At 38.2% G+C, this 72,089-nt stretch overlaps 2 gene segments (V, D, J or C); both read left to right on the top strand.

Moving 5' to 3' along the window:
• Positions 1–15,477: 15,477 nt before the first annotated feature.
• LOC113021551 (Ig heavy chain V region 5A-like) lies at positions 15,478–17,398 on the top strand. The segment is given in 4 exon segments: positions 15,478–15,514; positions 15,607–15,759; positions 16,026–16,104; positions 17,254–17,398. Coding segments are annotated over 4 exon segments (414 nt in total).
• A 14,004-nt stretch (positions 17,399–31,402) lies between these two features.
• Positions 31,403–31,866, top strand: LOC113020969 (Ig heavy chain V region 5A-like). The segment is given in 2 exon segments: positions 31,403–31,461; positions 31,559–31,866. Coding segments are annotated over 2 exon segments (348 nt in total).
• Positions 31,867–72,089: the final 40,223 nt, after the last annotated feature.

Genomic DNA, 72,089 nt, shown 5'->3' with positions numbered 1-72,089 from the left:
CCATATTTGCAACTTATCGCAAGTTATTATGGACAACAAGCCTTTCCTTCACTGTTTCACCACCTGCTGATTTCAGGTTTAACTTTTGTTCAAAAACACTAAGGGGGTGTTACGTCCCCACGATGAAGTTTTAGGGGGGTGTGTGGGGACTGGTAACAAATGGGTCCAGAACGGAATGAAAGGAAAACAGTTAGAGGTATTTTGTAAATAAAATAGTTTTTATTATAGACAATCTTAACATAAAGAGCCGGCAACACCGTTTTTCCAATAACACTAGAAAAAGAAAAAGGTTGCAACAACAAAGAACACAACAACCAAACAAAAAAAACCACTTTGCTGAATAAAAATGGGTATTAACTCAATCAAACCTGCAACAGTTATATTTTTTTATTTAAAAAAAAAAGCTGTAAAAAACCCAAAAAAAAACAGTGCCAACTTATGATGTACTAATTGGTTATGAAAGATGTTACTTTTTTTTTATTTACAACACATGATTTACAACACTTTCAACTATTATTAAACTTCTACTTAAAAGTCATGTAATGAACTTAAGAAATGGTTTTTTTGTTATCTTACTTTCAAAGAATGCAATGTTCCTGAAATGAGCACACTATCAGCAAAACACTATATGTGTAAGCAGCCTACTGTTTAGTTGAAGGCATAAATATTACATATGAAATAATGTATCATGCTTTTGATTTATTTATTTTTGATTCATATTAGTTTTTACAGCAAATATCAGCATCACTGTAAAATAAACTTGCAGCAATTATATTGTTGCAATAAAACATTGAAAAGGATTAACATATCAGAAAGAATCATATTTAATTCATTACTTAAATCTCCAGCATTAACATATTTAACATTCAGCATGTAAACATGCGTATTTGGCTTTCTGATAATAGGTTATGCTCCTCTGGCTTTACCAGCATGTAAACAACAAACCGCACTGCTGTGCCTGCAAACCTATTATTTCCAATTGCTTCTGTGTGTCCTGTAATGATCAATGGCAGTAAGCAGGTGTATACAGGTGTGTACACCTGCTTACTGCTATTATAGACTAAATGGCATTGAGCAGGAGCAAAATATGTACAAAAAAGTACAGAAAGAAGTGGCCAGCACTAATTCAATATAAAACATAATGGTATGAAAAGAGAGTGTGTCAGTTTTAATATTTGAAAATTCTAATTTGCTTTAAGATTACAAAGTATAATAATAGAAAACTGTCAAATAGTACATGTTCATTTTCTAGTTTATCACTTTGTTAAACAGCAGTATTTTTTTGCTACGGAGGAGGAGTCAATGCAAACACCATTTATTCTGTAACTTTATAAGTGTTCAAGAGTAAGAATCAGGGACCCAACCTCATAGAGACCGTGCAAACTGGCAAAGACAACTGACTTTGAAAATGATCAGATCAGTTATTTTACAGATTCTGTTTTGTTTCTTGGCTGGTAAGGACAAACATTTTTGTTAACAAATTAAATGATACGAAGAAATGTGATAATTAATGAGCTATTAACATTTTTGTAGGTACTGAGGGTCAAACACTGACTGAGTCTGAATCAGTGGTTATCAGTACTGATACAAACCTTCAGGCTCTGCAGTTTGTGCATTCTCTGTCTTTTTTCTGGGTTTTTATCTGCCTTCAGAAAAGATGCTGAGTTAATGGTGTCTAAGGCACTGTCTCAGAACAGATCCTTCATCAAAAGATGCATAAATATAAATCTATGCAAGGTGGTAAGCTAGTGAATTGAGGAGAAAAAGATAATAAATAATTTTTGTGCATTTTTAATGTTAGCCTGGATAATTCAAATTCTGTTCTGTTTGGGGAGGAGCCGATGTTCGCTAACATGTTTAAGTACGTGATGAAGAATATAAGCCGGTGACTACATGATTAGCCACCCATGTACACAGAGCATAGACAAATGGCTTTAACAATGAATCGTTGTAATTTTATGGTTGTTTTTCTCACCCTTTCAATTTGCTGGGCTGGTAAGAACGGCACAGTCCTTTTACATTATTGTTATAAAACAATACAGAAGTTAATTGTTTCTGTTTGTTTGTAGGTATCAAGTGTCAAACACTGACTCAGTCTGAACCAGTGGTAAAAAGTCCTGGAGAATCCCACAGACTGACCTGTACATACTCAGGTTTCAGTGGTCATTCTGCTACTGTTTGGATCAGACAAGCTGCTGGAAAAGGACTGGAGTGGATTGCCTTCATCTGGGGTGAGAGTAGTGGCAGCTTGTACTCTCAGTCAGTCCAAGGCCGGTTTACCATCTCCAGAGACAACAGCAGACAGCAGGTGTATCTGGAGATGAACAGCTTGACAGTTGAGGATTCTGCTGTTTATTATTGTGCTCGACAACCACAGTGACACAAGAGGAAGAAATGTTGTACAAAAACTCAAGACATCGAACCAAGTCTGTTGTTACACAGTCACACAAACACCAGACATTACACACTGTTACTTTAAGAGCTTACAGACCTCTCATCACTTTAAGAAACTCAAGTTAAACAGTTCCCCCTCCGTGGTCCATGCTGCAACGGCCAGCCCTTTTGCTGTTCCTTACTCCCACTGACCTTAGAGGAGCTACTGAGGTTTATATAGTATCTATGCATTATCTTCTCATGCGCAATTGTTCATTCAAAAACTTTTTTCTTTTTCTTTTTAAATCACATCTCCTGCCAAGTCTTTTTTTTTAATCATCCCCTTTAATTTCAACTATTCATATCATCCTCTACTTCTCAAGCACTAGTCAGAAGTTTACTGTTGTCCACTAAGAATTTCATTCAACAAAGCACAACAAATATTAGTAGTAACTCGATCAATTGGAGCAATTATAATTCACAATAAAAACTACACTACCATACCGTTGTGCCCAGAAACCCATTATTTCCAATGAGAATGTGGGCCACACAAACAATGTGCATGCACATTTTCTAGTTGTTGTTTTTTTTTTACTTTGTAAAACACTAGTATTGTTTGCAGTAAAGGAGTTAATGCAAAGCTCATATGCATTCTAATACACACACTGCAAACTGTACAAAGAAAACTGAATTTAAAAATGACCAGATCTGTGCATTTAGTTATTTTCCTGATTCTGTTTTGTTTCTTGGCTGGTAAGGACATAGATTTCTGTTAACAAATTAAACGATATGAAGAAATGTGATAATTAATGAGCTATTAACATTTCTGTAGGTACTGAGGGTCAAACATTGACAGAGTCTGATGTGGTTAAAAGGCCTGGAGACTCCCACACACTGACCTGTACATACTCAGGGTTTGGCTATGATATTGGTGCAGCTTGGATCAGACAGGCTGCTGAAAAAGGACTGGAGTGGATTGCTTGGATCTATGATACTAGAAGTAGCACCCACTACTCTCAGTCAGTCAGAGGCTGGTTTACCATCTGCAGAGACAACAGCAGAAAGCAGCTGTATCTGTAGAAGAGAAGCTTGACAACTGAGGATTCTGCAGTTTATTACTGTGCTCGAGAGTCACAGTGACACAAGTGGAAGAAACTCTGTGCAAAAACTCACGACATTAAAATAATATTTACACAAATTACCTGCATTTAAATGTATTTTAAAAGAACAAAGAATGGAAAGTTTAATTTATACTTGTATGTTAAGCATATTTTATTTTGATGTACTTTGTTCGTCCTCACAGTCAAATGAACCATAATCATAAACACAGAAACTCTGATGCTTTACAAAAACTTGACAAAACCCTAAAGTAGGAATAGATCAGCATTTAGACAAACAAACAGACACACATGAAAGAAAGTATGTCAGAGTTTTCAGTTTATGACTTTCTGGTTTCCAAAAACAAATTCTTCAAAATAATGTACTTTTCTAAATGAGTATCAAGTAGGATTTTATCATAAAAGAAAAAAAGAAAAAAATTTAAAAAAATAAATTACGTAACTATAGCGGATAAGACTGTTTTACCTGAACACAAATGCTGGCCTGGGGCAATGGCCTGGAGAACATCCAGAATGAACCTGTACATGCTCTGGATTCAGCAGATACAATATGAACTGATACACACTGGCACTACAGATTTCTGTTAGTCCAAGTTCATCCAGGGTAGGTCCATCATCTCCAGAGATGACTCCAACAGTTTGCCTGCTGGAGTAAAATCTATTTTTTTGTAATATTAAGCTTGATAAATGAAACAGATGTTAAGTGGAATTGAGCACAAGCCTAACTATCCTTTTATAAATATTTAACAAGATATTTATGGCAGAAAACAATCCTCTTTCAATTTAGATCATAAAACTCAGCCAAACTGATATTTGCATAAATCACCTGCAGTTCAATCTCTTTGGAAACAGAAATTTTAGAAATATTTATGTGTATGCTAAACAGAATTCATTTACTCCGTTCATACTTTACAGTTAAATGAACAATAGTCATAAACACAGAAACTCTGATGCTTAAACAAATGCTTCAACATATACTTTTCCAAATGAGTATCAAGAAGGATTTTATGATCAAAGAAAAAAAAAAAAAAATAATAAATAAAAATAAAAGAAAAAAATGTAGAATTATAAGGATAGGACTGTCTTACCTGAACACAATTACTTAACAAGTAAACATTTCAAATAATAATGAAATGAAATGATCAGTACTACAAGCTACAGTGTGGTTCTGTATTTGAGGGAGGAGCTGATGCAAAACTGTTCTAGTTTATCTTTACACAAATGTTAGAGAGTTTAAGACAGAGAGTAAATCATTGATGTACCCACTGTAGACTGAGCAGAGATAAATGGCTTTCATCATGTTCAGATTTCATATGTGGTTCACTTTTCTTATTCTTTTAATGAACTGGGCTGGTAAGCATTATACGTTTACTTTTACTAATGAAAACACATAAAATGTCTGCATCATTGTATCTAATGAACTGTTTGTCTCTAGGTACTGAAGGTCAAACACTGACTGAGTCTGAATCAGTGGTTAAAAGGCCTGGAAACTCTGACTGACCTGTACATACTCAGGGTTCAGTAGCGATTACTGGAACACTTGGATCAGACAAGCTGCTGGAAAAGGACTGGAATGGGTTGCTACTATCAGTGGTTACAGTAGCAGCATCTACTACTCTGAGTCAGTCAGAGGCCGGTTCACCATCTCCAGAGACAACAGCAGAAAGCAGGTGTATCTGCAGATGAACAGCTTGACGACTGAGGATTCTGCCGTTTATTATTGTGCTCGAGAGTCACAGTGACACAAGAGGAAGTAACGCTGTACAAAAACCCATGAAAGTCAAACACTGCTTTCAACTTTCAACATTACTTTTCCAGAGATTCACATAAAAGAAGCATCAGTAGAGTTGAAAAAGAACCCCTCAGTGCTTGAACAGGAAACAAATCTAAATCATACAGTATGAGTTGCACATAAAGGATTTAATTTAGTCACATCCAATGATTTTTCCCCTTCACCCTTTTCAGAGGGTGAATGCTAATCTTAATGATGCTTTATACTGTGTGAACTGATGGCTTTCTTTCACAAATCCTTACAGCACTTTGGGGGCACAGTGTGTGTGTGTGTGTGTGTGTGTGTGGACCAGCGCTCCATTCCACTCTTTGCTGGACTGATAAGCGCTATTGTTCTTCCTTAATTCCACTACCCTCATAGGAGGTATGCTCACATGTTTTCAAGAGTGACTCAGTTGAATTTGTTAAAGTCTTAATTAATTTGTTTCATATTCTTTACTCATAAAAGCAACCTTCCTTTTTCTGCCAAACCTGTGAAGTCTCTCACTGCTACACTGCAGTGATATCAGGTTGTGCAACAACCACACCCAGAAAACTATAGGTTGGATGACTACTGTGTTTGAAGTTTGAAATAGACACGCACTTGCAAATGCTGCAGTAGAAATAAAGAATGACAGTGACTGGGTCCATACATATAATGCACACAAACACAAACCTTGTGCTACTTTTTTTTGAATACTTTGGATTTTGAGTTTGGACTTCTCTATTTTTTTTTAAGATTTTCACTTTGTGTTTATTGTTGAGGAGGAGGAGTCAATGCAAAACTCATACTTGATTTATATATGTTGAACAGTAAGGGTCATGACTCAGTCTAGTCACACTGCTGACTAGACAAAGACATATTACTTTGACAATGATCAAATCTCTTTATTTAGTTATTTTACAGATTCTGTTTTGTTTTTTCTTAGTTGGTAAGGAAATGCATTTTTTTTGACACTGAAACTGATACAAAGAAAAGTGATTCTACTAATGAGTTAGCATTTCTGTAGGTTCTGAGGGTCAAGCACTGACTGAGTCTGGACCCGCTGTAAAAAGACCTGGAGACTAGGGTGAGGTGGTAATATAAGTGCTGCTTGGATCAGACAGGCTGCTGAACAAAGGACTGGAGTGGATTGCTTGGATCCGCTATGATGGTAATGAAATCACCACCTATATACCACCACCAGAGACAACAGCAGACAGCAGGTGTATCTGCAGATGAACAGTTTGATTACTGAGAATTCTCCTGTTTATTATTGTGCTCGAGAGCCACAGTGATGCAAGAGGGAGAAACTGTGTACAAAAACTCAGCGCATCAAAAACAGGAACAATTTGCTGCCAGCTATCTTTTTCCTTTTAAAGTTACAGAAATTTCATTTAAGTTAGCGACAGATGTAATAAAACTCCATTCATGGGAAATGCTTTTGTGACACCTTGTCTGAATGGAATTTTTGATGAATTAAAAAAAACAAAGACACATTTAAATATAAATTTCTGTTTTAAATATTTTCTTTTAATTATGCCTAATCCAACAGCCATAAGGCCTTTCATTCTCTCTTATAATTAGTCATTGTGTATTTGTATGGAAAGCAAAGCTCCCCACAGATTAATATAAAGATTAATATCAGCCTGGTGCAGGAGAAAATGAGAAGTTTCGGGTTATCACCCTCATGTTCTCAGCTGGCACTGTTGGATCCTAATAGTCTCACTGAGGCAATGAAAGTATGATAAAAATTCATGCAGATTATATTGTATTTCTTGTTTTATCGTAACAGAGACCCTATAAGGACAGAACTGGAGTGGATTGAAAATACAAATTATACTGCACATGTTCACTATCAACTCAGACAGTTCAAACAAAACAGAATATGCATCCTGAAGACACTGCTATGTATTACTGTTCCAGAGAGTCACAGTAATACATCCTGATACAAATCTTCATGCAGTTTATAGCAACACAAAACACCCAAAGTCCACTTATTACTTGCAGGTTAATCCATATTTCTATTTTATTCTGTCAGCTTCAATCTGTATTAAAAAATAAACTCCCTCCCAGACAGATATATAGGACTTAACTTATTGCATTTTGTTGAAACAGAACAATCGAAGATTCCAGAATTCCGTCCTGTGAGTCTCTCTGAAAAGAACCACTGACATCATGGATGCTACGCACTGTTACTTTAAGTACAATTAAATGCAGTGTGAACAGTTGACACAGCCAGCCTCTGTGACTCTGCAGCCAGGTCAGCATCTGACCATCACCTGTCAGGTCTCTTATACGCCTTCAGTGCTTGTTTCCTGCGGGGGAACACGGCGGGTCTGTGTGCTGCGCAGTAATGGTAGTGCTGTGCAGGACAGCTGCTGTGTTCGCTTCGGATTACTCCTCACCCCCCACCCAATCCTGTGGCTTCTCATGTCTTTCACAATGTTGTGCTGTGGACATTTATGTGCATTTTGTTTTTTGTTTTTTTTGTTTCCTGTTCTCATGCTATCCTACCATGGAAGCACAGCATTCAAACAAGAAAGTGACTTGAAAATTGACCAGATTTCCAGACTGAAGTCACTGGTGTGTATTACCAGAGAGCCAGAGACACGCGGCCCATCAGCATAGCTTAACAAAACCCCCTCAGTTGTAGCTGTTAAGATGTATCTGTCCTACTGCGCAAGTGACCAGTGAAGGGGGGCATGGCTACGCGCGGACAGGAAGGGGAAGGAGGAGTTTTTTGGGGGTCGGTTTTGCTCTTGGGTGGAGGAACGAAAGAAGGCAACCATTAAAGTGGGAGTTAACATACCAGTTGTATACCATACCATTGGACTAACAGTAGCATCAAACTACCAGAGGAGGAGCCCTCAGAACATGAATGAATTCAAGATTATTTTTCTCTGGAAGTCAGTTTGTTGTAAAATTCTCAATGATGCGTCTATAAGCAGACCTTATAATAAAAAACACAGAAAACTGGCAAATTGCACACATTGATTTTTTTGTTTTTTTCTTAACTTTGTCAAACAGCAATATTTTTTCCAGTGAGGAGGAGGAGTCAATGCAAAACACATATATTAACTAACTTTATATGTGTTCAAGCCTAAGTCAGGGACCCAACCTCATATAGACACAGCAGACTGGGCAAAGACAACTGACTTTAACAATGACCAAACCTCTTCATTTAGTTATTTTCCTGATCCTGTTTTGTTTCTTTACTGGTAAGGACATACATTTTGTTGAACAAATTACATGATATGAAGAAATGTGATAACTAAGGAATTGCTGACATTTGTGTAGGTACTGAGGGTCAAACACTGACAGAGTCTGAACCAGTGGTTAAAAGGCCTGGAGACTCCCACAGACTGACCTGTACATACTCAGGGTTTGGTTATGATGCTGGTGTAGCTTGGATCAGACAGGCTGCTGGAAAAGGACTGGAGTGGATTGCTTGGATTGACAGTTACAGTGGCAGTAGGAAATACTACTCACAGTCAGTCCAAGGCCGGTTTACCATCTCCAGAGATAACAGCAGAAAGCTGGTGTATCTGCAGATGAGCAGCCTGACGACTGAGGATTCTGCTGTTTATTATTGTGCTCGATACTCACAGTGACACAAGAGGAAGAAATGCTGTACAAAAACTTAACACATTAAACTAAATCTAAATTTTACTTTTCTTACCCAAAGGTACAAAAATTACATTTAACTCATCAACTCACAAACATATCATCTGCTTCACTGGGAATTGTTTTTGGCATAAGTGTAAACATTTCTGTGTTTTCATCTGCCTTGCTGTCAGTTTTTAACAAATAACAAACACATCAAACTTTATTTTGTATTTTGAATAATAATTTTCTTTTAATTATGCCAAAACTATTGTTTAGTACCAGTACTCATTGCCACAGGGTTGACAATTTTTTCTTATAATTTGTCAGCATCTGTCTGCATCCATAGAAACTTTCGTGACACAGTCATATAACCACTAAGATCATGGTCATCAGTTCATCAGTAGAAGAAAGCGATACCTTAGGGTTACTGTTATCACCCTCAGTGTATGTTCTCACTGAGGCAGACACACTCACAATATTGCCACTACACATTAACTGTTACTGTAATTTATTTGACCGTTTCCTCAAACTGTGAACAATGACCACAGCCAGCCTTTATGACGTGCAGCCAGGTCTTCTGTCCATCACCTGCAGTGTCAGACACCTGAAGTGTGTCTTCTTCTGTGTCTTCTTCTACCACCTGTCAAACAATTTAGGCCTTACTTTTATTAAACACCTTGAATTAAAGCTGAAAGTTTGCATGCCAATCACATCTTGCTTGACTGATTTAACATCACTGGTGTATATGTAGTTTGACGACTGAGGATTCTGCTGTTTGGTTTTACGCTCAAGACTTCCAGTGACACTGTTACGTCCCTCTGCAGCCCCTAATCTCCTCAATGTTTTCAGCTGGTGCTAATTGGCCACACCTAGTCAGGTGTGGATAAAAGCATACCTGAGGCAAGCTTCCAGGGAGCTCACTTGTCTTTGCCTTGGTGGCACCAGCCATTTTAGCCAACCTGGTAACCTCTTCTCACTAACACTCTGGTATTCATCTTTTTTTTTTTTATGTTGCAGCTTTTGAGCCGGGTCGTAACAGACGCATAAAGGACAAATGTTGTACAGAAACCCAGTGCATGAAACTAAGTCAATATCTGCTTTCTACATTTCAATTTTCAAAAAGTAATCAAATTTCATCATTGCTGTTTATTATTGTGTTTATGAATTAAGGTAAGATAAAACAGAGAAAACAATATGTTGTTTATCAGACTGTCCAACTTTAAGCCAGTGGACTCTTTTATGTACAGTATTACTGTGTTAGATACACACATAGGTACAAGGAAATGTTGACGCTATACAAAAACTCAAGACTAATTTTTTAAAATTATTTTTTATTTAAAATCAGTAAAAAACAAAGAGAAAATCACATTATTATATTTTATTAAGATGTTAAATTACAGATATTTATTTCCTAAATTGAACAAAAAAAATACTTTTTTTGGTTGACTGTTAAGCTTGATTAATTTCTGACATTTCTGACAGAGGAGTCATGTGTACCAGCTATTTCCAAAAAACAGGTTTTTGACAGATTTATAAATCTTTTTTATGACAAGTGCTGTAATAAATATTTTAAGCACTGTAGTATTGATTTCTTTATAATGATAGCCTGAATACTTGCCGAATGCTAAATTTCTGTGACCTGGAGTGTGGATCTCTTTGAGGAGGAACACATGCAAAATGATATCTTCCATCTTTGAATATGTGTCACAGGATAAAAAAACAAGGACTACATGATTGAATCACACCAATGTGAACTGGGCAGAGACAAATGGCTCCTACAATGAACCATCCAGCGTTGACGGCTGTTATTCTTGTCCTGTCAGTTTACTGTGTTGGTAAGGACAGAAGTATTTCTTTTACAAACATTATGACTCAATGACAAATTATATGCTTGAAATACAAAGGCTAATTATGTTTTTATCTGCAGGTACTGAGGGTCAAACACTGACTGAGTCTGAATCAGTGATTAAACAGCCTGGACAATCCCACAGACTGACCTGTACATACTCAGGGTTCAGTGGTGATGACCATTATGTTTGGATCAGACAGGCTGCTGGAAAAGGACTAGAATGGATTGCTTGGATCCGATATGATGGTGGTAGCACTTACTACTCTCAGTCATTCAGAGGCCGCTTTACCATCTCCAGAGACAACAGCAGAAAGCAGGTGTATCTGCAGATGAACAGCTTGAAGACTGAGGATTCAGCTGTTTATTATTGTGCTCGAGAGTCACAGTGACACAAAAGGAAGAATCTTTGTACAAAAACTCAGCACATCACAAAGAACAATTTACTTCCTGCTGTTCACATTTATAGTAATGAACTGCAAGTCAACATCATTAACACAAGAAGAAACAACAGATACAAGGATCTTCAAAATAATTAACAATATCTGTTGGGATTACTCATCAATTTGATAATCTATTTCAAATATTTACTATAAATTACACTCTGTTCTTTAGCTTTCAGACCACATGCATTAATCTTTAATAGTACCTTTTTTTAAAGATAGACTTATTTATCATTACTTATTGCAGCCTGCAGGGAAAGGACTGGTATGGATCTGAATATAATCCTGGTGATTTATTCAGAAAGAAATCAGTAAAGAATAAGTTTCGCATCAACTTAGACTCTCCCAGCAAAGCACTAACTGCAAGTGGACAGATTGTGCAGACTGAAGACATTGCTGTGTATTACTGTGGAAGAGAACCACAGCATCAAAACATCCATACAGGGAGTGCAGAATTATTAGGCAAATGAGTATTTTGTCCACATCATCCTCTTCATGCATGTTGTCTTACTCCAAGCTGTATAGGCTCGAAAGCCTACTACCAATTAAGCATATTAGGTGATGTGCATCTCTGTAATGAGAAGGGGTGTGGTCTAATGACATCAACACCCTATATCAGGTGTGCATAATTATTAGGCAACGTCCTTTCCTTTGGCAAAATGGGTCAAAAGAAGGACTTGACAGGCTCAGAAAAGTCAAAAATAGTGAGATATCTTGCAGAGGGATGCAGCAGTCTCAAAATTGCAAAGCTTCTGAAGCGTGATCATCGAACAATCAAACGTTTCATTCAAAATAGTCAACAGGGTCGCAAGAAGCGTGTGGAAAAACCAAGGCGCAAAATAACTGCCCATGAACTGAGAAAAGTCAAGCGTGCAGCTGCCAAGATGCCACTTGCCACCAGTTTGGCCATGTTTCAGAGCTGCAACATCACTGGAGTGCCCAAAAGCATAAGGTGTGCAATACTCAGAGACATGGCCAAGGTAAGAAAGGCTGAAAGACGACCACCACTGAACAAGACACACAAGCTGAAACGTCAAGACTGGGCCAAGAAATATCTCAAGACTGGTTTTTCTAAGGTTTTATGGACTGATGAAATGAGAGTGAGTCTTGATGGGCCAGATGGATGGGCCCGTGGCTGGATTGGTAAAGGGCAGAGAGCTCCAGTCCGACTCAGACGCAGCAAGGTGGAGGTGGAGTACTGGTTTGGGCTGCTATCATCAAAGATGAGCTTGTGGGGCCTTTTCGGGTTGAGGATGGAGTCAAGCTCAACTCCCAGTCCTACTGCCAGTTTCTGGAAGACACCTTCTTCAAGCAGTGGTACAGGAAGAGGTCTGCATCCTTCAAGAAAAACATGATTTTCATGCAGGACAATGCTCCATCACACGCGTCCAAGTACTCCACAGCGTGGCTGGCAAGAAAGGGTATAAAAGAAGAAAAACTAATGACATGGCCTCCTTGTTCACCTGATCTGAACCCCATTGAGAACCTGTGGTCCATCATCAAATGTGAGATTTACAAGGAGGGAAAACAGTACACCTCTCTGAACAGTGTCTGGGAGGCTGTGGTTGCTGCTGCACGCAATGTTGATGGTGAACAGATCAAAACACTGACAGAATCCATGGATGGCAGGCTTTTGAGTGTCCTTGCAAAGAAAGGTGGCTATATTGGTCGCTGATTTGTTTTTGTTTTGTTTTTCAACGTCAGAAATGTATATTTGTGAATGTGGAGATGTTATATTGGTTTCACTGGTAAAAATAAATAATTGAAATGGGTATATATTTGTTTTTTGTTAAGTTGCCTAATAATTATGCACAATAGTCACCTGCACACACAGATATCCCCCTAAAATAGCTAAAACTAAAAACAAACTAAAAACTACTTCCAAAAACATTCAGCTTTGATATTAATGAGTTTTTTGGGTTCATTGAGAACATGGTTGTTGTTCAATAATAAAATTATTCCTCAAAAATACAACTTGCCTAATAATTCTGGACTCCCTGTAGAGTTGAACAAAACCCCCTCAGTGCCTAAACAGTTATAACATGAAGCCACCATAAGGAGGAGCCCTCAGACCACTGATGAATTTAAGATATTACATTAATCAAGTGATTTTACAATGTGAGTTAAATTGCTAGAAGAATGATGACTGATGTAAAAATCAAGTCAGTAGATATTCCTTTATTATATTTCACTTTAACATAAAACTCTGCACAGATACTTTGTGGCCACTGTGTTTACCTCAGATTTTTATTAAATAAGCAAACATCAGACTTTGTCTGAGGGTGTTTTTATTGTTGTTGTCTTTGTTGTATTTTTTTAGTAGCTGTCAGAAGGCCGAGTTAAAAAACAACAACAACTATTTTAACAGACTTTGCACTGTTTAGAAAACAGGTTAAATAATATGGTAAATAATATAATTTATTTTTTTATTCAGTCAGAAGCTAACTTCCACCTAGGCTAATATAAATAAAATATATTTATATTATAATGTTTTAATAATATAAATATAATATTTACATTTACAGAAGAAGAGATACGTCTAGTTGTGTAATTATGCAATATTGAGAAAATATAGATGTTTGTTTAAAGAACTATAACATTTTAGATATTTTTAGTTAAATTTTAAAGATTTTCAAAATGCACATATCATTGACAGTCGCTGAGAGCAGGTTGACCAGCAAGTATTTATAAGACTAATATGCAAACGTGTTAAAAAGCAGTTTATATAACTGAATATCCAATTGTCAAAATTAAATAATTATGGTGCACCAACATAAGGTGACTAAAAGCATTCATATAAAAAAGTTTAAATCTAAACATAAACACTGTGTGATAAATTAAGATCTGATAACTGTAAAGATTTCAGGAACTAAAGATATAAAAATATTTTTACTATCAAAATTGTACCGTTTTAACACAGAATATATAAACTTTATTGCATGCAAACAATGTACATATTTTTTCGTGGTCTTGATAACTTGATAGCAGGATTTTATTCTTTATTATTGTGCCTGAGACTGACAGTGTCACAGGAGTGAGAAAAACGTTTTTTTACATAAATTACAGAGATTACATTTAAGTCATCAACATAGTCAAAGATTCAGTAAAGCTGCTTCACTGGGAGATTGTTTTTGTAAAATTATTTTTGAATGAAAAACACATCAAACTTTATATTTGTCTTATAAATAATATTTTTATTTTAATTAGTTAAAAAAAATTGTAAATACTGATTGCCGCAGTGTGATCTCTTATAGCCAAATTTAACACCTTTCCTACGTGTGCGACTAATAAAGGTTATCTTATCTTATAATCTGTCAGCATTCATCTATGTGTAAAGCAAACGTCCTGACACTCTGCTATAAAGACTTGAAATCATGGTGTCAGTTAAAGCATAAGAAAAGTTCTCATCAGATTAACTTGAGTACCAAAATGTTCTCTGTGGCTCTGCTGCTCCTGCTGGCTGCTGGATCCTGTGAGTCTGACTGGAAAAAAACACTGACAGAATGATCACAGCATACTGACTGTTGCTGTTACATTGTCACATAAAACATGTTTTTTTCCACAGGTGTGAAGTGTGAGCAGATGACACAGCCAGCCTCTGTGATTGTGCAGCCAGGTCAGCATCTGACCATCACCTGTCAGGTGTCTTATTCTCTGAGCAGCTGGAGGACAGCTTGGATTAGACAGCCTGCAGGGAAAGGACTGGAGTGGATTGGAATGAAATATACTGGAGATTCATTTTACAAAGATTCATTAAAGAACAAGTTTAGCATTGACTTAGACACTTCAAGCAAGGCAGTGACTTTAAATGGACAAAATATGCAGCCTGAAGACACTGCTGTGTATTACTGTGCCAGAGAGTCACAGTCACACAAACCATCAGTAGAGCTGTACAAAAACTCCTTAGACCCTCAGCACTGGTGAAACCATTAAAGAAGCGGAGGTACAACCCTCAGACAAATAATGATTTTAGACTGGTTCTGTAAAAACATAAAATAAAATTGAACTTTCTTTAAAAAAAGGAAATAAACAAAAACAAATAACATGTAAACTAAGTCAAAAATGCTTTCTACATTTCAAATGTACAGAAACGAAGTACAGTTATTAACACGCTCGAAGAAATAATAACATAATCTGCTTGCTTATATATGAAATGTTTTCACAACAATTTCCAGTCTAGCTGTAAGTGAGGGTGTAATCCATAGTTCATTTGTTGTCTTTCAGTGTCAGTGTTTATGTAAAGTAAACTTCCTCACAGACTCTTATAAATACCTGATATGATGCTGTGAGTTCCAACAGGAGAGCAGGAGCTCCCATCAGACCAACTTCGGTACCAAAATGTTCTTTGTGCTGCTTCTGTTGGCTGGTTGGGCCTGTGAGTCAGAGGAACTGAGCCAGAAATACTAACAGTATGATTGGAGAATATTGTTATTATTTTTTACAATTGCACTGATGTTTTATCCACAGGTGTGAAGTGTGAGCAGCTGACACAGCCAGCCTCTGTGATTGCGCAGCCAGGTCAAAGTCTGACAATCACCTGTCAGGTCTCTTATTCTCTGGGCAGGTATCGGACAGCTTGGATTAGACAGCCTGCAGGGAAAGAACTGGAGTGGATTATAAGTGGAGGCAGTGGACATAAAATATGGACATAAAATCATTTGTTTCTCTCTTGCTCTTGACGAAGGCGGTCGCACTTTTCTCCTCTCCTCCTCCTCTCCCTTAGCTTTCCTGCTTAGCCTCTTGTGTCCTTGTCTAGTCTTGTGTTTTTTGTATTACTTTTCCCTGGAACACTCTCTCACAGTCTGTTCTCTAAAACCTAAAAGAGGAATTATGGATTTGATCAACTGGTCCCTGAATGCAATTGACACCCTTTCCTCAATGAGAAGTCTGGGCTCGGGTGAGCCTGAGTGTCCTGGAGGTACTTTCCTTGCACACGATGGACGAGTGGCAGAACTGGAGGGTGGTGTGCCTGGCGGGACTGTCGATCGAAGACGCTGAAGATATCTACCTATTCGGAACCATGATAACAGGGTTTTTGCTGATCAGAGCTGGCTTGGCCCTGGCTTATCGAAGAATTAAGGAAGCGGAACCGGCTGTTCAAACCCCCACAAGGCTGCCCGCTGGGATTGGAACGATGGGGAGAGGCGTGAGTTTCTCGAAATGGGATCATTGAGTCAGCACAGATAAGATCTTGGAGAACGCACGGCTGCTGTGAATACTCAGAATAAGATCTCTGAGCGCAAATTTGATAATATCTTGGAGAAGCTCACTGCGGTCGTGAGTTCTCAGAATCTGCTCTTTGAGCAAAAGAATGACAACACCACGGAGCGCAAGTTTGAAAACATCATGGAGAAGCTCACGGCTCTCCAACGGAAGATTGAGAGACCAGTGTCGGACTGTTAGAACAGCTTTGAAATTCATATGAGTTGTTCGCACTAAAGTAAACCCATCATCACTTCATGCGGCTACCACTCGGCGCCAGCTGTGGTCTCAAGGCTGGAACTGAACAACAACACCCTGATAACGACTGTGTTTAGACTGTTCTTCCTATCTTACGCAAGGCTACCTGGGTTGGCTGGAAGACTGTTTACTTAGCCTGGCAGGGCGAAGGACACTGTCTCAGCTGAACTCTGGACACATACACACACACGCACACAGACATATATACACACGCAGATGTACACTCTTCCCCCCTCCCCCTCCAAACGCCTTCGACGCTTATTCCCCTCCAATGCTGACGGTGGATCAAGGGGACCAGCGCATATGCTGCAGGCCCGGATGTACTGTCTACACTGGCTGTCTCTCACCCTTTACCCACCCCTGTTGCTTGTCATGTGTTTCTTTGGTGTATTAAGAGTTTTTTTCATGTGTTATGTGCAGAGGTGTTTTCTTCTGTTCTCAAACTGATCTCTCTGTTGGAGCTCAGTCTGGGGGGAGTTATTTTTTCACTCATCTTTCCTCATGTTGTGCATTTTCCATGTTATACCCCTCTGACCTGTCTTCCCCATGTGATGTTTGTGTAATGTATGTATGGTCGGAAGGGTAAGATGGCGCTGGCACGGCTGGCAGCCTTAACCCAATTTCCCTCGGGATGAATAAAGTATGATCAATCAGTCAATATGCCACATACTACAAAGATTCTTTAAAGAATAACTTCAGTATTAGCGCTGACTCTTCCAGCAAGACAGTAACTCTAAGTGGACAGAATGTGCAGGCTGAAAACACTGCTGTGTATTACTGTGCCAGAGAGTCACAGTAGCAGAAACCATCAGCAAGCCTGAACAAAAACTCTTCAATGTCTGTAACATGAAGTCACCAGAGGAGCCCTTAGACCATTTATGGTTTTGGAGTGGTTAAATAAGAAAGGCTTGTATACTTTCTATAACAATGAAAACTTGAAAAACAAAAACAAAGAAAATATGAAAATTACACTAATGATATATGCTACACCCATAACTTAACTTGCTATGCCTGAGATTAATCAAACTAGCTTGTGCCCAACATAAAGACATAACATAAACAACTATAATGCAAGTTTGTAATGAAATGTCTTCAAATTAGAACTTAAGATAAGATTAGTTGTTATAACTTCAATGAAGTTTGAGTTTATAAAGCTCCATAGATGTCATTAAAATAAAAAAGTGTGCATGCTTCAAAGCCTCTTATTCTATATTATTCCATTTTATGAAATTAACAAACAAAAATGTGTGCTGCTTAATATTAGCAGTGTAAGAGCACATATTCCAGTGTTCACAAATAATAGCAAAAGATTACAGTAGAAGAATAAGATGAACACATACGCAGACATGCTGCAGTTCATGAATTTCTACAAAAAATGCAACTTGATGAAAATCATGAGTGCTACTGACTATTTTGCATGAGCTAAGGTGTGGTCCTCTAACAGATGGAGGAACTGATGCAAGGTTAACTTTTCCCTAATTAATTTCCCCTAATAATTAAATATTTGTTTGTAGGTACTGTTAAATCCTAACTGAGTGTGAATCAGTGGTCAAAACGCCTGAAGAATCCCAGAGACTGATGGGTATAAAGTGAGAGTTTGACAGTCATTACTGGAACCCTTGAATCAGACATGCTGCTATAGTGCAGTGCTACTCTGATTGAAATGAATATTACTCTCATCTTCATAGACAGCAGACAGAAATTCAGTCACACTGTCTTAATAATTGTTCATTTGAATCATTAGAAAATTCTGCATCGCAATTATTTATAGTACATGGTTATATTACTGACAAATGTCATTTATACATTTTCCAGCTTTTGCTTCTCACTTTGTGAAAAAGAGTTTTTTGTTTTTTGTTGAGTAGGAGGAGCCAATGCAAAACTTATATGGCCAATGCCTTCAAATGTTCATCTGCAGAGTAAAAGTCACAGACTGCAGAGTGGACAACAACAATGACTTTTACAATGATCAGACCAAACTGTTTAGTTGTCTCTCTTATTTTGTTTTCTACCTTGGCTGGTAAGGATACATAAATCTGTTGGACAAACAAACATTATTCTAATGAAAATGTGATCACAACAATAAGTTAATATTTCTGTAGGTACTGAGGGTCAAACACTGACTGAGTCTGAATCAGTGGTTAAAAGGCCTGGAGACTCCCACAGACTGACCTGTACATACTCAGGGTTCAGTAGTGATTATGATACTGCTTGGATCAGACAGGCTCCTGGAAAAGGACTGGAGTGGATTGCTTGGATCAACTATGGTGGTAGTAGCACCTACCACTCTCAGTCAGTCAGAGGCCGGTTTACCATCTCCAGAGACAACAGTATAAAGCAGGTGAATCTGCAGATGAACAGCCTGACAACTGAGGATTCAGCTGTTTATTATTGTGCTCGGGAGCCACAGTGATACAAGCGGCAGCAATGCTGTACAAAAAGTTACCATGCCAAGTTTTAGATCATGGAATAAAATTCTGTTTATAATTTGTATCAGAGTAATTAGACTAATTATTCATCTTGATTTGAATGTATGCCACTGTGTTTTGTTTGTTTGTTTTTAATCCAGTTCCTTCTACCTTTACTTACTTGGCTGGAGACAGGAACAGTGGAAGCACGATGATGATAACTGTATGCCCATCACATTCAAAGATATTAATTTGAGTTTAACTGTTTAACTTGTAAACTCAATCTAGCCAATTAATTTTTTTCCCTTTTCACAAATTTTTGAATATACTTTTGAATAATATAATGAATATTCTGCTGTTTATTGTTGTTTGTTAGAGTCACAGTGACTGACATTTGTTCAGCAGCTATATAAAGCAGTACACACATATGAGGAGGAGTTAGTGCGACCAGACTTCTTCTATTTCTATTTATCTGGCTGTCTATACACTCACCAGCCTTTTGTTAGGCACAACTAGTCAACAACTTGCTAACATATATATCTAATCATTTAATCACATAACAGCAACATGACCATGATAACCTGCAGTACAACATGGTTGCATGTGTCATATGGTTTCCTGTCTTGTATCAATAGTTCAGGGTTTTGTTGCTGTTGTAATTTTCAGCATATTTTCTAGGAAGACTTTGGGTCCTTTAGTACCAACTGAGCATGATTTAAACTCCACTGCCCACCTGAGTATTGTTGCTTAATTTTATTAATGTTGCTAAATATTTATATTAGATAATAAATCTTACCTTACAACTAACAGATATTACCATATGCACTGTTTGTAAATATATCACTCTTGCAACACGCATATTCATTGGGTATTTATGGTAACTAAGAAGGAACTTGAAGATACGGGTCAAATGTGTTTGGCTATATTGTAGAAAGATCGCATTGATCATAACATTTTAATTTTTGATCATTTATCTATTTATTTAAAAGTTGCCAGCTGTCATACACAGCTTCAGTTCCTCAAAAGCTATTTTACTGCAGTATCAAGTTCTGGTCTTTGCCTCACACATCTGCAGAAACTCAAAACAATTGTTATTTTATTCAAACCAGTAACAACAAACTTTTCGTTTTTATATAAATTTTTATGCAATCTGGGATGTCAGCTGTACTAACAAGGTCAAAAGGTTTATAAACTCACTACAAAAGAAATACTTTAGTTTTATCATGCTGTTAAAATATCTTTATTTTGATCATATCTCTATAGAAGGAGGGCTTACAGTCAATTTAGTACATTTGCTGCCCCCACTAAATAATATACCTTTTATTTCCATGAGGACACTTTGTGATTCTTTTTTTTTTTTAAATAGCTTCCATTAACGTTATTTTTATTTGCTAGTGCTTCACAAATTACCTTTTGAATCTTTGTCAGTAGAATACCTTTTAACAGTATTAGTTTCTAGTATCAGTAAGGTGGTGCTGCAAATGTTGGCAGGGATCTACCACAGGGAAGACCCCTGGTGCAGGCTGTGTAAAGATGCCCCTGAGAAAATCCAGCATATAACAGCAGTGTGCAAGATGTTAGGAGGCAGGTCATACATTGAACATCATAACCAAGGGGCACAGTATACAGAAACAGAGTATGCAGAGTATGGTCTGGAAGCCCCAAGGTCAAAATGGGAGATGCTCCCTAGGGTGGTCGAGAATGACCGAGCTAAGATCCTGTTGGACTTCCGGATACAGACGGACAGACTGGTGATGGCTAACCACGGAAGTGGTAGACAAGCAGAAGAAGACTGCCGTAGTGATAGACAGAGAGCTATACAGAGTGATATTAACATCAGAAAGAAGGAATATGAGAAGCTGAAGAAGTACCAAGGGCTCAGGCAAGAGCTTGAGAAGATGTGGGAGGTGAATGTAACAGTGATGCCAGTGGTAATCAGAACATTCGGTGCAGTTACCCCCAAGCTAGGCGAGTGGCTCCAGCAGATCCCAGGAACAACATCTGAGATCTCTGTCCAGAAGACATGAGACTGCTACAGAAGAGGCTGTCGTCTGAACACAATAAATTATATAATATAAACAACTATCTGATTGAAAATTACAGCAGATAAATTAGTTACAGGTGATTACTTTTGCATTAGCCATTGCATTGATGGAGGAGGTGATGTATTCTGGGTAATGTCACAGCCAGAGGCTGACTATTGAACTAGCTGTAGAAAATGTGCTACGATTCTTTTCATAGTTGGCATATTTTTACATTTGTAACTTTTCATTCAGCTACAGTTTTAACATATTTGTCCATTTTCTCCAAATACAGTAAAATCAGTGATGTAAGTTTATGTGTTAAGATTCACTTTTTTTAATAACGATTTTTTAACAATCCTGAAGATACAATGATTCTCTGTACAGGACTGGCTTATCATTTAATTGCTGCAGTATGCATTGGATCAGACAGCCTGCAGGAAAAGAATGGAATGGTTGCGTCGTGTTTATAGTGATGCTAGTGGCACTGACTATTCCAGCAGAGATAAGAGCAACAGCATGACTTATATGAGACTAACAAACCTAAAGCCAGAAATCTCTGCAGTATATTACTGTGCAATGTTTAAAGTGCACTGACAGGCTGTACAAAAACTCCACAGAAAATGTTTTTGCTAAGACCTGTGGGTGACAGTAGAATAGGAAGTCACTAACTGTGCAATATATGGCAGTGGGTAAAACACACAAACACTAGTAGATACAAAATGTGATGTGTTTGGTGTTTTATTATTTTTTTATTTCTTGGTGTTTTTAGGGCCATACATGTTGTTATTAGTTAAGAATATTATCCTAAAATCTATCAATAATATTAATAGATTAAAAAGCCTTTAAAAAACGTCATTATCTTAAACTCACTGTCAAGGTGTTTCTTCTCAAAACAGTACTCAGTCGCAGTACTTATTCTTAAGTGTTTAGTAGTGAATTTATTTGCAAGGAGAAATTCTAAATCTGAACACGGTATCCACAGTGGTGATATTCTTTTTCCCACATCCATTCTTTTTCTCTCTTTCATGAGAGTAGTAAATGTAAAACTTCAGGTGTAGATTGTACATATCTGATGGCTGGGGACAGTGGATTCAATTTCCATAATAGGACTGGTGTACTTAAAACATTTATAAAATCCTCCTGGTTATTAATATGTTACACTTTAACGATGGTGAATCTTAGAATACAGTAAATGTTGTATATGACAAACTGCAAGAATAATAAAACATGAAATTAACCACTTTTGTTGCCTTTACTACTATTACCATTCCTACTAATACTGCTACTACTACTTACAATATTAATAATTTTTAATTAAAAATAAGCTGCTCATTTATATTTGAAGTGAAAGTTAAGTGTAACAAAGTGTTAATAATAGTAAATGGACTGCAAATAAAGTGGGATCAGGAAAAACCTGATGTTTTTACATGCGTCACTGGTTTCCATTTTGTCAACAAATTTCTATTCCCAAAACATGAATAATTAAAGAAAAACAAAAACAGAATGAGTCAATGTAAATCAGCTTTACCGTATCACCTCTACTTATCTGACTGCTTTGAACAGTGAACTCACAATTGAACATGATGGACTGCAGGACAGGACTGTTGCTTCTAACTATATTCTGTGCAGGTGAAGAGTCTTACTGATCTTGATTAAGTTTATTTTTATCTCACTGACATATTTCACTTGACGTTTTCTTTTTCACATAATTTTTTATCGTTTGGCTTAACAGGCATTGATGGACAGACTCTGACAGAATCTGAACCAGTGGTTAAAAGACCTGGAGAGTCTCATACATTGACATGTACAGCCTCTGGGTTCACATTCAGAGACTACCAGATGGCTTGGGTCAGACAGACTACTGGGAAAGGACTGGAGTGGATTGCTTTATTAAGTAACCCAAGTGGTAGTAGCAAATACTACTCTCAGTCAGTCCAAGGTCGGTTTACCATCTCCAGAGACAACGACAAACAGCAGGTGTATCTGCAGATGAGCAGCTTGGCGACTGCTGATTCTGCTGTTTATTATTGTGCGCGACGCACACAGTGACAGAGGTTGTTATAGCAGCTGTACAAAATCTTACTGTACTCATCTTTCAACCTTAGCATTAAGCATCATTGGTATAATTGTATTATCTATTGTATGTATTATGTTATAAATATTCAAGTACAACATTTGTATTTCACAGACATTTCAATAGGTTTTTGATATTCTTTGTGTTATATATTCTATAAAACAGAGTTATGTAGGTATATGTCTAATTATATGAAAATCATACACATATTACACACATAAGTCCTAAAAGCTCTTCCCACATCACTTAAAGGTCACCACCAGGTCATCACTGGGCTAACATGGAGTGACAGAAATCCTCTCATTCTCACATCCACACACAAAATGATACTTGGCAAGAGGCAGAGTGTGGGGATCATGATATGCTATTATATTGGTTGCAGTCAAATAGTCTGGGATTGTGACTAAACAGCTCACATTTAAAATAACCATCAGAGCCTGCACTTGTAACTTGAAGCCACCAAAGGAGGAGCTCTAAGACCATGCATTATTTTAAGACGGCAATGCAATTGTTGCAAGTACTGTATCAAGCATAAATTTGGAAAACTGTATTTTGTACCAACTTGGCAAAAAATAAGGAACCCACAATATCAGAAAGAAACACCAACAATCATGTGACAACAATCATACCTCAAAATAATGAGAATCCACCACAAATTATACATCTGATCAACTTAAGATAATTCATTCCTCTTTCCTCCCTAATTAAAAACAAACAAACATTTTTACAGGTTAGCAAAAGGAACGCATTTCTTTAAGTTTAGTAGTTTAAAAAAGAGCTGTAGGGTTTTTGTAGGGTTAAACAGTTAGATCAAATTACCCTTTCTTGTACTATACCTTGTTTTAACCAGCATTTTGTCCCACATAAAATAATTGTAATTATTATTTTTTGTATTATAGACATGCATTTTTTTTAACCTGATTGCTAGTTTCATGAGTTAAAGGGTTCTTGCAGATTACTCTAGCCTTAAAAAATTAATCCTTTTGGTCTATTTTTCAAAATTTTACCTGAGAGCTGCTGATAATGGGTGTTGCTGAAGGAGGAGTGTTTGTGCAAACCTTCAGATGAAGCAGACATCTGGATGACTGAAAAGCAGTTTGAGCTGACTCCTCCCTGGCTCAGTCTATGCTCTGTTTGCCTACTGCGTGATACCATCAACAGAAGCTAAACAAAAAGCTCTGAAAGCCTTTGTAACATAAATACACCAAAGGAGGAGCCCTCAGACCACTAATAATTTGAAGAGCACATCAGTACAATTATAAGGTCTTCTTGTTTACTGTAAAATAACGGTTGATGTGGAAATAACATAAAAAAGATACATTATTATAGTGGTGATAGTCACATATGGTTTCATAACTCATTCATTTGTTGAAAAAAGTTTTTTCCATCCTAAATGCAGATATTTAACTAAATGTTAGAATATAAGTGATTTATTTTAGTCATTTACTTTCACCTGTAATTAGGTGACAAACTATGGTTTGTCAGATTATTATAATTATGTTATTATTATTATATAATAACGGATGGATGAAAGCATTTGAAAAAAATCTGTTCCAAAGCATGCAGATGTTGCACCCACAGAGTGTCATGATGCAGCTTTTGTTTTTTCATTTCCAACAATTCAGTTTTGGAGTTTACATGAAGCAGGCATGCCATCGCTAACCTATGTTCTCTAGGGCAGGGATAGCTCAGTAGGTAGAGTGGTGGCCCCATGATCGGAAGGTCGGGGGTTCGATTCCCCTGAACAGCTACCCTGAGGTACCCCTGAGCAAGGTACCGTCCCTACACACTGCTCCCCGGGCGCCCAATGGCTGCCCACTGCTTCACTGAGTGAATGGGTTAAATGCAGAGAGGGATTTTCCCCACGGGGACCAATAAAGTACACTTTCTTCTTCTTCTTTCTATTGTCAAAAGTGTTTAAAAAATCTCCACAGAAAAAGCACTTGCAATAAACTAAAAGTGGTGAATGTCAATTATGTATGAACACATAGTATATTTGACTAAATTCTGCTAAAATATAGAAATATATTCTTTCAAGCTGCTGGAGCAATTTCAGGCTGATCAGGAATTTGTGCAGCAGAAAAAATGTTAAATTAGAAATTTGACTTACTTATTGTTAAAGTCTTTAACCATGTTTGGAAAACCTCAAAAAACTATCTTCTGGTCAAAATTCTTTGGCAAGATGGAAATAATTTGAAAAAATTCAAAATTGAAGTGGCTGATGGGATTTTTCCAAATTAATGTCTCCAGATTTCACTTAATGACACCCAGAGAGAAACCATTCAAGCACAGATAAACACCCACAGCTTTTGATGTGTGAGGTGACATAGGCAATGGCGATTACTACTGCACACTCATTTTGTTTTTTGTTCCTGGCCCTCATGTTGTTACTATGTAAATAAAATAATAGGTTCTCACATCATGAATCATGAACACATGTAGACTGCTTTTCTTTGGGGTAGGAGGAGTCAGTGTAAAACTTTCTGATCTCACCTCTACTTATTTGACTGCTTGGAGCAGTGTGCACACAGTTTGACATGATGGACTGCATGACAGGGCTGCTGTTTTTAACTCTCTGCTGGGCAGGTGAAGAGTTTGATCTTACTTTAATAAAGTTTTCTTTGTGTTATCGACATATTTCATATTCTGTTTTCTTTTTTGTAGGTGTTGACGGACAGACTTTGACAGAATCTGAACCAGTAATTAAAAGGCCTGGAGAATCTCACAGACTGACATGTACAGCCTCTGGATTCATATTCAGCGACTATGAGATGGTCTGGGTGAGACAGCCTCCTGGAAAAGCACTGGAGTGGATTGCTCATTTAACTCAACCAACTGGTAGCACTAAATCCTACTCTCAGTCAGTCCAAGGTCGGTTTACGATCTCCAGAGACAATGACAAACAGCAGGTGTATCTAGAGATGAACAGCCTGAAGACTGAAGATTCTGCTGTTTATTATTGTGCTCGAAGGCCACAGTGACTGAAGTCATTTTAAAAGCTGTACAAAATCCTACTGTACTCATTTTTGAGCTCATTCTAAATATAGAAATATATTACTATTCAGGCACAACATTTACATTCCACGAGACTTTTATATTCTTCATATTAAATTCTTCATATTCAATGTGTAGATATACTATCTATCTATCTATCTATCTATCTATCTATCTATCTATCTATCTATCTATCTATCTATCTATCTATCTATCTATCTATCTATCTATCTATCTATCTATCTATCTATCTATCTAATAGATAGATTGATCGATCCTCAAGGTTGGCAACACAACATCTGACTTTAGTACTTCACCTGTTCACCCTTGGGTTTAATTTAACTTTAACTTTAAATTTGACACATCCTAGTTTTTATCTGTTCTTAAAAGTATGTTTTTATTTGTTCTTACAGTTGTGGTCAAAAGTACACACACATACATAATATGTGGCTCTACTGAGTGTTCCGTTATTTCTAAAACTCAGATTTTTCTCTGATAGAATGATTGGAACATATACTTCTTTGTCACAAAAAACATTCATGAAGTTTGGTTATTTTATGACTTTATTATGGGTTAACAGAACAACAAAAAGTGATCACATCTGCTGGGTCAAAAATATACATACAGCAACATGAATTAGCAATTTTGGTGACTTAGAAAGTTGTCAGTGAACTGAGCTTCATAGCATGGCCTCTTAACTTCTTGTGAGTGATTATGAGTGACTACAGCTGGTAACTTCTCTTAGGCCAGGTAAATATGGCTCATTGGATACAAATGCCCACAAACGCTAAAATGGGAAAGTCAAAGGAGCTCAGCATGGATCCGAAAAAGCGAATTATTGACTTGAACAAGTCAGGAAAGTCACTTGGTGCCATTTCAAAGCAGCTGCATGTCCCAAGAGCAACAGTGCAAACAATTGTTTGTAAGTATAAAGTGCATGGCACTGTTTCATCACTGCCAAGATCATTAAGAAAACGCAAGCTATCACCTGCTGCTGAGAGAAAATTGGTCAGGAGGGTAAAGAGTCAACCATGAATCACCAAAAAGCAGATCTGCCAAGAATTAAAAGCTGCTGGAACACAGGTGTCATTGTCCACAGTCATATGTGTTTTGCATCTCCATGGACTGAGAGGCTGCCGTGCAAGAAGGTAGCCCTTGCTCCAAAAGCGGCACCTTAAGGCTCGACTGAAGTTTGCTGCTGATCACATGGACAAAGATAAAACCTTCTGGAGGAAAGTTCCGTGGTCAGACGAAACAAAAATCTAACTTTTTGGCCACAATGCCCAGCAATATGTTTGGAGGAGAAAAGGTGAGGCCTTTAACCCCAAGAACACCATGCCTACAATCAAGCATGGTGGTGGGAGTATTATGCTGTGGGGCTGTTTTGTTGCCAATGGAACTGGTGCTTTACAGAGAGTAAATAGGATAATGAAGAAGGAGGATTACCTTCACATTCTTCAACATAACCTAAAATCATCAGCACGAAGGTTAGGTCTTGGGCGCAGTTGGGTGTTCCAACAGGACAATGACCCCAAACACACTTCAAAAGTGGTAAAGAAATGGCTAAATCAGGCTAGAATAAGGGTTTTAGAATGGCCTTCCCAAAGTCCTGACTTAAACCCCATTGATAAGAAGAAACAAGTCCATGTCAGAAAGCCATCAAATTTAACTGAACTGCACCAATTCTGTCAAGAGGAATGGTCAAAGATTCAACCAGAAGCTTGTGGATGGCTACCAAAAGCGCCTAATTGAAGTGAAAATGGCTAAGGGACGTGTAACCAAATATTAGCACTGCTGTATGTATATTTTTGACCCAGTAGATGTCATCACTTTTTTCTGTTAACCCATAATAATGTCACAAAAGAACCAAACTTCATGAATGTTTTTTGTGACAAAGAAGTATCTGTTCCAATCAGAGTTTTAGAAATAACGGGACACTCGGAGGAGTCATTATATTATATTCTTTACAAATGTATGTAAACTTTTGACCACAACTGTACACATGGTTTCAGTTCCTCAGCAAATTTGCTGCTTAAAGTATCTCTACACCTTTGTCTTCACACAGCTGGAAGACCTGAAGACATATTTTTTTAATGCAAAACTACATGCACCAACAAGAGGGCACCAAAGCAACAGGTTGCACTGTAACCCTAACTGTATAGAAATAGACAATCAAATGCTTATAAAAAATAACAGTGCCAACTTTGACATAAAATAGAGGTGCACACCACTGATGTTGCCAAGACAAAGACAAAATCTTCATTTTCTTAATCCACATGTTATTATTGTTGGAAATTATATTTATTTAGGCTTTTTTTTCCAAGTATGTCCAGGATTGTTCTCATTCAGTCAAAGTAATAGTTGTACAGCCTGGACAGTCTAAAATAAGTCTAACCACAACTGGGTGAGGAGATGATGTTGCACCTGTTCTGTACTTTGGTATTTTAGAGGTTTACTGGCAAAAAACAACTTCTGGCTCTGTCTGAAAACTGTCCTAAAAAGTATAACTTTGAGTGAACCAAAGATATTTTTTCTGCTAAGGAGGAGGAGTCCATGCAAAACCGATATCTACAATATCCTCATATTGGTGTAGACCAAAGGTCAGAAGCTCAATCTAATACATACACACTGCAAACTGGACAAAGAAAACAGACTTTTACAATGACCAGATCTGCTTATTTAGTTGTTTCTTTCATTGTGTGTTCTACTTTGGCTGGTAAGGGTATATAAATCTGTTGGACAAACACATGTAGATGTAATTGTTCGTTGTCCTAATCCGTTGTTGACATTTGTGTAGGTACTGAGGGTCAAACACTGACTGAGTCTGAACCAGTGGTTAAAAGGCCTGGAGACTCCCACAGACTGACCTGTACATACTCAGGGTTTGCTGGTGACATTTATGCTGACTGGATCAGGCAGACTTCTTTAAAAGGACTGGAATGGATCGCTCATATTGAATCTAGCAGTAACTCCTACTACTCTCAGTCATTCAGAGGCCGATTTACCATCTCCAGAGACAACAGCAGAAAGCAGGTGTATCTGCAGATGAACAGCTTGACGACTGAGGATTCTGCTGTTTATTATTGTGTTCAAGAGGCACAGGGACACACGATGATGCAATGCTGTACAAAAACTTTATGTGTCAGATTCATTTTTCAGAGATACAGAGTCATTATTAGTTATTTGTATCTGGTAACATGAATATTCATTAGTAAATAAAGCTAACATATTGACACACACAGTTTTAGTTCCTCCAAAGCTATTTTCCTTCAGTGTCAAGTTAATCCTTTGTTTTCACACATCTGTAGAGACTGAAAACATCAAGGGTATTTTATGTAAACCAGCAACAACAAAATATTAGTTTATGTAGAACTTAGTCTTGGATGCTAGCAGTGTTAACACTTGCACAAATATGTAGTTTAAGTAACAACAAAAAAGAACGCTTTAGGTTCAATTTAGTTCAGCTTAAGTTTCAAATATGTTGTTTTTAGTTCAGTTTTTATCCCCAGTGAAAACCTCACATTATATTTAGACAACACTCTTTGTTTCCATGGGGGCCTATTATAATTTTTATTGCAATTCTGATTTTAAAAAACATCTTCCATTAAACATATTATTTGCTAATGCACAAGGAATTAGGAGTTTATCATTTATCATATTTATTAGTCATCATTCTTTTGCAGTATAAACTGTGAACAAAAAAGCTTTTTGCAACAGATGTGAAGTGTGAACAGCCGGTCACTGGCAGCCATCCTGACTTTGACAGCATCAGGGCATCACCTGTCTATTTCCCTTTATGGGGCAGCTTCCAGCATGATATTCACTATATTTCATAACCTGCAACCATGAGAGCAAGAGACCTGCAATCTTTTATGGCAGAAATCTGTTTTTCTATTATATAAACAACAGCAAAGCATTCATTGCCAGTTATACTCTGCAACATAAAGTCTTTATTGTGTACAATGTAAAACATTTAACATTTCTAGTAGTTAAAATTTTCAGTTCACATCTTTGTTCAAAATGATGAAAATCTACAAAGTAACCTTTTCCTTTATACATCAGTATTTCAAGTAACATCAGAGCTAATTTACTTACTTACCAAATTACTGTCACATATTTAACTATAAAAAGCTATCCAATCCAGATTTCTAGTTCCTCTGTCTCTGACATGAAGAAAAATGTCAGAACATTTTACAAACTTTAGAAATTCCACTGTGTTTGCAGATACATTGTCACTGGTGCAGATGGAATGATTTTAAATTTATGCTTATTTTTTTGTCTCTTGTGACATTTCACTGAAAGGTGTTTTTTCCAGAAATAATTCCTTTTAAAACTTTGTATAACTTAGCATAAAGACTCAATGAAAATATTTTACAACCACCTAAAGGTGGCAGAAAATTGAACATGAACTGATGTGAAGGCCTGAAATACATGTAACCATGTACACACTATAAAAGGATTGTTGTTGTTGTTGTTGTTTCTTACTTTGTATTTCAGTGGGTCACAATACTTTTTTACTGCAGTAAATTCCTGAATGTTTTAATGCTGTATGTAGATGTCAGTAATAAATAATAAAAACAGTCACATTTTAAGATGGCATGGCAAACCTCTTAATAAACAGTTGGTTGCATTATTTATTGATACAACTCTAGGAAATGTATAACTTTAAAGGTACATTACCTGGCATCTCAACAGCTAATGAGAAGATGCTGAGCTTTTTATTTGCTTTAAATTTGTAGAATTCTACTGGAAAAAATACTTTTGAAAGTTTTTCTAAAGGATACACTGAAAGTATAACACTACATGAATTGTCAGTTGCATTAATTATATATAAAAAAAATCATGACAATGTGACTTTTTTTTATATTTCATTTGTTGTTTGACCGGAGACTGCAGATCTAAATGTTGTATAACACATCTCTGTGTTATACTGAGATGTTTTTGTTCATGGTCCCCGGCAAACAAATAAATATCAGTTACAGTTTTTAACCTGCAAATCTCTGCTATATATACAAAAAGACAGGTGCAGATCCTTCCGTGCTGATAGCGCATGGAACAACTTTGAGCAGAAAAAGTTAGGAAAATGTAGTTTAATATTCTGTTTCATTGTGGGGGGCTGTGAAAGTGTGAATACAATTAAACAAATATTAGGCAAAGTTATCATGAAAAGTTTTTTTAAATAGAACAGTCACCCTTCTGTTGGCTACAGTCAGTGCCTTGTGTGGTTTATTCTATGCAAACTCAGTGAGCTTCCTCGCTACTCAGCCATAAAAACCTCCTCATATTTTTTGGCTGGAGATACCAGAAATCTGACCATAAACCATGTTGTCTGTAGCTCTGCTACTGATAGCAGCTGGATCATGTAGGTTTCTCTGGATTTATCATACATGGTTTGCATTTGTCATAGTAACCAATTTATCTGTAACTGCACAATTTGAAATATGCTTCTCTCTTTACAGGTGTAAAGTGTGAACAGCTGACACAGTCAGGCCCTTTGACTTTGCAGCCAGGTCAACGTCTGACTATCAGTTGTCAGGTCACTTATTCTATAAGCACTTACTGGACAGCTTGGATCAGACAGCCTGCAGGGAAAGGACTGGAGTGGGTTGGAGGGTCAGGTGTTGGACATAGCACACTCTACAAAGATTCACTAAAGAACAAGTTCAGTATCAGCTTAGATTCTTCCAGCAAGACAGTGACTCTAAATGGACAGAATCTGCAGCCTGAAGACACTGCTGTGTATTACTGTGCCAGGAAACCACAATAACACAAACCAGCTGCAGACCTGAACAAAAACCCCAAAGTCCTTAAATACATACTGTGTCTAAAAAGTATTCATAGTGCTTCACTTGTATTTTCATTTTGTCACATTGTAGCTTTATTCCAAAATGGACTAAATTCATTTTTCACCTCAAAATTCTATGGCAAAGTGAATCCTCTCTGGATAATCTGTATGTATAACAACAAGAGGAGAGACAAGAGGACAATTAGTTCCTTTGTTGCAACAAATTTTAATTACAGTGTCAATTTAAAGTATGACTGAGTAATACAATTAAAGAAATGCTAGGCAAAGTTGGTTTCCTGGCAAGTTTATCAGATAACATAGTTGGTAACTTCCTTGCTACTCGACTATAAAAACTGCTTATAAGAAAACTTCAGGTGAATGCAAACAGGCCATTTATTCTTTTGGCAACTTTTGGCAACTGTACAGCTTGGATAAGACAGTCTGTAGGAAAAGTACCAGTGGGTCACAGCAGGTGGCTGCCCCTTCCTGTTGAAAGGAAGAATAATCCATTAGTTTTGGTACTGTTAGATAGCTATATCTTTCTTCCTTGTCTTTTTTGTGCTTAAATTGTTTTTTTCTGAATGTTGTTTTTTGTTGGGATGAGGTTTTCAGGGAATGCAGGATGAAAGAAGATGCAGAGTGGCATAAGAGACTGCACCTCTGCTTGCTGGTGCCAACTCTGAGTAGTCACATTTTGTTTTGGGGAGGGGGTTGTTATACATTTGTTCAGATTACTAGAAATAAAAGCTCGCCAGCTCTTTAGGTCTTCCTCAGAAAGATTCCCAATTATCTACAAAGCCCACATTGTTTTTCGGACAGCACTCACACAGCCAGCATTTTAAGGAGAATATGTGGCTAAACATTATGTTCTTAAATCTCTGTAAAGACTTCTCAGCAATGCAACGACTGCCACAACATTAAGTGCAAAAAACTAATGCCAGGACAATTTTCAGTAAATTGCATGTCACAAATGTTAGTAAATCAGTTTGGGCACCTGATTCTTTCTCATCCGTACATTTTGCATTTTGAGATAGGAACTCCCAGAAATGCATATGCAACAGGATCAGTTACTGTTCACCCCTCTTACACACAACCTTGTCACTTTTCATATATGCACATTTTAAGATAATGTGACAAACCTGTTATCAAATAGTTGCTTAGGTTGGCAGAGATACAATGTTTGCTTTTCATGCACTTTGCTACTTTTTATTCAGATTATTTTAACATGTTTCTATGATACAGTGATGTGGAAAAACTGTTTGCCACCTTCCTGATTTCCTTTTTTTGGTTTGTATGTTTATCACACTTAAATATTTTAAATCATCAAATAAATGTAAATATGAGACAAAGACAACAGAAGTAAACATAAAATGCAGTTTCTATTATTATTAAGGGGAAAAAAATCCAAATTTACGCGGTCCTGTGTGGAAAAAATGATTGTCTCCTAAACCCAATAACTGGTTGGGCCCTTAGTAGCAACAATGACAATCAAGTGTTTGTGATGAATGGCAATGAGTCTTTTACCAGTTTCTTGGATGTTGTTTTGTAGTCTTTTGTGACATCTTAGACGATAATTTCACTATTGGGGTAATTATGCTCGGCCAGCCACTCCTGGGAAGAGTCACCACTGTTCCATTTTTTTGCCATTTGTGGATAATGGATCTCACTGTGGTTTGTTTGAGTGCCACAGCTTTAGAAATGGCTTTATAACCTTATAAACTTCTCCAGACTCAGAGCTCTTAATTATTTGTTTGTTGTTTTTCATTGTTCCTGATTTTCCTTGGATTGCAGCATCTGTAGTTCTGTAGTTAAAGTAGTTGAATTATGTTAACTGCTGTAGGTCATATAATATCCCTTAGTCTAGATTGTGTGCTGTGTATGTAGCTTAGTTTCCATTATATTTTTAGGTTAAAAGAATGTGACCATTTTTGGATTTGTTAGACAGGTGTGGATTACCCTGTACCCTTGATCTGCTGTGAATGTGTTACACTGTTTCTTGACATTTCATACTGCTGAATCATGAAGAGAATGTTGTGTGCAGAGGACCTTGTGCCGATAATAGAAGAGACAGACCACATTCCATACCCCCACCTTTACAGAGAGCAGAAGGACAGGGAGTCGAGGTCATAACTTAGGCGCCATAACAGAGAAAGAATGTGAATGTTTAGGCTTTTACGACTAGGTGGGGGCCACTAGAGGCTATAAGAAGCTGAGTAACCCGTCACCATTTTGAGATTTGCTGTGACCCTCTGCATGCATGTCTCCCCATCCGGATGGTTTATGCTCATTGTATGGAAATAAATGATTGTTGATTGAGCATTTATACACCGAGTATTGTCCTTCCTTCAGCCCAAAGATTCAAAGAATTGGGAGATCTTAACAACCTTTTAAGTGATTTCAGGTGAACAGGTGTGGCACTAATCAGGCCTGTGTGTGGGTAGAGAAATTAAACACTTTCCAAACATGTGATAAACCAAAGGTAATTTACATTATAACACCTTCATAAGCATATTCATATAGAAACTGCATTTTGTGTTTACTTGTGCTATCTCTGTCTAATATTGAAATTTAAGTGTGAAAAACATACAAAAAAAAAATAGGTAATCAGATAGAGGCAAACATTTTTTTACACACCACTGTATAGTGATGAATATAGTAATGAATGAAATGCATACAAAGTACTTTCTGTACACTTTTCATCATTTTTAAATCTGGGTCTGGCATCAAACTAAAATTGTTAATCATAATATGACCTTTAGTACTTCTATGCTTTAGGGCTTTCTGGCTGATCCAAAGCTGAGACAAATCTAAAGTTGAACTTAAACTATGTTTTCGAAGACACTATAATATTAATTAGCTTATTATTGTTACTGCTGAATGAGTACCCTGGTATAGTGAAGACTGTAACATGAATGCTATGAGAGAAAGCAAAAATAATATCAAATCTGTGTAAAAATCTGTAATTGTTATGGAAACATGCATTATTTAAAAAGTGATATTGTCATCATTTTTATTTAATATGCAGAGGTTTGGAGGAGAGATTAATTCTTCAGACAAAAGGCGTGTTCATAGCACAGACTTGCTAGCATTTGAAAAACTGTGAAAACAGTTAAAACATTTCCTTCAGTTATCACTTTCCTGTGAGGTGGAGTCAATGCAAAGCATCTTCCACTACTACTTAACCCTCTTTGGAGAGAACAACAGACACCTTTGTGCACTTCTATAGCACTATGATGGATTTCAAGGCAGGACTGCTGCTTTTAGCTGTTTGCTGGGCAGGCAAGGGTTTTCTCTGAGCTTAAATTGACATTGACATGAAATTTTGAAGAATAAGTCATTTGATTTTTTTCTAATGTCTTGACAGGTGTTGATGGTCAGACTCTGAGAGAATCTGAGCCAGTGATTAAAAGGCCTGGAGAATCCCACAGACTGACCTGTACAGCCTCTGGATTCACATTCAGCAGCTACAGGATGGTTTGGGTCAGACAGGCTCCTGGAAAAGGACTGGAGTGGATCGCTTTTATACACACAGGCAGTTCTCATATCTATTACTCCCAGTCAGTCCAGGGTAGATTCATCATTTCCAGAGATGACTCCAGCAGTAAACTTTTTCTACAAATGAACAGTTTAAAAACTGAGGACACAGCAGTTTATCACTGTGCCCAGTGTGACACAGTGACAGCCAGTAATAGGAGAGTCATACAAAAACTACTTCCCAGATTCACCAATACCCCTAGTAACATACAGTAGTCTCATAGTGGTTGCCCTGAGATGCTAAATTTATTCATTTACCCGTGGATGAAAATACTCAAAACAGGCTAAACTACAATGATTACTTATTTATTTGTGATTATTTAGGTACTATCATGGAGAACATAAACTACTTTTGCAAAAAGCAACAAAGTGACAGCTAAAACTTGCATCAAACCAACAAATCATTGCACAGGTCTTACAATAATTTTTGCTCCTTTTTATTTATTTATTTTTTCATAGTTTTAGGTTCAAGGAATAGATATGTACATATAAGAATATATATATACACTTATATGAGCCCACCAGAGGAAGAGCCAATAATGATTTGAAGGAAAAGTTTTTTTCAAAGCAGAGCTTTAAATCATTTAGACCCAAGTGTAGCATTTCTGAAAGAGACTTAATTAGTCACTGTCTGCAGCTCACATCAATAGGAATATAAAGCAACAATCGAACACTGTGATATGCCACAGTGTTGATGACTCTTGATACACTGAGGAAAAGGTGATATTTTTTCCTTTCCTTATCTTCTTCCTGTGAGGTGTCCATACAAACAAGAGGCAGCTCCAACTGCTACCTAATGACAGATAACAGACAACTTGTATGATGGATTACAAGACAGGACTGCTGCTTTTAGCTGTTTGCAGGTCTGGTCAGGATTTTCCCTGATCTTGATTGTCAATGTCTTGCAAGGTCTTGATCATCAGATTCAGAGAATCTGAAGCAGTGATTAAAAGGCTCTGGGTTTACATTAAGCAGCTACAAAATGAACTAGATCAGACAGGCTCCTGAAAAAGGACTGGAGTGGATTGCTTATATCAGCACTTACAGTTCTCCTATCTCTCACTCCCAGTCAATCCTGGGTAGATTTACCATCTCCAGAGATGACTCCCGTAGTAAAGTGTATCTATAATTAAGAGTTTGAAGACTAAGGACACAGCAGTTTATTACTCTGCTCGATGAGACACAGTAATAACGTTTTTGCAAGTAATTCATGCAAAAACTATTCCCTTTTACTCTTCCTTGTCCTGATATGTTGTCCTGATAAGCCCATTTATTATGTATGTATGAAAATTCACAAAACAATATAAATTACCACGACTACTTTTTACACAAGGGCACTATCTGTGTAAACATAGACTACTTTTGAAAAACACTACACAGTGACCACAAAAGCCAGCAAAACACTGCACCGGTGTTAGAAGTGCAAACAAGTTTTGATAAAGGTTGATTTTTCTTTTTATATTACATACAAACCACCATTCAAATATCCAGATGGAACACATTACAAACTAACTTTTAAAAAATGGATTTGATTTGATCCGTATACAAGGCAAAGTAGTTTGTAATAGAGATCAGTTAGATTAGATGAGTAACTGATGGATGAGTATTCAGAAGAAAACAGGTTCATCTCAGGCTCTCCAAAGTATGGAGGCCTATCACCCCACTCTCCCTGCCGGTGGCTGATGCCCTCAGGCGTCGGTGCATTGGTAGTTCTTGGTGTCTGGGGCTGGGCGCTCAGGTATGTACCGGCTCACTCCCAGTGGCTGCTTGGAGGGGCCGGGCGTCCGTAGCTTGGTCGGGCCTCCTCCTGGGGGTAGGGGGCCCAGGAGCCTCCGGGCTCTGGACCTGCTGCTCGGTCCTCCTTGGGCTCTCGCACTCTGGGAACTCTGGATATCTGGAGCCTGGATCTCCTCCATGCCTGATTCATGCCCTGGGGGGACGGGGGGCTATGGCTCCCCACACTCTCTAGCAGATTGTTATGTGGAGAAACCTTTTGAATATAAGTGCACTGATCCACACAGGTGTGCACACAGGTGTTACATGGGTGTTCACAGACACAAACTACACCTTTCTTGGCTGCTACCTCAAAGCACATTGTGCGCTGTCAGTCCTGCGTGCTGCACAACAACATTCAATATTTAGTATTTACTGTTATTTATACTTAGCTATGATGTTGTGTTTATTATGCTGCTCTCTTTTTTGCTTGTTTTCTCTTTTTTTTTTCTCTCAACAGGTGATCCAGTGGACCAATACGGCAAAGCAATGAAGATCCACTTGGTAATCTTGGGTATCCTTGTTGGCCTTCAGACAACAATTTTGACGGCTAAAGAACCAAACGGGACAGGTGGGGGGAAAAAGGGAGAAAAAGAAGAAGAAAACAGGTTCTGTTATGTGTAATAGCTGTGCTAATAGTTTTGCAAAGTGTGTTATAATATTGCAACAACAGAGATACTAGGTGCACTCAGAAGAAAATGACCTCAAATTTCTAAATATTAAACTTTTTGTCTTTTCAACACAGTGTCAAAGCTCAGTATGTGACAAAGCTAAATATTTCACTTAGTCAGATTATATATTCAGTGCTATAATTGTTGTTGAAGAGACATTAAAAATGTTGCTAATTTTTAAGGTTGTGAAAACATTTTAAGACATTTGCTTACACCGAGCATTTATTCTAGTTTCACCATGAAAAGAGTTCATGCAGAACCAGTCTGATAGTACAATGTGAGGAGGAGTCAATGCAAAATTTATCTTCAGCCTCTACTTATCTGACTGCAAGGAGCATGACAGAGAGAGCAGATGTCACACAGTTGAACATGACTACAAGAGAGTATTGCTGCTTTTAACTATCTGCTGGGGAGGTAAAGCTAAATGACCTTTAATTATCAATAAAATGCTGCAAAGTGAAAGAAACTGACTATGATTTGGTTGTTATTTAACAGTCCATGCCCAGACTCTGACACAATCTGAACCAGTTGTTAAAAAACCTGGAGAGTCTCACAGACTCACCTGTACCACCTCTGGACTCTCATTTAGTAGCAACTGGATGTCCTGGATCAGACAGGCTCCTGGGAAAGGACTGGAGTGGATTGGAACTGATACTAATGGTGGCAGCAACTACTACTCAGTCAGTACAAGGCAGGTTTACTGCCTCCAGAGACAACAGCAGAAAACAGCTGTTTTTGCAAATGAACAGCCTGAAGACTGAAGATTCTGCTGTGTATTATTGTGCTCGACACTCACAGTGACTGGAATCAGTGAAGCAGCTTAACAAAATCCTCGAGTGGACCTCAGACATATGTTTTAAAACCCTGTTAAGAAAACAATAATGAAATTATTATTTCATTATAATAATTACATTATTGTTTTCATATTTACATTTTTTGGAACAACCTCTTTGCTTTTGCAAGTGTCATTACCTTCATACATCTATTAGAGAGATGGGCTTTGATGATTTGTAAGATTTTCTCGTTGTCTACACTCAGAAAAATAAAGGTGCCAACTGGAACCAAAAGTGGTTCTTTAGACTGATGCCATAGAAGAACCTTTTTTGGTGCCACAAAGAACCTTTCAAACAATGGTTCTTTGAAGAACCATTTCTTTCAATGGTTCATTGAAGAACCTTTAAAGGTGCCCCAAAGAACCATCAAGAAATGGTTCTTTGGGGCACCTTTAATGGTTTTTCAAAGAACCTTTTTAAAAATGGTTCTTTAAAGAACCATTTTTAAAAAGGTCCTTCAAATGGTTCTTTAAAAAACCATTTTAAATCTTTCAAAATAAAATGCATCATAAATTGAATTTGAGTAGGGTAAAATAAATACGAGCACAGCATAGACATATATTAATGGTTTATTGTCATTTTGTAGTTACCGAAAGACAAAAAGGCATTTTAACCCTCAGCACAACATCACTACTAATACATGTCACATATTAGTGTTTTAAACAGTAATAATTAAATATATTTGCTATACTATAAATAAATATATATAAATACTATAGCTACAGATAACACAACAAATAATACATGTATTGTTTAATTAATAAAACATCAGAAAGTGATAAAATACATTAGAAATAGCAATAGCTTCATAACAGACCAATAAATCAACACATTTTCATCAGCAGATGTTTGCATGTTCAGTAAAATCATTTCAACAACAAGTTTATGATTAAAATGATCAATGAACTTCAGCCTTACGCTATGTAATATACGTTTCATGTTGTACTCATGGTCCTTTGTTAGTCCAGTTTAGGATAATGTCTCTGATGTATGTATCATATCAAATATATGTCATATCAAAACAAGCCCACACCTGCAGTTGTTTCAGTTTTTCACTGGTGTTTCCTGTCAGCTGGTCAACCTCACATCCATATCAGCCAACCAAACGACAAGTTCCTCCCTTTGTGCTTCAAATCCCTCCCACTCTGAGACAAGGAGCTGAAAGAGAGAGAAAAGAGTCAATTATAAAGAAGAGAGAAAAGTGAAACCGTCCTCAGAAGGTCTGACTCGCATACCTGCAGTTGACCTGTGATGGACCAGTTTGATGTTCACGTCATCCCTCGTCGATGCCAACAGCCGAGTCTGCAGGGTGCCCTGGAAGAGCTGAGTTAATGTTCGACTCCTCCTGGTCAGGCTCTCCAGCTGGATGAGCCGAGGTCTCCCCTCTCGCCGCTGCCTCTGACCACAGAAACACAAATTGCATCTGAAGCAGAAGGAGCAGATTTTTTTTGCTATTCTTTTCTAAATCCAGGCTTGATCACGTGGAGGTATTTGGAAAACTTTTTTGGCCAGCGGACGACTGTTGTCTTGCAGAAAGTCAAATCAAACATATGCGATACACAATCAATTCACAAGAACACATTATAAAAAATAAGTCCAGTTCTTGCCTGATTTCAAGTGAAATCTGCATCAAATCAGGGTGACAGAAGTAAAACGAGTGCACAAAGCCTCACTTTGTACAAGCCTGCTATTACAGTTCTCCTCTATGCAGACGACTTTCCTGTTTTCAAGGCACAACTTGGATCTGCTGTACAAATCTTATGGATACACACTAAATGAAACAATAGTGTGCGTGACTCCAGATTCTGATCCCTCATCCTAATATGGTCCCAACATAGCAACAACAATAAAGCAAATGTTGAGGCTTCAAAATACAAAGTCCATAAACCAATGGCTGACGTGGGTTTTATCATAAGGGTGATAAATATACAGATTTCAGTCTGTCTTAGAGATTTGATGTTCATTTACCTGCAGATGCACTATACGTACCTGCTCCATGGTTTTTCACAACATTTTGCACATCACTATTTAATACAGGAAGTAGGTGAACTAAAACAAGTCATCTTTCTTTGTGAGAGGACCATATTAATGAAACAAACCTCAATGACATCATAGGGATCCCTAAAGATGCTCCTGCTGCTTCTCTTCCTCCTCATCCTAAACTTCCTTCTCCCTGTCCTCAACGTCCATCCAATTGTAATTCAATCTAATTGTGTTTCTCCCCCTCCTCTTCCTCATTTTCTTGGAGCTGTGAACACAATGTGAATCTGGATTAATTTGTGCAAACAAGAAAAATCTACAGCCTTTTGGTCAGAGGTGCTCTTGTGATTTAAGCCGGGTAGAGTAGATTTATGTGTTGATGCTACCTGCTTCAGCTCTGGCTGCTGAGTGATATTTACACCCTGGCTGGATTACAAACTTTAACCATGTGCTGAACTTTGGCCCGGCGTTGATACCTGTTGTTAGTATAACGACCTCTCCTTAGCTTGTATGTATGATGGTGGATAAATGAAATACAGTGGGGCAAAAAAGTATTTAGTCAGCCACCGATTGTGCAAGTTCCCCCACTTAAAATGATGACAGAGGTCAGTAATTTGCACCAGAGGTACACTTCAACTGTGAGAGACAGAATGTGAAAAAAAAATCCATGAATCCACATGGTAGGATTTGTAAAGAATTTATCCGTAAATCAGGGTGGAAAATAAGTATTTGGTCACCTCAAACAAGGAAAATCTCTGGCTCTCACAGACCTGTAACGTCTTCTGTAAGAAGTTTTTCTGTCCCCCCACTCGTTACCTGTATGAATGGCACCTGTTTGAACTCATCATCTGTATAAAAGACACCTGTCCACAGCCTCAAACAGTCAGACTCCAAACTCCGCCATGGCCAAGACCAAAGAGCTTTCGAAGGACACCAGGAAAAGTATTGTAGACCTGCACCAGACTGGGAAGAGTGAATCTACAATAGGCAAGCAGCTTGGTGTGAAAAAATCAACTGTGGGAGCAATCATCAGAAAATGGAAGACATACAAGACCACTGATAATCTCCCTCGATCTGGGGCTCCACGCAAGATCTCATCCCGTGGGGTCAAAATGATCATGAGAACGGTGAGCAAAGATCCCAGAACCACACGGGGGGACCTGGTGAATGACCTGCAGAGAGCTGGGACCAAAGTAACAAAGGTCACCATCAGTAACACACTACAACGGCAGGGAATCAAATCCCGCAGTGCCAGACGTGTTCCGCTGCTGAAGCCAGTGCATGTCCAGGCCCGTCTGAAGTTTGCCAGAGAGCACATGGATGATACAGCAGAGGATTGGGAGAATGTCATGTGGTCAGATGAAACCAAAGTAGAACTTTTTGGTATAAACTCAACTCGTCGTGTTTGGAGGAAGAAGAATACTGAGTTGCATCCCAAGAACACCATACCTACTGTGAAGCATGGGGGTGGAAACATCATGCTATGGGGCTGTTTTTCTGCCAAGGGGACAGGACGACTGATCCGTGTTAAGGACAGAATGAATGGGGCCATGTATCGTGAGATTTTGAGCCAAAACCTCCTTCCATCAGTGAGAACTTTGAAGATGAAACGAGGCTGGGTCTTCCAACATGACAATGATCCAAAACACACCGCCCGGGCAACAAAGGAGTGGCTCCGTAAGAAGCATTTGAAAGTCCTGGAGTGGCCTAGCCAGTCTCCAGACCTCAACCCCATAGAAAATCTGTGGCAGGAGTTGAAAGTCCGTGTTGCTCGGCGACAGCCCCAAAACATCACTGCTCTCGAGAAGATCTGCATGGAGGAATGGGCCAGAATACCAGCTACTGTGTGTGCAAACCTGGTAAAGACCTATAGTAAACGTTTGACCTCTGTTATTGCCAACAAAGGTTATGTTACAAAGTATTGAGTTGTATTTTTGTTATTGACCAAATACTTATTTTCCACCCTGATTTACCAATAAATTCTTTACAAATCCTACCATGTGGATTCATGGATTTTTTTTTCACATTCTGTCTCTCACAGTTGAAGTGTACCTCTGGTGCAAATTACTGACCTCTGTCATCATTTTAGGTGGGGGAACTTGCACAATCGGTGGCTGACTAAATACTTTTTTGCCCCACTGTATACAAAAAAATTATTAATTATTAATTAAAAAAATAAATATTACAAAAGAACATCTATCTTGGAAACATCAAATGACCGGAGCATAACTTGTCAACTAGTCCGAAACTAAGTTATGCAGGAACAGTCAAAGACACACCTTCTCATGTCACGTTTCTATTCATTTCTATATAATTCGATTAGACAATAAAGAGTTATCTAATCTAATTATTCATTCAAAACACTTATGCATAGCTGTATTTTATACAGCTCTTACAGAATTCAAAGTACAGGTTCATGTGAATATTTAATGTACGGCTCAGATCTACAGAATTTCAGAGTTTCTAGAGCAGACACAGAGCTCACATCACAACAGGCTTCAGGCGCCATGTTAGTGACTTTAACAATATATTAAATTTTAATTTCGGTCTAGCTGACATTAGTGTAACAAGTGTCACCTGGCAGTTTGTTGCTCTCTGCCAGGTGATTGGCTGAAGAGCTGTGAAAAGGTAGTGGGTGTGTGGGGTGAAGTCAGCGCTCTTCTGTGGAAAAAACCAGAGGCAATTAATTCACTCAGGTGCGAGTGGGTATACTGTCAGTAAGAGACTTTTGCCATTTTTGTTTGGATCTTTTGCTATTGCATGTGCCTATTTTTAATGTGTCATTGGACTTTTTTAGTGTGACCACGAATTTTAATAGAAGAATTGATCAAGCCCTAGATCGACTGCGCGCAGGGAAACTGATCAATATTGTAGGTATATTGAGTGTTTGTTTTAGCTTCATGATTTTGAATGGTTTTATAAAATTGCTATTTTATTGGGTAATATTTTAATTGATAATGTTGTTTGTTTTTCAGCTGTGCTGTCTCTGCTGTCCTTTTTTTGTTTTGAGTGATTTGTAATTTTGTTTTGGTTAGTCCGTCCAGCCGTAGAGGCGGTTATTGATTGAGAGTAAGTTTTGTAAGGGCGGACTAACCTCTCTTTTGTTTTTTTTTAAATTTTAATTGTTTGTGCCACTTCCCTTTATCTCCCAGATCACAGGCCATACATAGCACTGATTCCCAGCTGCGCTGAGACCCGAATTGTTTGCAGTGTGTGCCACGATTGCAGTGTCGCTAAGCGGAGTGTGACGGGTTGCAGTGTTATTTCGCACAGTTTGTGTGGTAAGTCTCATGTGCAGCTGGGATATCAGCAGGATGTGTTGTAAGTCCTGTCTGGAAACGACTGGGAATTTGTATGTTTAACTCGTGTAATAAATAAACGATCAATTATTTCTTTGCCCCGTTTACTCATCCCTTGTCCTCTGTTACATTCTGGCGTTGTTACGAACAGGTTTCAAGGGAGTGGCCATTTTGTTTTGTTATTTTGCAAGGACAGCAGGGACAGGTTTGTAAGATTGGAGAGAAGGAGCAGCCAGGTCTCGATCGCCATCATGGAGGGAAGCGAGCAACAAACAATGGCCCAACGTATACAGGAGTTGGAGAATGAACTTAGAGACTTGAAAACAGCATCTGTGGGTACAGAGAGGCCCTCTACATCAACAGGAGCTACAGGAAGTGAATCAGAGACTGTGAGACCCAATCCTGTGGTATACGTACAACAGGATAGAAAGTTGCCAACATTTTCAGGGAAGTTGGACAATATGGGCTCACTGACTCTAGATGAGTGGATTGAGCAAATGAGAGACTTTGTGCGCACGAGAGGTAGAACAGAAAAAGAGCAAGCTCAAATCATTTTTAACCATTTAGAGGGTACTGCACGCACTGAGATAAAGTTTTTGCCAAAGGAACAGAAAGAAAATGTTGAGAAAATTTTTGATACACTGAAAGAAATGTACAGTTGCTTAGATTCCCACATTTCTTTGCAACGCAGATTTTTCAATCGTAAACAATTAGAAGGCGAGTCCTTAATTGACTTTTCTCATTCCCTGATGGCCTTAATGGACCAGATTATTAAAACGGATGAGGAAGCCGCAAGAAAAGCTTCAAAAGATCTGCGTGATCAATTTTGTGATGGTGTTAGAGATCTGACATTGAGGATCAGGCTGAGAGATTTGAAATAATTAATGCCAACCCACAGTGGACGATTCGTGAGGCGAGAGCCGAAGCGACCAGGTGGATGGCACAGTATGAGAATCAGCCTTTTAGGTCTAGATACAATCAGTCTGTTTCAGTCTCTGCAGATATGCAAGCTTCTTGTGAAAGTGCAGATCTTAGAACATCAGAATATGCTGAGTTGGTGTCCCTTTTTAAAGCCCAACAGACACAATTAGAGTTGGTCATTAAGGCATTAAACCCACAGGAGGTGGCTGCTTCTAGCAATCACACTTCTCGACGTAGAAGGACGGTGAATGGTAAACCCATTTGTTTTAGGTGTGAGCAAATTGGACATATTGCCCGATTTTGCCCGACATTACCCAATTCTGATGGAAATCAGCATGAAAGAGCAGCTAGGGCTGATGGCCAAACTACTGGGGCGGCGGAAAACTAGTACCCACCAGTGCACAGAGCCACACACTGGTGGGAGGGTTGCAAGGCTCCAGTAATGTAGAACTCGGTCATCTAGTTGGTGAATGCTTGGAAGGGGAGGTTGATTTGGGTGGGGTTATTATTTCATGTTTGCTGGACACAGGGTCCATGGTCACAACAATCACAGAAAGCTCTTTTAAAAATAACTTTTCTCATCTCAGTGATAAAAAGCTTAAAGACTGTGGTTGGTTGGGACTTAAAGCAGCTAATGGCCTACAAATTCCTTATTCTGGGTATATTGAGTTGGATGTTACAATCCTGGGAATTCACCTACCTCGTCGAGGGGTGTTGATTGTGGGAGATCCAATAGATAACCACATGGCACAGAAAAAGACATCTGTACCTGGTGTGTTAGGAATGAATGTATTGAACCCCCTGTACTCTGAATTGTTTAAACAATATGGTTCTGACCTCTGGGAGGCTCCAGTTTTGAAGACTGCGCCACGTGGTTGGAGAAGAGCATTGAGATACTGCCAAATGATGGAGGCCATGGCAAATTCTCTGGAACCCCATCGTGTTAGAGTACAGGGTAAGAAGTCTCTCTGTGTTCCAGCTGGAACGCAAAGTTATGTTCCTGTTACCTGTCCAAAGATGCCTGTGAATACACCCATTGACCTCTTGATTGAACCCCTCGGGCCTGATGATGGTTTTCTCCCGGAAGGCTTATTGGTGTCCCCTTCATTGGTAAAGGGAGAAGGAGGGGAGGCTTTTGTTCCAGTTACTAATGTGGGTAAAACTGATGTCTGGTTGACACCTCATTGGGTGATTGCTACAGTTCAACTGGCCAGTGTGCTAGCAGAGGGTAATTCTGAAATACAGGTCTCTGTAAATTCACAGTGTTGTACAGCTTATATTTCCAGTCATACAATGGCAGACAATGCAGCGGAATTGGATCTGCCTGAATTTGAAAGTCTTGAGGAGAGCGAGAAACGGCAAGCAAAAGTTTTATTGCAGAAGTATAGCGGCGTGTTTGCCAAGAATGAGTTGGATGCTGGTTGTAGTAAATTGATCACTCATGAAATTCCTTTGATAGATGAAACACCAGTGCGACAACCAACCGTCTCAGTATGAACTGGCAAGGGATCATATCAAACAGCTGCTGCAAGCTCGCATCATCAGAGAAAGTAGTAGTCCACACTCATCCCCAATAGTTCTTGTTCAAAAGAAGGATGGAAGTCTACGCATGTGTGTCGATTATAGACAGTTAAACGCCAAGACCAGAAAGGATGCATTTCCTCTGCCAAGGATTGAAGAATCCTTGGATGCTTTGACTGGTGCTCAGTGGTTTTCCACTTTGGACCTGGCTAGTGGTTATAATCAGGTGGAAATGGCTGAGAAGGATAAGATTAAAACTGCATTTTGTACCCCATTTGGTTTGTTTGAGTTCAACCGCATGCCGTTTGGTTTGTGTAATGCACCCAGTACATTTCAGCGCCTGATGGAGCGTTTTGTTTGGAGATTATTTCTTTCCCCCGTTTACTCATCCCTTGTCCTCGGTTACATTAGGTTATGTACGCAGCACGCAATTGAACCACATATTTTAGAAGCCAAAGGTTCAAATTAGCTGGGAGAACCTTCACTTAATTATAACAGTGGTTTTGTTAGGAAAACAGTTGGATACTAAATTGCGCTGACCTCAACGGCTAACGTATCTAGCTAATCGCTACTATTAGCACAACATTAACAGCAAGCTACAATGACGAGTAACAAAAATAAAACAGTAATAAGTTTTTAATGAAAATGTTTTACCTTTTCTAACAGTCCCAGAATCCAGAGCTTCAAAGTCCAGCAGGCACTGAAGACTGTTATCCGTTTCGCTGTCACCGTCCGTGAGTTTTTTTTCCCGAAAGGTCAAGGCCCGCCGCTCGCACACTCTGTCTGCGCATGCGCATCCCAACGACTGACCCCCTCCGTCCGCTCCCGGGAGGTTATAGTATGACGTGTTCTGACGTCACTCTCTCGCTCCCTGTCATTTATTTGGCTCGAAACACATATTAACAAATTGCTCAGTGATGAACAACTACTCAGATCATTTCCCTAAGCAGTGCGCTTTGTCAAAACGAAGTGTGTTCATTACACTGACATTCTGTTCTGCAATTGTTATTTACTTGTATTTTATAATTTGACTTTACATACTGCTGGGTGGTTTGTAAAGTTTACAATAACTAGTATTATCATTATGATATATTTTCAAAAATATATAATAATCTCAAAAGTAATGCCTTGGAGTAGAAAATAGTAATGCTTTATTAAAATTTAATAAAACACACAGTATAATTCACAGCCTCATTATAGTGAGTAAATATGTATGCCATTTACACCATCAAACTTAGATTGCTAAGGATGAAGAACCTTTTGTTCTTTAAAGAACCATTTGTAATAGCTGAAGAACCATCCACAAAATAAAAAGGTTCTTTGACGTATGATGGTTCTTTAAAGAACCATGAAGACATCTGACGAAATATTTAAGAACCATAATTTTTCTGAGTGTATGTAAAATATATATATATATATATATATATATATATATATATATATGTATATATGTATATATGTATATATGTATATATATATATGTATATGTATATATGTATATATATATATGTATATATATATATGTATATATATATATGTATATATATATATATATATATATATATATATATATATATATATATATATATATATATATGTATATGTGTGTATATGTGTGTGTGTGTGTGTGTGTGTATGTGTGTGTGTGTGTGTGTGTGTGTGTGTGTATGTGTGTGTGTGTGTGTGTGTATATATCCAAACACAGCTTACTAAATAAAAACAAAAAGTCCAAAGATGACACAGACAACACGACAACGAACAAAGGGAGACAGAGGACTTGAATACACGCATGACTGAAGTTTCCAACTACAAGTGAGTAAATATAATCATTTCCAGTGGACGACCCCATCGATTAAAGCCTAAAGCAGCCAAATAAGTCTGCTTTAGGACCATGAGTATGCTAATAATTTTTGCACAAACTCACAGAGTTGCACTTCATGAATTTGTGCCACAGAGTGACTCTGTTAACAGGTTCTATGACTTACTGAGGTCTAAAAATGACTTATAAACAGAGGTGGGAAGAAACAGAAATACTTTGCTAGTGTATTTAAGCAAAATTTTCAGGTATATGTAGTTTTATTTATTTATTTTTATTTTTGACTGATTTTAATTTTACTCCCTAAATTAAGAAAGACATATCTATCTACTTTCTACTTCTTACATTTTCAAAACAAAGTGTTATCTGATGCAGTTGAGGGACATTTTATTTTATACCACTCCAGCCCCTCAAACTAATCTGAATTCCCTAAATAGAGGGAACAATATTGTAACACATAAAAGTTCATCCTTGTGGTGTATCCACAAAGAATACAGCACACAAGCACATAAAGAAAAGACACAAAAGCATATACAGTGGTGTGAAAAAGTGTTTGCCCCCTTCCTGATTTCCCATTTTTTTCATGATTGTGAAGGTGTTTATGATGAAGGGGAAAAAACTTACATGGCTCTTTAACATGATAACTGGTTGGGCCACCCTTAGCAGCAAGAACTGCAAAAAAGCGTTCGCAATAACTAGTAAAGCCATTTTTAAACGAGATTTAACCTCCTAGGACCTGGTGTCCACATATGTGGACATCACATTTTGGGTTATTTAGACCAAAATACTAAATTTTGCTCTACAAGGGCCTGATATCCACTTACGAGGACATTATACTGCTACTATTCTATCAAAATTTTAGACGAATACCCTCATTTGTGGCTCTTATTTTTCTTAAAAACAAAAATAAGGTAAAAAAAAATCTGGTAATTCTTTGTTTTTACATTTATCAGGCCCCAATATGCCCAAATATCAAAGAAAAATTAAAAATGCATGCCGTGGAAGAGTTCGGGTCTTAGGAGGTTAAAGGTATGGACTGCTTTGACAAAATGAAAATGAAAAGTACATGGGTAAATCCAATATAAGATCTTTACATAGTGTGATGTATGGTTTTTGCATGTTGTGAAGCAAAAAAAGATCAATATATTACTGAGCATATCACATATTCTCAATAAATTATTAAAATGAAGCATATACACTTGTGTTATACCCTTGTATTCCAATATAAAGTAAATTTTGCTAATCACAAAATCACAACATTCTGTTTCTCTCTGATATATCAACCAAACATTTTGTTGAACCCAAAAATGTTGTTTCAAATAAAACTAATTTAAACTAGCCTACATTGTTTTTTCACTCTTTCATTATTAACACTTACCTCATAGTGTCTGAATGTTATTCACAGTCCGGTTGCAAATCTCTGAGAGGAGGAGTTCATGCAAAAACGCTGAGAGCGTCTTCATCTTCATATCTGACTGCAGGGATGATGACAGAGAACAGTGGACTCATCTCAACATGATGGACTGCAGGACAGGACTGCTGTTTTTAACTCTCTGCTTAGCAGGTTAAGAGTCATTGTTTTTTCTTTTGTTTTTTCTTTTTTTGATGGTCTAAATATTTTGTCACATGCTTTAAAGTTGTGCAAGTTATTCATCTTCTTATTATTTTGTAGGCGTTAATGGTCAGACTCTGACAGAATCTGAACCAGCGGTTAAACAACCTGGAGAGTCTCACAGATTGACCTGTACAACATCTGGAATCTCATTCAGCAGCTACTAGATGGCCTGGATCAGACAGGCTCCTGGAAAAGGACTGGAGTGGATTGCAACTGAGGCACTTGGTAGTGGCAAATACTACTCTCAGTCAGTACAAGGCCGGTTTACCATCTCCAGAGACAACAGCAGAGAGCAGCTGTATCTGCAGATGAGCAGCCTGAAGACTGAAGATTCTGCTGTTTATTATTGTGCCCGAGAGTCACAGTGATAGAAGTTGGTTACGCAGCTGTACAAAATCCTTCAGGTTTTATTATACTCTCTCACCTAATGTGTACCATTTAGAGAACTTATTCCCACCCAATAAAGAATAACATACATTTTGAAAAAAAAAATCACACACCATTTGCTATCTTATAAGAAGTTTAAGCTGTGACACTCTACAATTATCTTCACTAACGGGTACACAGGAAAATTTACTGCTGATTCTGGAGGAAAGCTGGCATTTCTCCTAACTCTGAGATTACAGTTTGGCTCCCCACCTGCAATATAACAGAACAACTTTACACCACATATAAATGAATCTCTACTGACAGTCTGCACATATGTTTGTTGCATTACCTCCTCGACACCTGATGAAACAGTCTGAGTAGCAACAGATGTCCCCAGTTCAGTGAAGGATTTAGGGAGAGGAGGCCCATAAAAATGTGATTTAGAAATTAAGAATTTCTCTACGAAATGGCATCACACAAGTTCCAGTTTAAAATAAATAACTTAGATCTTAATAGCTGCAGTGTTATTAACAAATTAAACTAGTTGAATTAGTTTTTAAACTTTTAAACTTCAACCACTATCTGAGCCATAGCTGACCCTTAAAACAGTTTGGAGACCAACAAATCCTGAATCAAGTGATGTGTTCAGTTTAGAGTGATATACTCTTAATGCTTAAAAAAATAGTGTGAAGTTGAAGATAAAGTTACCTTTATACAGTGCTAGAAAATTACTTATTTTAAATACAGTTGTTTTAGAACTGTATATAAAACACTACCGATTATTAGATATTAGAGTAAAAGCAGACTATAACCGATAACTATATCAGCAAGTTCAATGAGTTACTCTTTATTCATTTTTTCCATGGTAAGAAAATTGGTTATACTTTGAAACACAGAAGACGACTATATATTTTTTTCTCTATTCTTTTTTACAGGAGTTTGGAGTGAGATCAAACTGAAGCAGGATCCCTCTGAGGTGAAACGACCTGGAGAGAGAGTGAAGATGTCATGTAGCCTATCTGGTTATAGACTGACAGGTTACAATACTGGTTAGATACGACAGAGACCAGGGGGAGCCCTGGAGTGGATTCGGTGGATGAATACGGGAAGAAACTCTGCTGCATATGGCAGTTATTTTCAAAGTCGTGTAATCATGATTGAAGAAGACTCCAGCAGACAGTACACCTGTTGTTTACTTCTGTGTCCAACACTGAACACAAACTGCTGAATGAAAACCTCAGCATGTACTAATATCAAGTAACAATGTGATCTTATAACTTCTGTCTTTCCTCTGCAGATGAAAAAGAGTTTTTATTTATCCATATTTATTGTTTTATTATAAAATGAAGATAAAATATTAACTATTCATAGCAGTTAGGGAAAGGCAAGCAAGCTCAAAATAAAGTTGTTGTTGTTATTTCAGCTTTAGTTGTCATATGTAAGTTAGCACAGGGTCAGCATTGCAATGAAATGTGTTGGACGAGCAGTAGTAGTCACAAAATTGGCACCATATCTCTTTAGTACATCCAGAAGCTTTTTAGTGTTAAAGAAGGCTTTGTGCTTCAGTAAATCTGACAGTAAATGTTCTTTCTTGAGTGATAACCAGCTGTTCTCATTTATATGACTCGCATAAAAAAAATGTTGTAAGAAAGCAAAAAATCATTTTGTACTCCATCTACTGTGATTAGTAGCTTTAACACGGTCGGCACAACCAGACTGTCAAGGAAAGTAATGTGAGGTTGTTGCGATTCTTAGCACACAGCTCATCCTTATCGATTTTCAGGCCCACCTTTCCCTAACCTAGATCACATTGTCAGTGAGATTAGAGAAAAGAGGTGGAGGTGGAGTCAATGCAAAGCACTGATAGCTTCTATCTCTTTATGTCTGACTGCAGAGATGATGACAGAGAACAGTGGACTCACAGCCTGACATGATGAATTGTAAGACAGGACTGCTGCTTATAACTCTCTGCTTGGCAGGTGAAAAGCTTTGTTGATTATAATCTAAAATTATATTTTGGGCCATCCTTTTTAAGTTGTGCATTTGTTATTAATTTTCTCTTTACTGGGGCAGGTGTTAATGGTCAGACTCTGACAGAATCTGAACCAGCAGTTAAACAACCTGGTCAGTCTCACAGATTGACTTGTACAACCTCTGGATTCACACTCAGCAGCTACTGGATGCACTGGATCAGACAGGCTCCTGGAAAAGGACTGGAGTGGATTGCTGCTGATACTAGCAGTAGCACTAATTACTACTCACAGTCAGTCCATGGCAGATTTACTGTCTCCAGAGACAACAGCAGACAGCAGCTGTATCTGCAGATGAACAGCCTGAAGACTGAAGATTCTGCTGTTTATTATTGTGCTCGAGACTCACAGTGACAGAACTGGCTGAGCAGCTGTACAAAATCCTACACAACTTATTACATTCACTCATATATAATGGTCCATTCAGTTGTAATCATTCCTTCACTGCAAATAAAGTAAAACAAAAATTTAAAAAATTCCAAACTCTATTCTTACAAAAAAATTAGGGTGTAATTATCTTCACTGAAGAGCGCAAATTTTCCATCATATGCTAAATTACTTAGAGACTGTGTTTTAAATATAAAATTGTTCCTGTAGAGAGAGCTCTATGCAATCTTTTGCGCCTTTATAAACACATCATCACCAATATTTGTCACATTGCATCTTGGAAACTGTGTTTTGAACCATGCAAATATTTTGATTTAAACTGCTGTAAAATATGGCACATATTATTTTGTCAAGTTTATTATTTATTGTTTGTTTCCATGGCATGAAAATGATGTATTCTTTAAAATACTGAAGACAAACGTGGTGAGTGACAATCACTACTTTATCCTTTTGTCCTTTTTGGGTTAGGGTTACGAGTGAGATTAAACTGGGGCAGTCTTCCTCTGTTCTGAAATGACCAGGAGAGAGAGTGAAAATATCATGTGTTGTATCTGGTTATATTCTGACAGACTACACTGGATACCAGAGAGACCAGGAGGAGCTTTTGGCTGGGTAGATGAACACAGGTTTAAACTCTGCTACCTATGGCAATTCAATGTCATTTCATCATGACTGAAGAAGACTCCAGCAGCAGACAGTACCTTGAGATCAAGTGTCTGACAGCAGAGGATTCTGCTGTTTATTCCTGTGCTTGATCAAACAATAACAGACAACAGAGGAGCAGCTATACAAAACCTTTAAGTACAGTGTAGTTCCCGTAGTTTTGCTTCTTGTGTTAACACATTGTTTCCCTGTGTACACTGGACCTACGTTTGTTCCCTACAGAGACTCTGGTGCGAGAGAGGAGTGAAAGACTGGTGAGACACCAAGAGAGACTGAAGAGGAGTGAGAGTGTTCCCCTGCTTTTCCCTGTGGATTCTCTGGAGCCCTGATCCCCGCACATTTAATGATGGAAAGGAAATTAGAAACGCCCAAGACCTTGTTGCTGGTGTGCAGTGAGTATACATCAGTGGACTTTGGTTACACAGCTAGTTTTCAACTACATTACTTTGTCTTGGTCTGTGTCAACCTGCCACTACAAATAACGTGTGATGAGAAATTCCTCAAGCAGATAAACGCACGTGGTTTTCTCCACAGGAATGTCACTGTGGTAATGGGAGCTCGTCAGGTGGTGATGAAAACCTTTGAGGATTTCACACATTCCTGGTATTGGATTCTCTTGTAAGTAATAAACTCTCCTTTTTCATCCTTTTCTTGTCAGCTCTGTTTGTATTGCAAAGAGATTTTTCTCAAATTGATTGTACCTCCTCTTTCCAGGGAATTGATTATTGCCATGATCATCAGCCTCCTCTTCCTCCTTCGCTTCCTGCCAGGGATCATGGGCTGAGTCATGATTGGCATGTTGGTAGCGGTGATAGAGAGTGTCAGTATAAATGTGAGCATGCACATTGAATACACTTTTGTATGTGCATACCAAGCATATATTATTGACCATTTTACAGATTCAAAGTACCTCTAAACAGTGCTGTTCAAACAGCTTAGCGCAGACTTCAGTTTCAGCGTCTCAAACAGTAATTAACTTTTATATTAACTGCTTTAAGCTTTTCTTTTTTAATTCCTACCATCCACATAACCCTCAATCTTTGCTACCTCGCTACTCTCCAGTGTACCGCCGAAGAATCACTGACAGACTGATTTTATAGTCAAAGAAAAAACAATGCAAGTGTGTATTTTTGTGGCTTTAACATACGAACATAAGACCGTCAACTCAAAACAAATCTGTTTTAAAGGAGTGGCATTGAAAAATGAATGTGGAGTGTTAGCAAAACAACTAGTTAAACTTTGCAGACTTGTTCAGCTAGGTAATTTCTCAGATACATTAATCTGAAAGTGCTGATGTTGTCTCCTCTCCATCAGCTCATCCACAATAACATGTGCAAAAAAACACCCAAAAACCAAAAAAAAGAGAAAAGGCTGCTGGTCAATGTTAATAAGAAATGAATACTCCTTCGAAAGAGAGGTGTGCTGCTGTTTCCAATGGGATACCAGGAAAGTGTACTACCAGTGATAAAAGAAAATTGCGGCCACAAGATGGAAAGATTGATGAAAATAGGCTAGAAGTTTTATGACAGAACTAGTGGTAGGAATTCCGGCTCTTTTTAGTGAGCCGAGGCGAAAGAGCCGCTTCTCTAAAAAGAGCCGGCTCTTTCGGCTCCGAACTGGCCCTTCAGGTTGTTTTGTTGCTTTAATTAATTTATCATTAACAACAATATAAAATTATGCAGAAAAGGAATTACTAATGTAAAAAAGTGGTTTTATTTATATATGTTTATATATGGCCCCTAGAGACAAAGCACGTACAAACTCCAAAAAGCACGTACAATTTCCAAAACACATTTCTAGCGTAAACTGAACTTCCAAAACAGAGCTACCCAGATCACTTAAATTACACAATTGAAAGCATGTGTATATTGTTTGTGTATTTATAGACAAGCACTCATATTTATTCAAATAATTTAAAAAAAAGTTCATTTACCTGTTACTACCACACACCAAATCATGGGCTGTGTCCCAATTCAGGGTGTGCACGCTTGAAGTACGCGCACTAGGCGTACTACGTACGGTGCGTACTATAAGTACGAGAAGTGCGGAAGTGAGAGGCTTGTGAAATGGGACGGTATACGCTTCGTCGCACTGTTCAGGTTGCCTAGCAACCATGATACTAACCGTGAGACACGTTACATACAGCATTGTTGGACAGAAATGAAGGAGAAAAATGGTTTGTTGGTCATTCATTTTTGTCATGACATCACTTTGATTAGTTGAATATCTGAGGCTGAGACCACAGGACTGTAAAATTGTTGGGCTTCATTTCTGTGCTGAACAGTCATTTAAGATTAGTTAGTAGCCTAAATAACAATTACTTAATGTTGTTCATGAGACTAAAGTGATCTCACTGTGGTAATGTAAATATAATATGGCCAATATTATAGCATTGTCAGATTATTATGATATATATATATACACACATATACATATGTCACTGACTTTCAGCTTGTTGTGTTTGTGGATATATGACTGACTTTAATTATTAAACATTCGCACATAAATAAGTGACGTCATATTCAGTACTTTTGACAGTTCACTCTTCGGCCGCTCCATCTTATTAGGGAAATTCCATATACATAAATGTAAATTTCAAAACTCAACCCCATCATTTAATTTGTTTTTGATTGAAATTGAATATTACTTAAACTCTCTTAAATTAACTTCCAATAAGAAAGGTTTATCATTGATTGAAATTCATTCAGAAATGTTTAACGAATGAGCTGTCACAACTTTCAAGTACAAAGTTGTTATAAAGTCTGTCACATTCCCCCCCTTTTTTTCTTTTTTTCCCCTTTATTTATTTATCCTTCTTATTTCATTGTACTGTATATCTACTGTGTAAACTGAACTGGAATGACTGACTGTTCGCTTTATAATTTCAATAAAGTTTGGAAAAAAAAAACCCTCTTCGGCCGCTCCCTTCTGCCGTATTTTGCGGCAAAATTCTCCACACCCACCGCCGCGCTATGAATTGTGGGATATATGGGACCACGAAGCGTGCACCGGACCACGCTTGATATTTGGGGAAATCGATGGCGCATTTGGAGTATGCATTTGAAGTACACTTCGAATTGGGAGGCGGTAACCGCACTTAAAATGCGTACTTCAAGCGTGCAGACCCTGAATTGGGACACAGCCTGGTTGTTGATACTTCCTGGTTTGTGTAGCCACTATGTAACAAAAGCTCAACACTGCGCCCTAGCATCCTGGAGCACTTCTGTTGTCTTTTGTACGTGATTCTGAGTTTGTACGTGCTTCTGAGTTTTTACGTGTTTTGGAGTTTTTACGCATTTTGGAGTTTGTACGTGCTTAGGAGTTTGTACGTGTTTTGGAGTTTGTACGTGCTTTGTCTCTAAGGGCCACCATAAATATACTTTATTTATTCACTCCACATAAAATGTAATAAATAAATCATATAATACAAAAAACACTAATTTACATTTTAAACTTTTAACTATATAAATTTTCAGCTTTTTCCTTTTAAACAAATTTAACGTGAAACATCACAAAATACTGCAAACCACAACACAATTAAATATAAATTAAAATATTAAAACAAAAAGAAGATGCACATTCTCTGTCATATGGGCCTGCATGATTTCTGAATCCTTTATCATCTGCAACTGAAAATAGTGGATGATTACTATACCTTTCTAATGTGATGTTGTTGTCCCTCTCTCTCTTTCTCTCCTGCTCTGTTCCTGTGCTACTGCAGTGTAACTAACGCCCCTCCCCCCTCGGCCCAGCGCAAAGTACAGGCCGCGCGTGCGGACTTTAGCGGAAAAAAGGGCGACACAGAGGGTGAGAGAAAGAAAAAAAGAAAAGAGTCGGCTCTAAGAGCCATTTCGTTCGTGAACGACCCATCACTACTGAGGACACTGGAGCTTATTACTGTGTCAGATAAGAAAGTGAGATACTGTAATTTAAATACATAATAATAAAGAAGGTTAAACAATATAACTTACAGCTTCATTATCACTCCATAATGCTGTTAAATATTTCATTTTCTGGATTCACACCTGAGTATTAACTTATTTTTTCCAGAGAAGAACTTGGTTATTATAAACTATTTCACAACACATAACTGAAATTTTTTGGTTACAGCTGACCATTATGACGTGTAGAAGGACATAACATTATTTATTGTCAGATCATTAGTCAACTCTGTGAAGAGCTTTAGGACAGAGCCAAAATTTTGGCCTTGCACTCTCATCTTTGATCTACGCATAATGTCACAATGAACGTGTCAATTAACCATTCATGCTGACATTTCACACTCTCTTTCCAAATACATAAACACTTCTGGAAGCAGCTATCACAAATAAGATGTGTGTTTTTCAGTGCTGGATTTGTGTAGTAATAGTAAATTAAATATTTAACGCTTAAACATATTCTGTTCTTCTCCTGAAGGGGAAACTCTTGCAGATACAAATACAAAAAGGCCATCTGCAAAAATTACCTGTCCAGATTTTTTTCAGTCACAAAACATACACCACATCTTTTTAGTAAACCCAGAAGCTGTTTAGTGTTAAAGAAGGCTTATTGCTGCCACTGACCATTAGTAAATCTGGCACTAAATGTTCTTTCTTGAGTGATAACCAGCTTTTATTGCTGGTTATCACTCATTTATGTGACCCGCATAAAACAAATATGTGCTGAAGTGAGATATTGGTCTGTAGTCTACTGTTGTAGTTTCAACATGGTGATGTTGTTAAAGTGAATAGTGTAATAGTGTTGTTGCGATACACCGCTCACATTAATTTCATCAGGGAAAAGGTGCCCTTCATTAGGAGGCGGAGTCAATGCAAAGCACTGACAGCTTCTATCTCTTTATGTGTGACTGTAGCGATGAGGACAGAGAACAGTGGACACAGCCTGACATGATGGACTGCAGGACAGGACTGCTGTTTTTAATTCTTTGCTTGGCAGGTGAAAAGCTTTGTTGATTATAATCTAAAATATATATATATGTGTATATATTGGTCCACGCTATTTAAGTTGTGCATTTGTCATTAATTTTCTCTTTACTGGGGCAGGTGTTAATGGTCAGACTCTGACAGAATCCACACTGATTCCAGAGTTTTACTAAATTCCTTTATGTTCTAGGATTGATTTCAACGTTTTATTTATCATTTATAAAGCAAATTTTGTTCTGGCACCAAGCATCATAGCATAAGTGATACTCCTGATACGAGCCTTAGAACCTCATCTCTCATCATGTTTAAAGTAGTTGTGACAGCGTTAATTGCGTTAACGCGAACATTAACCTGTCAAAACTGGCAAATCCCCATTGACGAGTTAACACAGATTAGCCCTTGTGAGGGGTTGTTCGGCATTAACGCGTTAATGCAGCTTAAGCGCGTTAACGCCACCTCAGCTAACACGATTAACAATTAACTCATCTGGAGCGCAGACTGACTCAAAATCCCTGGAATGTCTCTGTCAACACGTTTCGGGCAGTTTGTCTGAAGTTTTTCCATTCTGAGCTCCAGACGGGTTGAATGGGTTTAATCACGTTAATCGTGATGACTGCGTAATGGGTTAACGCTGACAGCACTAGTTTAAAGTGTTTGAATCCTGCCATTGGGACAATAATGTGTTTAAAGTGATCACCAACTATGTGCTACATGCAAAGTGCAGGCGGGGATTGGCTCCAGGGGTCAGCGAGAACAGGCATCCAAAACCACACTCCAGTAAGGGATTCCAGGGAAGGTCTGTACAAAGGGAAACACACAGTGAGCAAAAACACAAGCAAAGGAGCCAGCAGCCATTTCTGGGGCTTAGACAGATCTGAAAAATTTAAACTATCCAGTGAGTGACAGTTCTCTAGGAGAAAATGCCTTGTTGATGCTGGATGTTAGAGCCCATCACCAAATGGAGCTGATAGAAGTGCAACATACTTTGGTTGTAATCACTCATCACAGCATCTCTGAAGGAACAAGATATTCAGCCTTTAAGCAGATGTGTAATAGTAGAGGACCGCACCAAGTGCCACTCCAGCTAAGAACAGGAAGCTGAGGCTACACACAGGACACAGGCTCACCAAACTGGACAACAGTTCAAATCAATGAAATGTTATTTATATACTTTATATAATCCGTTTATGAATCAGTGGTTACAAGACCTAGAGGGCTGCATGCATTGAACTGTACAGCTTTGAATTCACCATCAGTTGAATTTTGCATGTTTTTCCAGTATACCTGCACAAAAACAAAACAAAATAAAGGCAAGGCAAGGCAAGGCAAGGCAAATTTGTTTGTATAGCACAATTCAACAACAAGGTGATTCAAAGTGCTTTACAGAGACATTAGAAACAAAAACAAATAAAAAGCATGATTTAAAATTGATTAAAACAAGCAAACAAACAAACAAACTAATTAACAAACAAACAAACAAACAAAACAGTATATAAAATCAAAACAGAAAAAATCAGAACAATAGATAAAATCAGTAGTTAAATGTAAGTTTTGAAATTTAAGCTTAAAAGTGTGGATTTGGTGCTTTATTCAAATGCAGCTGAGAACAGGTGAGTCTTCAAACCGGATTTAAATAAACTGAGTGTTTCAGCTGATCTGAGGCTTTCTGGGAGTTTGTTCCAGATATAAGGAGCATAAAAGCTGAATGCAGCTTCTCCGTGTCTGGTTCTGACTCTGGGAACTGATAAAAGACCGGATTCAGATGACCTGAGGGATCCGGAAGGTTCATACTGGGTTAGGAGGTCACTGATGTATTTTGGTCATAAACCATTCAGAGCTTTATAGACCAGCATCAGAACTTTAAAGTCTATCCTCTGACGGACAGGCAGCCAGTGTAAAGACCTCAGAGCTGGACTGATATGGTCCACTTTTTTGGTCTTAGTGAGGACTCGAGCAGCAGAGTTCTGAATGAGCTGTAGTTGTCTGACTGATTTTTTAGGTAGACCTGTAAAGATGCTGTTACAGTAATCAAGCCTACTAAAGATGAATGCATGGACTAGTTTTTCCAGGTCCTGTTGAGACATCAGATCTTTTATCCTTGAAATATTCTTGAGGTGATAGTAAGCTGACTTGGTTATTGTCTTAATGTGTTTTTCTAAGTTTAGGTCTGCATCCATCACTACACCCAAATTTCTCGCCTGGTTTGTGGTTTTTAGATGTATAGATTGAAGTTCTCTGGTGACCTGTAATCGTTTTTCTTTAGCGCCAAAGACTATTACCTCAGTTTTGTTTTTGTTTAGCTGGAGAAAATTGTGGCATAACCAGTCATTAATTTCCTCAATGCATTTACCAAGAGCCTGTACAGGACCTTGGTCTCCTGGTGACATTTTGATATATATTTGTGTGTCATCTGCATAGCTATGATAGTTTATTTTGTTGTTCTTTATAATCTGTGCCAGTGGGAGCATGTAAATGTTAAACAGAGGGGGTCCCAAGATTGAACCTTGGGGAACTCCACATGTGATACTTGTCTGCTCAGATGTGAAGTTACCTATTGATACAAAGTATTTCCTGTTTTCTAAGTATGTTTTGAACCAGTTTAGTACAGTTCCTGAAAGACCTGTCCAGTTCTCCAGTCGTTTGAGTAATATGTTGTGGTCAACTGTATCAAATGCTGCACTGAGATCCAGTAAAACTAAGACTGACATTTTTCCACTGTCTGTATTCAGACATATGTCATTAAACACTTTGGTCAGAGCGGTTTCAGTGCTGTGGTTCTGTCTAAAACCTGACTGGAAGGCATCGTAGCAGTTATTCTGTTTTAAGAAGTAACTGAGCTGTTGAGAAACTGCTTTTTCAATGATCTTACTTAAAAATGGGAGATTTGAGATCGGCCTGTAGTTGTTCATTTGTGTCTTGTCAAGATTGTCCTTTTTCAGTATAGGTTTTATTACAACAGTTTTTAGTGATTCTGGAAACACACCTGATAATAAAGAAAAGTTGACGATCTGTAACAGGTCTGACTCTAAAGTCTTTGAGACCTTTTTGAAAAAACTTGTTGGCAGGACATCTAAACAGCAGGAGGAGGAGTTCAGTTGACCTAACATGTCCTCCAGGTCTTTGCTGTTACAGTTTTTGCCCGTTGCCTGAACACATTTTGCAAAACTTTGCTCATTGTGCCAAAACCCTAAACACAAGTAAACATGACACAACACTGGGAAATATACCATTCACATCTGCACCAAATTGAAACTCTACTCTCAAAACCTAAACTCTGCTATCAAAACCTAACATTCCTTTGTCAAAATGTAACTCTGTTGACAAAATGACACATACTTGCATCATATGCAAACACTTACAGAGCAGGGGGAACACACTAGTCTACTTTATATAAAGCACTGCAGTCTTTGATTTCCATTGTTCATTCAGAAGGCATATTTTCAGGAGACACATTTGCAAACAACCAAAAAAGCAAATAGGCCTACTCAATATTGTACATTGCAGTACCATGAATTCAGATAAAGCAAAAAAAAACAAGAAAAAAAAAACCATAATACAGTAATAGAAAAAACACTATACTGTAAACAAAAAATCATGACAATTGTGCATACGTGGGCTCATGGATCCCGCCGTCTGTTGGGGTCTGGCCACAGGACCTCATCAACATCGCAAGCAATGTCTCCTCCCGCTAGGCACTGGGGAAAATATCCTCTTCCATGTCAAAACCATCCATGGATTGCTGTCACCTGAATGTCGCCGCAGGCCTGTTCCATTGCCTGCAGAAGAGGCATGCGGGCATGTAGTTGGCGGTCATATACACGCCATCTCCAAGCCGAAAAAAATTCCTTTATAGGGTTTAAAAATGGTGAGTAAGGGGGCAAGCATACCACTTCAAGTTGACTGTGGTTGGAGAACCAGGCCTGGACCAGAGCAGCCCGATGGAAACTGACATGATCCCATATCACCACAAACGTGGGCTGATCTGGTCTGTTCTGTACAACTATATCATGGAGAGCATCTAGAAATGTGAGTATGTGTTGCCTATTGTATGGACCTAGTTTTGCATGATGGTGCAGAAGCCCTCGAAGGCTTATGGCGGCACACAATGTGATATTTCCCCCGCGCTGCCCTGGAATGTGCACAATTGCCCTTTGGCCAATTACATTACGACCCCGTCGTCTTGTTTCGCACAGGTCGAATCCAGCTTCATCAATGAAAATGAATTCATGAGGCTGTGCAGCTCCATCCATGGCCAAGATTCTCTGTAAAAAAGGGGAACATGTCACTGTACTACAGTGCTACACATACAGCACCCTCACCCCATCACACAGGTACCTGTGTAGCTCTCAGAATGTATTCATGTGGTACTGATATGGTACATATTCAGCTCGAAGTCCTTTGACCCTGTCACTGTTCCTCTCAAATGGGACTCTGTAGAGCTGCTTCATGGTGATGCTGTGTTTTCCCAAGATGCGTCTGATGGTGGTGATGCTCACATGGTTTATGTTGTTGAACACTTGCCTGTCTGCAAGTATTTGCTTTCGTAGCTGGTGGAGACGGATAGCATTGTCTGCCCTCACTAGGTCCACAACGGCAAGTTCCTGCCGTTGTGTGAACAGGCGTTGGCGTCCTCCCCCAGAAGGTCTTCGAGTCATTCTAGAGAAATACAACCACATATTGTCATCGGTTTGCTTATTTTTCTTACAGTACTTTACTGTATATACTGTATCATCCACTGTACAACACTGTACTTCAATATAAGTAATCATGGTATGTTTCACAGAAACTACCACTTTGGCTGCAAAAGGAGCATTAGCACCCTGCAATACCCTGTACACTTGATATGGTGATATACTGTAGAACAGTACTATAAAAACCATCTGAGTAGAGTAGAAGGCAGTGAGATGAAGACAGACCTGTTTTCTAGTCGGAATGTTCGTATTACAGATGCCACTGTGAAGCGGCTTAGATGTGGGTGGACTCTCTGCCCAGCTTCCCTCATAGTCAGGCCGTGGTTGATGACATGGTCCACCAAAGTTGCTCTTATATCATCAGAAATATGGGTCCGTGCATGGCCTCTTTGACCTCCTCCTCCTCTTCCTCTTGCTCTCCCTCCATCCATGCTTGCAAAGTTCTTGAAATGGCTAAACTGAGGGCTTTTTGTGGTTGGCTAATTGGTGTTCAGTTTTGCAAGTAAGTGCCTTCAGGTGTATATTTGAGTGGTTGCAATTACCCGATGTGTTTTGTATTTTGGATACATGTGTTTTCCAAATGACACCTTGAAATTTCATTTTTGAATGAAGTGTCTTATGTATGAAATAGAGTGTAGTATGCAGGACCATGTGTGTTGCATAAAGGAGTAAGTGTGTTGCATAATTGCAACCAGAGTGCAAAGCAGCACTTTTGTTTAAGGTATGGGTACATGTGTTTGAGGTATGGTAACAAAAGCTTCAAGTTGTGTTACTTTAGTCTAAGCATGGGTTTATAGTGTTCAAGCAACGAGCAAAAACTGTAATAGGGTCAAACTGTTTCATGGTGTTTAAACAGTTTTTTGGTGGACACAGTGCATATCCTGGATCTGCTGTTGATGTACCAATTGCTTGTCTAATTTTTTGGATGTTTTCTGTGAAGAATTTGGCAAAGTCATTGCAGGCCATGGTCGAATGAAGTTCAGCTGCCACTGACACAGGAGGGTTTGTTAGCCTGTCAACTGTAGAAAATAAGACCCGAGCACTATGACTGTTTTTAGTGATGATGTCAGAGAAGTAGGACCTTCTTGCACTCCTCAGTTGTAAATTATAACTGTGAAGTTTCTCTTTATAGATGTCATAATGAACCTGGAGGTTTGTTTTTCTCCATCTGCGCTCAGCTTTCCTACACTCTCTTTTTTCATTTTTCACCAGTGTGGAGTTTCTCCATGGAGACTTTTTCCTTCCAGAGATAACCTTCACCTTAATGGGAGCAATAGTGTCCATTACATTTAACATGTTAGCATTGAAGCTATTGACGAGCTCATTGACTGAACCTCTGGACAGGTCAGGTGTTAATGGGAAGACCTGGTTAAAAATTACACTACTGTGTTCAGTTATACACCGTTTTGTGATCACTGTTGTTGATATATTTATGTGGGCTGAGATTTTACTTTCAAAGAAAACACAGTAATGATCAGACATGCCCACATCAGACACAGTAACCTTTGAAATGCTCAGACCTTTGGAGATCAGTAGGTCAAGATTGTGTCCTCTATCATGTGTGGCCTCTGTTACATGCTGAGTCAGCCCAAAGTTGCCCAGAGTGTTACTCTCGTCTTTAGTCCCTTTGTCCTGAGGGTTGTCCACATGGATGTTAAAATCCCCAACAATAATTACCAATGTTGGGTAAGTTACTTTAAAATAGTAACTTAGTTACATTACTAGTTACTTCTCTCAAAAGTAACTCAGTTACTTCAAGTTACTCGTTACTTTCAAAGTAACTAGTTACTAGGGAAAGTAACTTTGGTTTTACTCAGAATTCTCTTGTTAATGTGTTGCTTCCATAACTTTGCCAGTCTTCTAGCTTGCTTACTTGCCACAGTGCACTGTGCCACCTACCAATAGACAGGAAAAGATAATGTGCATATTTCCACGAGAGAAATCCCATGCCTGGACCGTCATTGACTGCTGCCATGATTCTAGCCTACGTCACAGCGTCATGTGCGCCTTTTACATCCAACACAAAAACTGCAGTCGTGGTGCTTTCGATTGTACTCAGAACTCAGAAATTCTGCCTTCTGAATAGGAAGATGTAGGTAACACCAGACTGCAGATGAGCTGCACACAGGGCTGGACTGGGACAAAAAAATCGTCCCGGGCATTTTGACTAGAGACCGGCCCACCATTATAGGAAAAATCATAAAGCCTTTGAATGAAAACAAACGCTGTTGTGACAGTGATGTACACTGTTCTGATGGTATATTTTACACTCAATGTCATTTACCCTTACCTGAATATTGTATATTGTATATTGCATAGCTTTCTTGTTAATTTGTATTGTATTTATTTAAATTTTTACTTTTTAATTATTTTATTTGCATTTTTTAATCACTCTCTTATATTTAAATGTTCATTTGTTATTTCATCTAGGGTTTGAGAGTAACGAAATTTCTCATCTCTGTATGTCCTGTACATGTGGCAGAATTGACAAATAAAGTTGACTTTGACTTTGATATATGCATCAATCTATCAATCGTTTGTTGTAAGATTCAGATAATTATTTTTTAAAAGCGAGACATTTTAAATGAGAATAAGAATAACACTTTGCTAGACCCGCCCCTGCACAGTTACCAGCTGTCAGCTACCTAAAAAAGGACCCTGGTGTTATTTGTCTCTCAGAAACAGTTCATAACTTCCCTTCAACTCATTCATGTCAGCTAAAAGGTAAACCTGTTTCTCCATCACTGTTCAGCTCTGATGATTCAGTAAGGACATCTCCTGGTTTCATCTTCATGTTTCCCTCTCACCACGTATCCAAACTGACATCCTGACCAGCAGCTTTACAGCTGTGGCTCCAGCAAACATCAGCTGATACTAGAAATTAATATTAAATAAATTCTAACAACAGCTGATCAAGCTTAAACGTGCTGCTGTTGTTTAGCGCGACATCCGCTGGTTTCCTCTTTCTGCGCAAAGTGAGCGATAAACAAACAAGAGAGCCAATCAGCTGATCATTGATCAGTTTTCATGACTGAAGTAGAAACGGGAGAGGGAGGGGGGAGAATGAAAGAAGAAGAGGCAGCTGTGCAGCAAAGACACAGAGTAACTCCAGCTTTGTGCCTTTTTCATTGTAGCTGAATTACGGGACAAACTGTTCCTTTTCACCTCAATAAGAAACGCGTAATATTTTCTCTGAATACCAGGCGGGACGGTTGGCAACTCTAATAACTTATGAACAAAATAAAGTGCAACATCATTAACTTCATAGCACCACCCAGCTGTATAGAAACTCCGTTATGCTAGCTAGCACGCAGTACGGAAAAAGTCAGCACAACCAAAATAAACTCCACCTAAACTTGGTTTATATCTGACCCAGATAGACTGCAGGTCATAACTTCTTACCTGAAGTTCAGTTCACCTGACACTCTTGGACCGGCGGCCGCCTCGGGTCTCTTTTCCTTCTGCGTCCCTTTTCCTTCATCCACCTGCTGGCCTCCACCACTTGCTAATGTTACTGAACCTGTGGAAGCTCCGCGATAGCCACCACACGAAGTAACGAGTAACGACCCTATCTAAATCCCAGTAACGAGTAACGCGTTCCTGATTTTGGCATAATAACTAGTTACCGTGCTCGTTACCACAATAATAACGTAGTTACTGTAACGCATTACTTTATAACGCGTTAGTCCCAACACTGATAATTACACAGTCAAAATCAACACAGATCACAGACAGCAGTTCACTGAGGTCATTAAAAAAGTCTGTGCAGTATTTGGGAGGCCTGTAAACATTAAGAAACACAACTTTGGATGGGGCCTTCAGCTGTAAAGCCACATATTCAAAAGACTGAAAACTTCCAGGAGATAGCTGCTTACATTGAAATGATTCATTAAATAAGACAGCAACCCCTCCTCCTCTCCTGCTCACCCTGGCCTCACTGATAAAACTGTAGTTAGGAGAGGTCGTCTCGATGAGAACAGCTCCACTGTTACTTTGGTCCAACCAAGTTTCAGTTAAAAACATAAAATCAAGGCTGCGCTCAGTGATTAAATCATTAATTAAAAATGTTTTCCCAGCTAAAGATCTAACATTTAATAAAGCCAACTTAAGTGTTTTAGAGGCATTACTTGTCCCCTCGTGTTTGGGAGCAGTCTGTGGCACACAGGGTATGTTTACTATGTTTAAAGATCTTTTAGAGTGCAGCTCTCTGTGTTTTGACCAGGCCACATGTCTCCTTCTGTCACCTAAAAGTACAGAAATTTTAAAACCTTCTAGTAAACAGGGTCCCAGCTTCTCCTGGAAAAAGTCACCACTGCCATAATCCTCGAAGGCCCGGACCCTCCACACATCACACATCAGACTGCGGAGACAGGGCATGAAGGTGGTAAGGAGGAACTAAGGGGGGCGAGGCTGGGCAATGTGACTTCGATTGGTCTGTTGAGGGTGGGGCTCGATGGCGAACCTTTGGCCGCTCTGGTGGGGGGTTTATGGAGGACAAAAAGGGATTGGGCCGGGGGGTAGATCTGAGCCCAGCATTGACCTGCTCCATCATCTCCTCAGTGAATTTCAGGTGTGGGGAGGAGGGAGAAAGGGAGGGGGAGGAGGGTGATGGCCTGTCAGGGGTTTGGGGGACTGGGGAAGATCGTGGTCCCTGGTCCTGGTCGTTGGTGTTGTTGAGAGAGTTGGAGGCAAATAGGGACCCCTCTTCTTGCCTCAGATGTCTCTCCTTTCTGAGGCTCTTCCCGGGTGGGGGCAAATGGAGCTCCTCCTCAATGTTTCTGCTGGGCTTTGTCTGTTCTTGGAGTACTGTTTGTTCCTCTTTATGAGATAACTCCTCGTTTATCTCAGCCTTGGCACCAAGCACAGATGGATTACGTATGGAATAAAACAAGTCAGAGGTGAACAGTTAAAATGACTTGTTAAAATTAAATCCATTTGCTTTAAACAGATGCCTGCGTTCCCAAAAAATATTAAAGTTGTTGATAAAATGAACTGAGTGGTCAGTACATGCTGATATAAGCCATTTATTCAGTGTAAACAACCTGCTGAATCTCTCGTCTCCTCCTCTGACCGGCGGTACAGGTCCACTGATGAATACAGCTGCATTCAGAGAGTTTACAGTATTTAGTAATCCAGTAAAGTCCCGTTTCTGAACCTCCGACTGTTGTTTGGACACATCGTTTGACCCTGTATGCAGAACAATGTTTGTCACAATTGGATATTCATCTGCAATTTGAAGAATTCTCTCCTTCAGGTTGTTGACCATATCCTTAGGAAAGCATTATCTGAACAAAAACCTCACATTCCCTGAAATCTGAGTGAGCAATGAAATTAGAATCTAATAGAATAATTTCCCATGCATATTTTCATGTTGTTTGTATAGGCAGTTTTTTTTTTCACCAGGCTTCAGTTAGACCCTAATGAATGCTTCATGCATTTGTATGCAAATTCATTGACTTCTTCTGTTATGCAGGTATAAAAGCTTGATATCAGACTGTGTTGTGGAGTTCACATCATGACACGTTCATCAAAAAACATGTTTTCTGTAGCTCTGTTATTGCTCTTAGCCACTTCATGTGAGTCTCTTTAACATTCACAGTATTTGTTTTGCAATATAAACAATTTGTCACAAATTTGTCACAAATCTCTTTTTTAACAGGTGTGAAGTGTGAACAGCTGACACAGCGAGCCTCAGAGACTGTGCAGCCAGGTCAATGTCTGACCATCACCTGTCAGGTCTCTTATTCTGTGGGCAGCTACTACACAGCTTGGATCAGACAGCCTGCAGGGAAAGGACTGGAGTGGATTGGGATGGCAGCAGCTGGATCTACAACATACTACAAAGATTCACTTAAAAGCAAGTTCAGCATTTCCACAGATTCCTCCAACAACAGAGTGACATTAAGTGGACAGAATATGCAGCCTGAAGACACAGCTGTGTATTACTGTGCCAGACTCCCACATTAACACACACAATCAGCAACTCTGTACAAAAACCAGTGAGAGCCTCAATACTTAAACTCACCAGAGGAGGAGCCCCCAGGCCACTTATTATGTTTTGACATAGATGATTATTAAAGGAAGAGGCAGTTGATGAGAAAAAGAAAATCATTTGTAAAAATATACATTAAAAACACAAAAACTCAAAATATCTTTTTAGGTCTTAACTTCAGAATGCAACAAATAAATAAACAAGGTAAGGTTATAAGGAGTTAAATAAATCAGTGGCACAATTCTGGTGGAGGGTCTTTGGTTTCCATTTGTTGTCAATTTGCCTCAAAACATTTAGTCTATTAGTTGGTCCACTAATTTTCTTCACTGCAAATCTCTATTTTACAATTAAAGTTTAAACTCTCATGATGTCAAATTTAGAAGGAGAAGATTTACAGAAAGAAAAAAATTCCCTGTAAAATCAAACTTCACTGTTTTATAATTTGTCAGTTCTCCAATGTTTTTTCTCAAAAATACTGGTTACACTAAAATATATATATTTTTTCATTTTATGCAAAAAATTCCTCCTATAAAGACAAAAATAAAAATTCTCAATAATATGTAAAGTGTGAGGTTACATATTAGAAACAGTGAGATACTTTTTGTTTAAATCATTCAATGGAAATTTTTACAGATTTTACAGCTTATTTTGTTCTTACATGTTTTAATATTCTACTATACCTCATATGGTCATTTCTCTATACTAAGTTTAGGTTTAGACAATATATTTCATTGAAAAAAGGCAGGAAACAGAAGTGCAAAATGTAAACCTATTTTGCACTTCTGTTTCCTGCTTATTACTCAGAAACTACCACAGGTAATTGAGTGGTAATGGTTTGAAAATTACTCCATTATTACATTCTTGTTTCTGCCTTGTTACCCTACTTTCCCCATTATTACGCAGCTATAATACAAAGTGCAACACAAATCTTGTCAGAAGCAGTTGATTCCTGTCTGTGAGGAGGAGTCAAAAATTCAAATGCAAAAACTCAACTTCTACTTAACTGAGGGTTGAAGGGAACATTTAACACTCAGATCACACAATGGCCTATAGGGCAGGGCTGCTGATTTTAACTGTCTGCTGGGCAGGTGAAAATTGTATATGTATATAGTTTATATGTATTCTCTCTCTCTCTCTCTCTCTCTCTCTCTCTCTCTAATACATTTCTTTTTCATTTGGACAGGTGTTGATGGCCAGACTCTGACACAGTCTGAACCAGTGGTCAAAAACCCTGGTAATTCACACAGACTGACATGTACAACATCTGGATTCACATTCAGCAACTACTGGATGCACTGGATCAGACAGGCTCCTGGAAAAGGACTGGAATGGATTGCTATTATACGCACTTCAAGTTATAGTTATTCTACGTATTATTCCCAGTCAGTCCAGGGTAGATTCACCATCTCCAGAGATGATTCCAGCAGTAAACTCTATCTACAGATGAACAGCTTGAAGACTGAGGACACAGCAGTTTATTACTGTGCCCGAGAGACACAGTGACAGAAAGCAATAGAAATGCCATACAAAGACTACTTCTCTATTTATCAACACCAGGGAATGTTTCCTACATTTTTAAACATTCATGGTAAAAAATGCCACCATTAATTAGCAATTCTTGCCACGTGTCACCTTGTTTGAATTTAGGGTCGAAAAGTTAGCAAAAGTCAGTGAACAATTTAAACCAGATATGCCGACCAGTTTAGAGAAGGTCCCATTAAACTCACACTAGCCTCATCATCAAAACAGGGAGACTTTGGCATGGCTATTGAAACACCTACACCCCATTAAAAGACAACATAAACACAAATTCCAACACATTAAAAAAGAATAACATATACTCTTAAAAATCAATAAAGCATACAGTGTCATTACAGTTACAGTTTAGATTACTGAGTATGTCACTATCTAAACATGTATAAACAACATCAATAAATTATTATAGCATTTCACCAATGGGTTGCCATTATTAGATATGATGGTGGGAGCACTTACTATTCTCAGTCAGACCAAGGCCGGTTTACCACCTCCAGAGACAACAACAAGGATTTTTATTTTTTTTTTTGTGTGCAGTGGAGATTTTCTGTGCGGGGAGACCATGTCAGCAGTGTGCGATTGCTCACGCGGTCAGCTTAGAGGGAACATTTTCTTACTTCCCCTTTTCATTAGATAATAAATAGAAATTTAATTACCAACTAAAATTGACATAACTTCAAGATTCTCAAAGATTGTCTCTGCATTGTTTGAACTTATTCTTCTTAATAGTGACCCTAACTGGTTCAATTCAATTCAATTCAATTCAATTTTATTTATATAGCGCCAAATCACAACAAAAGTCGCCTCAAGGCGCTTCATAGATAGATATGGTTGACCAATCCTGGACTCATCTAACTCTCCATTTAATCACAGACAGGAAAAGTCTGATCATCAATGTCTAAAATTAAAATATTAAAATATAATTTCTGTAGCTGGATGATTGTGGGGTTTTTTACCTGGTACATGGACATTGACTATCTACTTCAAAACAGAGGAAAATACCCTATATATTTAATAGTCAACTCCACTTCCATTATATTGTTTCTCTAAGGAGGAGCTGATGCAAAACTTGTATTATTTAGTTTTGCTAATAATAATAATTTAAGAATAGTATAACAAAGTAATTTATAGACTATCCTAAATTTATAGACCATACCCAATTTTGGTATGGTTTTATTTTGTATTTTTAAATAGATATTTTTGGTCATTTATTTAAGCAGCAAACCAGTCCAGGTTAGACTTAAGAGTTTTTAAAAATTAAAAGAACTTTAGGAGGCAACAAATAAATTGGTGAAATATGATAATGATTATAAGGAAACTGATAAATAGTTATAGAAATGACTGAAAGATTTTTTAGGCTGTGATTTGAGTTTTGTTCAAAAAAGAATAACTTCATATAGGAAAAAAGGCAGAACAAAATCAGGGCTGTATCAAGACACAGGGACTAAACCCCAATTCAACCAGACCCAGAACTGACCCGGAATTAAAACAGGACTACAACAGTTCAAAATCAGGACTACTGAGGACTTAACCAAGACAGAACCAGAATCAAAACACTGAAAATCATCATAGACCTGCACTACACTTATTTTTTAATTCTACCAAAGTACACTATTTAGATTATATAGTTTATATAATTATTTACCATTGTT

This window comes from Astatotilapia calliptera, chromosome 4 (genome assembly GCF_900246225.1).
Source record: "Astatotilapia calliptera chromosome 4, fAstCal1.2, whole genome shotgun sequence".
Taxonomy (NCBI): Eukaryota; Metazoa; Chordata; class Actinopteri; order Cichliformes; family Cichlidae; genus Astatotilapia; species Astatotilapia calliptera.
Note: the sequence above shows the minus strand (reverse complement) of the source record. Positions and strands in the feature narration are given on the sequence as shown.